Raw genomic sequence first — 72,089 nt, forward strand, 5'->3', positions numbered from 1 at the left:
GTACAATGTAATAAATATAACAAAAGTCTCAAAATAACGGGTCAATGTCCCCCAAACATTTTGACTTGTCCTTCATTCAAAATCTCCTCCTTGAAAAGCCCACCACAATTGGCTAATTGTTTGCAGGTAATGACCAGATCCACACATCATACCACTGTTTTCAGTTTGCACATTCGGTTTAAGTCATAACCTGTGATTCACAAAGCACAGTGCCCAGGTTCATGCAAGAAACTAACCATTATGTGATCATTGGCTTTGGCTTACAACAGTGCTTCTCAACCCTGGCAACTTTAAGATGTGTGGACTTCAACTCCCAGAATTCCCCAGCCAGCATGCTGGCTGGGGAATTCTGGGAGCTGGAGTCCACACCTTAAAGTTGCCAAGGTTGAAGAAACACTGGCTTAGAGTGAGATTTATCAAGATAGCTATTGCCCATATCTTTGCTGCACCTGATAATTCTTTGGTCCATCATGGCCCTTATGTTTTTTTAATAAGGTTAAATGAATGGAGAAATCTCCAGAGGAATATAGTGTATCCAAACCTGGTGTTGGAACTACAAATGTATTTTCCTACACAAGGCACCAGGTTGGAAAGACATCCTTGATGAGCACAAAATAAAAAACTTTGTAGAATAGTTACTGTGGTCACATTACAAATATCAGACATATTAGTGAGGGGGAAAGTAGGAAACATTAGAAGAGTGATGTGTTTTGTAACTTCTAACCCACTGCAAGCCCCAATTGCAGCAGTTTCAAAGGACCGGGTGCATATTCATCTATGTATATTCATGCATTTATGCAAATATATGTATACTGTGTGTGCATATATATTTTATTTAATTTATTAAATCTGTTATAGCTGCCCACTCCGTTAGACTCTGGGCAGCTTCAAAAATCCATAAAACAATAACAACAATAAAATCATTAAACAGACATAAACAGGCAGCCTGACAACAAGAACAATAAACCCTACAAACAGGAGCCCCACAAATACATCAACAAACACATTAGCCCCAAATCTGGGAACAGAGCCAGTTCTTAAAGACTTTCTGGACCCCCAAGAGAGTGAATGCCATCCTTATCTCTGGGGGGATGCTGTTCCAAGGGGTGAGGGCTGCAACAGAGAAGGCATGCTTCCTTGACCCACAAGATGGCAACACTTCATAGAATGGACCTGGGGCGCCCCCACTCTGTCCAAATATACCAAGCGGGTGGAAACAATTGGAGATAGATAGTCAGGTTGTATGCCATGATGCTTACACATTCACTTCTGCAATGGATCACAGATTTGTGGTTGTTCTCATCTTTGAACTGTCACACATACATACTGAAAGATAGCCATTTAACTCTTTTTAAAATAAGTCCTAAATTCCTGCCCACACTTCTCCCCTTACAGCTGATGCTCTGCTTCCATGACACTCTTTCCCAAATTAACCTTGCATTGGCACCATTAAAGGTTCACAGGATGAAAAAGGCTTCTGGATAAAAATTGCGATCACTATCCATTAATCCCTGGGAGATCTTAAGACTGGGGAGGGATACAACCCCAAGAGCCAATTCTAAGATGGGTGAGAACTTTGTCTTCTGTCTCTTCTTTGCTTCCCCCACCTTCCCACCTGTGTTCACTCTATAAACCCTATGGCGATGGGGATGCCTCACTGCCAGGAGGAGGGAGAGCAGGTGAGCAAAGAAGAGAAATTCCTTGCCATCATCATATGTTCACTTTATGTGCAAAGCAACCTGGCTTACCCCATTCCCTCTGAGCAGCTGTACTGGTTCCCATCCTCAGTGCTCCACCCCAGTGTGCTCCTGGCAACTGGCATTCACTTACCTGCTTCTGCTTGGTGGATACATCATCCCCATCCACCCAATTGTTCCCCTTAGGATAAAGAATAGAAGAGGGGTTGCCCAGTGTCTGACTTTCCATCTTATTCTGCTGCTGTTATGTCCATAAAAGGGTTAAAGCTGGAGTAACCCAAGGCAACTCACTTTGGGATTCTCCATACTTTTTGTTCCCAGTGGCTTCTGAAAGTTCCGTCTCCTTTTGATATAGATAATATAAATTATTGCCTATTCGTGTGTCTCTATCTCCCTGCTTTTGTCTGCCTTTTAAAACATTTCACCAGTTAACTGATATTTTAGGTTTGCGAGCGAGTAAACGTCAAACTGTATTTTTTTCTAGCCATATTGAATGGTGTGTGTGCTTGCTTTGATCTGATTTGATCTGATCTGATCTGTGTATATAGACTGGGAGCATGTTGGGTGTAACCTGTACTGGAAATTATGTACAATAATGTTCCAACCCAACTCAGAGCAATTGTACAATGAAGTTAGTCTCTGCTACTGAGTCTCTCAGTGGCAAATGGCAGAGGTTTTCAGGCCAAGAGCAAAAAGGGTACTCCATTAACAATGAACCACAAGCTAAGCCTGCACACTGTACACTGCAGCCCAAGATGGACCCTTCTACTTAGTCCATTCTAATGCAATTCATTAGTAGAGGGCTTGGAAAATACACGGTGCCACCTCTTCCATGTTTCCTTTGCTCACTATATTTAACAAAAGCAGAATTGTAGCACACAAGCTAAACCAGCTGCATTTTACAATGGCATTATAATGCCATAAGTGTCATAATCTTCCTCTTTGATCATATATTTCATTCCCAACACAGGCTGAACAGCTTTTTGGAATTTCATGGGCCACAATAAAAGTATTATTTTCTTCCCCAATCCAACATTATCTCACCACCATTTCAAATCCATAATGCTTTCCCACTATTATCTTTGAGCTGTGGTCAGATGATTTGCTTTGGGTGTGACCCAAGATGGGTTGCAGCATTTGGAGAGATTGAGACATGCTCCCTCCTTTTTGGTCATTAGCCAGTTTCACCACAGCCATTTCTCTTCCATCATTTGCCCCCTCCATTAATGCTTTGTTTCCTGAATTCCTCTCATACCAGTCATTTCCTCCCTTGGCTATTTCTTGAAATCAATTTCTCTCCAGGTTTCAAGTCAGGTAAGGAGAGGAAAGCAGACTCCCACTATTTCATTTGGTGGAGAACAGTGGTATATTTTCTTAAGTCTCTATTTGCAAAACTCTAAAATGGTGACAGTGGAAGGTTTTGACCTTTTGCTGCAGTAGCAACACAGCTTTTCCTTATCGCAGTGGCCTGAAAATAATGAAGGATGTCAAATTGGGGGGGTTGTTGATTATTTGTCAATTACACCCACTTCCATACCCATGCTTAGCCCCTGAAGATGCCCAGTAGCTAGAGTTTCAGTTGTGCCACTGTACAGACGTAGCTGATACACAGTCATGACAGGGTCTGTCTCCCTTCTCTCTCGAGCTGATTCTGCGCTGAGGTCTCTCTTTGTCCTTCTATACTGTCCAAATTACAATCTTTTAAACATTGTTTAATTAATTTTGAACACAGTTTTGTAGGCGCATATTTATGATTGGAAGCCATTTTCCCACATGTTTATTTTCCATTATTTTGAATTTGTGAGATGACCAGATGGGATATGAGAAGTGGGCCAAGAGGAAAAAAAATCTTGAGAAGTCCAGGAAGAGTCCCCAAACTGTGCAGTTGCCCAATGCCAGACCTATCCCTTTCATGCTGCAGGGCCCCTCCTACCTAATGTGTCTCCACTGACTTGTGACATGCTAGAGAGGGACAGCAGCAAAGCCTAAATAGAGAACCAATCACAAGTGGCAGACCCACCGATCAGGACAACACAATCTGGCAGGGAGCTTCATCAGAGGCTAGATAAGGACTAGAATTGCAGACAGCCAGTTTTATAATGGCGTTGTTTGGGACAGAAAAGGAAGGATAGTACTTGAACTCAGTAAGAGGGAAACATTCATATTCTTTAACAACTTCTCAATTTACATGAAAACAAATTCTTGACTGTCTTCTGTATAAAATTCTGGGCAGAAGCAAAAGAATTCTATACTAACTGCAATACTGACTAGGGATTTTATGTATGTATGTATGTACTGTATGTATGTGCCTTCCAGTCAGTTTTTGATTCCTGGTGACTGCCTGGATAAGTCCCTGCAGTTTTTCTGGCACAGTTTTTCAGAAGTGGTTTGCCATTGCCTCCTTCCTTGGGCTGAGACAGAGTGACTGGCCCAAAGTCACCCAGCTGGCTTTATGCCTGAGGCAGGATGAACTCACGGTCTCTCGGTTTCTAGCCGGGTGCCTTAACCAGTACACCAGAGTGGCTCTAACTGGGGATAATGGGAGTTGAAATCCAGCACACGAGGTTGGGGAATATTCATTTAGTCCAACTTTCTGACTTCAAAAATATGCTTTGTGAATAGCAAGAGCAGAGGCAAAGAGTTCAAAGGCCTTTCACAAAAAGGTATAAGAGTGCTCAGTTTGCAAAACTAAAGGCAACACGTCTGAAATACATCTGAAAAAGATTTGCTCCATGAAACAGCTTTCATCCAATCTGTTGTAGTCAGGCCAAACAAAGAAGCAGAAATACAATAAAAACTGAAATTGTAATCAGAGAGATTTAGGCTTGGGGATTTGTAAAATTTAAGTTATGTCCTGGTAACTGCACATCTTGTTCATGAGCCTGTGTTAATGTAAGCAATCTGTTTAGAAGTTAGGTTGGCTAGCTCTGTAGCAGCTTTTTGCTATAATAAGAGATTTGGTGAGAAAAGTGGAGGTGAATGGCACTGCAGTTTTGTGAAGGAATTAGTTAAGATGGGAAGATGAGATAAATTTATTATTGAGGTTGGATATTAGTTACAAAAATATAATGCAAACATCCACTACACCTCAAATCTAAGACAAGATGTGAACGCTGATTTAAGGAAGCAGATATAAAATTAAAATTTACATCTATACAAGTAATTGTTGTATACTATTCTAGTAACAACATGAAATTTGACCACTTTCTTAACAGCAGCAGAATTGCAATCGGACAGAAGAAAGCAAAACAACATCAACTATTCTACCAAGCGTTTGAAATATGATGTTTTATATATATGGTGGAGGAAATCTTTACAATAAGGGCAATACAAATGTACATGCCACACCCCCTCAACTTTATTTCATCCATTTCACTGAACAAACTTGCTCACAGAGGGTTATGTTATAGAACCTTCCTTCCAACAAAGGCAAAAGTCACTGAAATTGTTCTTTATTATTCATTCATATAAACTCAGAGAGATAAGAGACAGAAACAGTTCTTATCTCAAACATCTGCCCCATCCTAAGGCATGGGTGTCAACTAGTTGTTTTAGTCTACTTTATAGGAACTGGTGGTTAAACTGACTATCTGAAGCAAAGCTGGCTGACCCCTCTGGAGAAAGGGGCACTTGCCAGGCTCCCCTGACACAGGGTGAATCCTGGTGCCAGTTTACCGCAGGTGGCATCAGTATTTGTACCATGCTTGCTCCTCTGGGCCTCTCTGGAGCAGCCATGCTCTGCGGGAGGAAGAGCCCAGGCTGCTGTTCAGCTGGCTTTGTGTCTTGAGCGGCTGCGGGCGCAGCAGAGTGGCTGGAAGCGGGAGTGCGCTTGTAGTGATCCTGTGTGGCCTGCAGGGGCGCAGTAAGCCAGTCTGGGCCCTATGTCTTCTCCCAGAGATAACAAGAAGAGGGTGCAAAACCATGATGCTTTAGTTTTTGGACAGCACACTTTTCCAGGCATAATGAAAGCTATCCTATACAACTAAATGTTAAAAACATAATAGATGGATCCAGATTCTTTTGTTTGATACTAGCTTCTAAAACGTAAGACTGGGTCTTATGTACACTGGCAGACTGAGAAGATAGCCTATAAGAACTTCAACTGAACCATTTTGGGCAGCCTATAATCTTTATAAGTGCATGCCTGAGTCCCGTATAATAACTGAACCACTACTTGGTTTCATATACCTTAACTGATGACTGTGAAACTGTAGGAATATCTAATAAAGAATTACAAAACAGTCACTTGGATTGAGATGGGCAGCTATAGAAATTGCATAAATAAAACAGCTCTGGATTTCTCAGGATTTTCAGGAAGGTGGAATCTGTGATGGATCAGAATATGCATACCCAAAATCTCTTTTTATTAAGACGAACCATTCAGGCTGAGGAGAGAAACATAAATGTTTCAAATAAACAAATATGCACATACTAGATATAAGAACAGGATCGTATGCATCTACATGATACACAAACAAGCATACAATAATGAGAGGATTCTATACAGTCTATCAATTCCACAACATGCCAGCAATGCAGGCTGAGGCAAAATAGCAGGAGCATTCCTGCATCTCACCTGTTTGTCAGCAACCCACATTTATCTCATGCAAAAGACATGCGGCTCTGAGAATAGAAAAAGGTCTTCACGGGTATTTGTAGTGCGCACAACACATAAGAATGGGAAACAACCAAGCACAGCTCTATGAGATAACCAGAATAGACCATCATTTTTTAAGTACAGGAGCGTTATCAGGCTTTGTCTATTCCCATTACACATATAGTACAGTCCTATTTTGAGGCACACAGTGCATCAGGGAGGTTGTATGAGTCTGTAGATTTCCCATTGTGTGATTAATCCTCAATTGATTAATTATCATAACAAGAGAGTCTCTTGAAATTGCAGTAAAGGCACACAAAACATCTACAGCAAAAATAAAGGAGCTCTTTCTGAAACAAGTAGTACTGTATGGTAATCCACTTAACTGAGAACAAGAGCTACCTTGGTGAACTTTCAACTAGAGTGAGGTGAGGAGACAATTTAGGGATGTCTTATTGAAACGATGTTTTATTGTAAAGAGTACACTGCAACTAGAAAAGAAAACAATGAAGATTTACAGTGCAAATCTATACATCTGCCTTTTTCAACTTGATCCCTCCAGATGTGGTTGGATTACAATTTTGGTCTGGAATTAGTTGAATTGAAATCTAAATGCAATTTGGAGGTTGCCACACTGGGGAAGGCAGCTATACAGTTTTTTTTTAAAGAAGGATAAAAGTAAAGTCTTCTTCAAATCAAAATTGACTCTTGGTGATTTTATGGGCTTGTCCAGGTGGTTTTTGTGGCAAGAATGTGGAAGTAATTTGCCACTGCCTTCTTGGATGTTTCTTCAACTTCCCAGGCTAGCCCATAGCCCTGGAATTTCCTCTGGTCTGCCACCCAAGTACTAGTCAAATCCAACCCTGCTAAGTCTTTGAAGATCAGCAAACCATATTTATTGAGAAATACCTAATACAGTATTCAGAATACTCACACCCAAATGAGCGTGGGATTGCAATTTTCTTATCTATCCCTCTGCAAGCTGTTATTGTTATACTTGCATCATTTCATCTCTACCATAGTCATCTGATATACAGAAGGCAAATCTTGTAAAACAATTTTTTACTTAAAATAAAATAAGATATAAAATGCTAGCCATTCTGCCAATCAGGATGTCTATACATTTGCTTCAGCTACTGGAACACATGATAAGAAGATACTGTTGTGCTCTTGTCTTGCTTAGGAGTATCTGACAGCCATCTAGGTTGCTACTGTGAGAACAATTTTGGCTGTTGGCCTAGGCCAGCATTGACATCAACACTTTTCCTGGGAATAATCCAAGTATACTAGTGATACATTCAGAAGAGGACTGGGTTGTTTTCAAAATTTGGAGCCATCCCCTTAAATCTAGGAGAGCTGTTTTGTTAACAGTGTATGAATATGTTTGAGCAAATATTTATTAGAATGCAGACAGTAAGTAGAAATGATTTAAGGGTACTTGATGGCAAATCTAGCTTTGCTTACATTACAGATCATCTTTCTCTAAACTGGTGCCCTCTGGATGTATTGGGTCACAAGTTACAATAGCCATACCAGCTGGGAAAGATGGAAGCCGTAGTCAAGTGCATTTGGAGAATAATGGATTTGGGAAGATTATTGTAAAATATAATTCTAATAAGTGGCAGCCTTTGATTAATCTCAGAAAAGTAAATATGCAAAACAGGAGTGGGGAATCAACAAATACAGTTCTTTTCTTTATGGCTATTTGAAAAATAAAGCTTAAAAAATCCTGATGGATTGGAGCACTGCTCTAATAATGTGGACAGTAAACCAGGACTGATTCATACTGATCTGCACATCTCTGAAGAGGAGCACTTGATGTTATAGCATTTAGTTGCAGGTCCTTTTTGCAAACTATAAGTCCCAAGAGTGTCTGTTCAAAAAGAAAGCCATACCACTGGACTTTCTTGTTCAAGGTTTTGGAATATAAGAATTTTGGAGAGAACTTTATAAAATAGGCAAGATCAATTTATGCTTCACAGAAAGCACAAATAATTGTTAATGGAGATCTAACAAAACCCTGTGAAATACAAAAAGGAAAAACACAAATATGCCCACTGTCTCCTCTCTATTTTGGTTCTTGAAATACTGAATAGTGATATAAGACAAAATGAGAAGACTGTGGAAGTAAAGATTTAAAAAGAAACTTGTAAGTTAAGGGCTTTTGCAGATAACTTGGTGTTGGTTTTGGAAGATCCTTTAAAGAGAATTGAAACATTAGTGGACAAATTAAAAGAATTTGGGGCATTAGCAAATTTCAGGATTAATAAACAGAAGACGAAGATGTTAACAAAAAATATGAAAATAGAAGATCAAACAGAACTGATGAATAAAATGAATTTTAAGTTTAAGAAGAAGGTAAAATATCTGGGAATCACTATTACAAATATGAACTATATGTTATTTCAAAATAACTGTGTTAAGACCTGGAGTGAAGTTTAAAAAGACATTTCAGACAATACCTGTTTTGATAACTGATGCACCATTTAAACAGTGGCAGAAGGATATATCTAAATTTGTGTGGCAGGGGAAAAAACACAAGTTAAATATAAGGTGTTACAAGATGCAAAGGAAAGAGGAGGACTGGGTCTGCCTGATTTGAAATTGTATTTTGCAGCTTCCTGTTTGGTTTAGATGAAAGAGTGGGTGCTGCTGAGAAATAGAAGGCTCTTGGAGTTAGAAGGACACGACCTGAGATTTAGTGGCACAATTATTTCTGGTATGACAAAATCAAAGATCATGTGGATTTTAAAAATCATTATATTAGATACTAGAATTTTGTAAAGGGGAATGTAAAATAAAATCAAGAGGAGAAGTGGTGGCAGAGGGATATAGTTGTCAATGGTTCTCTTCTTTACAGTTATCAGAAAGATTTAAAGTATATGGTTTTGAACATTGTAAGACTGAGTTTGAAACAGAATTGTGTACAAATGATGAACATGTAATTGCTAAAAGGTATACATTTGTATTGAAATTTGAAACAGAAGAAGAACAAGTGAAAGAATGTATGATGAAATGAGCTAAATTTGGTTATAATAAACAGATGGAACAATGGGAAAATATGTGGTTGAAAGTGTTGAAATTCACACCATGTTATAATCTTAAAGACAACTCTTATAAAATTATGTACCATTGGTATATGCCACCAGAGAAATTGTCTAGAATGTATAAAGGCACTTCACATTTATGCTGGAAATGTGAACAACAAGAAAGGACATTTTAACATGTTTGGTGGACATGTAAAAAAGCTAGAAAATGTTGGAATCAAATATACAAACTGATTCAGAGGATTTTAAAGATAAATGTACAATTGAGACCAGAGCTTTCTCTTTTGGGATCGATGGACAAACAGTTGGGAAAAGATCATGGAAGTTTGTTATTATACATGATGACCACAGCGAGATTATTCCATGGACAAAGATGGAAAGATTCGGTACTACCCACAATGGCGTAATGGTGGTATAGATGATGGAACTTGCTGAGATGGCTAAACTGACTTCTTCGATCAGAGAAAAGATAACATCTACGTTTATTGCTGAGTGGAAACCCCTTATGGACTTTTTGCATAAAAGAGAAAAAAATGAACTTATGATTTATGGCTTTGATTAGATAGGATAGATTATAGAAGAAGAGAGTTATGCTGTAACCATAGAGTAAGAGGTAAATTTATAATTGTACTTATAATGCTGTAAAGAAGATCAGAAGCTAGTTCTTTGGATCTTTTTTCTTTCTTTTCTATTTTTTTTCCTTTCTTGCACTTTTAGATTTCTCTTTGATTTCTTTCTTTTTCTTTTCTTTTTCTTAATTTATATTAGTTTGTATTAGTTTTTAATCTTCCTTTTAAAAAAATTTAAATAAAAATTACATATATAAAAAAAGAAAGCCATACTACAAGGGTTTCTTACCAGGGCTCTTACCAGTTGGGGAACTATAACAGTAGATGGGCAACCTGTGCCCTGGATTCTCTCATGCTAATTTGGGAACTGATAGTATTACTAAAACACAAATGACATTCAAAAGATTGGGCAACCACAATTTGCAAGACTGTTCTTCTACAGCCCCCCAGAACGTTCCCCTAGACATTTTTTTTTAAATTCTCCATCAAAATGTGGTGGCAAAGCACAAAAGCTGGAGTGATTTCCTGCTGATTTTCAGAGGGAAAGAAACAAAAATAGGTATGCTAAGTAGCAGTGAGCAAAGCCTGGAGAGACAGTGGCTGCCATTCAGGTCCCATCATCCAAGGGTTCAGAGAAGATCATCTGGTGAATTGGAGATATTACTAGCAAGAGCCAGGCTGACATTTTCCAGCCTTTTGCATTCTGAGGGGAGGGGGGTTCAGGGTAAGAATAGGAAAAGCCTATTTAGCTGGGGAGAAGCCACCCAACTAAATTTAAGCAACAGCCACCAATCCCTTTGTAGGAAAAATAGGCCAAAAGTCCACCAATGAAATAACTACTGCCTAGTTTACTGTGGCCCTCAGCTGCTAACATACATACATGCATATAAATATTAAAGTGTGGCTGGTGGCTGCCAAAATGTTGCCCACCTGTCCTAAAACATTCTATAGAATGTTAGCTCAACAGAACACTGATAAACCTAATCAGAGGGCATTTGGTTACTGATTGAACTCTTTGAAATCAATGAAGTTTATCCTAGAATCAAAGTATTTAGGATATAAGTCAAACATACGCAAATTATAGCTACAATCTCCCTGGCTTCATTGTCTAAGAACTCTTTCCCTGTAGCATTTTAGATAATTTAGAATTGGATTTCATCATAATATATGCAAATAAATTGCATGCAACTTTTTGACGCAAGTACTGTTCCCTAGAAAAAAACAACTCTTCTGTAATGAATTGAGTCAGCCTTGAGCAAATCAGTTTTAGGTAAACATCTCTCAGTTTTTTTAAAGTAAAAGCCCATATTTTCTTTTTCCCTTTCTTGGGCATACCAAATACTGTATTTTATATTCAGAGCTAAACTTAAGAAACCTTATCAATCTTTTGCCTTGCAACCCTTTTGGACTACAACATCAACTAAAGGAGTAAATGGACATTTGCCTATCTGTCTACAAAGCAATATCCTGCTAATGGGATTATACCAAGGTACTAAATATTTATTATTAAGAACTCCTTTGACTAAGCCTCATGTCATCCCATAGAATTATAGTTCCCAAGGTCCCTGGAAGAAGAAATAACGATTTGCTTTATTGATTAGATTTATACTCTGCCTTTTCTCCAAGAGTTTAAGGTGACTTATCCAGAACTCCCTTCATTGTATCCACCCAATAACCCCGTGATATAAGTTGAACTAAGAAAAAAACGACTGATCCAAAGTCACCCAGTGAATTTCCATGGCTGAACAGTGACTTGAATCTGGGTCTTCCAGTTCTAATCCAACCCTTTGATTACTACATCTCACTGACTCTTAAAATCCTTTAAGTCTATAGCATGTATATGCCAGCTGTACTTTCTGGTACTACGTCTCACATGAAAAAAGGGTAATTTCTGTTAGGGAGAGATGTTGAGGATATTTTAATCAAATATTTAGTGTGCCCTACTTGCAACTGAGTTCTTCAGACTTCATCTCCAGAATGGCTTTTATAAAGCTTCTTTTGTGCACTTGCTCTGCCTCATTTGCAGAATTTTACAGATCCAGCAGTTACTGCCTTTCATTTCTTATCCTTTAATTGTTTATTACAGCATCTTCCTTTTAGTTTTGAATTTTTCAAGAAATCTGTTAGAAAGAAAAACTGGAATAGCTGCACAAGGATTGGTAGCTGAAGGACTCACCAACCCAACTGTAATGATCTATCTATCTACCCATCCATCCATCCATCATCTATCATCTCTCTCTCTCTCTCTCTCTCTCTCTCTCTCTCTCTCTCTCTCTGTTGGCTCCAGCTTTCCATATACAGTAGAGACCAGCACAAGATAATACTGCTCCAACTCTTCCCTTCACTGATAATTGGTAGCACGGGTAGTCTGCCAGATATGTTCAAAAAAGTCAAAATGGCAGCTGTGGCAGTGCAACTAAAGTACAGAAAAAACAAGTGGAGCTTCAATCACACTGTTACAACTGCCATCTAGTCTTTTGGACCATATCCTGTGGACACCCTTGACATGTAACTTAGCAGTAAGTTTGGGATGTGGCTAACTTTGTCTTGGCTCCAAAACCATGTATGGTTGGCTAGAGGAAGGCAATAAGGAGTCACTTTGGTTCTGCTGGTAGGAATACTACATACTTGGGTCTATATAATCCATTAGGATGTGATTTGAAAACATTTTTATGTTTTCTCCCAAGTGCCTAGAAATCTAATATCTGAAAAGTGGATGAATTATCACATATTCTGTCATACAGGTACAGTACGTGCAATACTTTCTGCTATCCTTCCCCCACAACTGTGGACGGCAAAAATTGAGTCATAACAGTTGTTTAATAACATTTATATTGATTGTAGCACCATCCTTCTCTCACAGTTGTGGACAGCAAATGTTGCAAAATGTATTAGAGTAACAGTTATTTGATACCAATTACTGTATAGCGATAACAGCAGCAATGAAGGATTCAATCTAAGGCCTTCTAAAACAGCACTGTTGTGCCCAGGCACTGACTAACACATCCAGCTAGACTGGGGAGAAAGCCTAACCAAAGTGAAGAATCACTTGCTTAGCTAAAGGGCAAGGTTATTGAAAAAGATAAAATGTGCTTCTACTTGAGCTTGATTCCTGCCAGCCATCTGGACACATCCACATAGTTTCTCGGCAATAATACAGAAACAATTTACTATTCCTTTGTAGCAGAAAAATAATGACAGAAAAAGGAAATAACAGTGTGAGTATTCCATGTAACACTCTATGAAAGCAAAAGCTGGACTTTGAAGAAATAGGATAGGAAGAGTATTGAGGCCTTTGAACTTTGGTGTTAGAAAGGGTTCCTGAGAATACCATGGGCAGCCAAAAAAAACAAACCAAAGGATCACTGAACAAATCAACTCAGAGTTTTCTCTCAAGGCACAAATGACCAGGTTCAAATTATCCTACATTCAGACACATCATGCAAAGACCTACCTTTCTGGAAAAGACTTTAATTCTGGAAAAGGTGGAAGGAAAGAGAAGAGGACTACCAGCTGCAAGGTGGATGGACTTAGTTACAGTGGCGATGGGTGTACCACTGGAAGACCTGAAAGGCCAGGTGAGGAATAAATTGTCGTGGAGAAAATCAATCTATATTATAGCCCAGTTCTAACCCCTTGCAGATGGCTCTCAGAGATATGGAGGAAGAAGAACACCATTGGTAGAGGATAATTCCATGGCAGAGAAGATCCAGGGGTGGGGGTGTAAAAAATCTATGGCCCATAGTAGCAACACAATGGGAAGGAGAATTCCAGGCCTCCCTTCCAGACTCTTGAAAGTCAATAAGTCTTTTCTTATATGAGTCTGATGCAACCATTTTTGTTCCTACTGAAACCAATGGATTGTTAAGACAGTAATTATGCAATTAAAAAATTACCAGATTAAAAAAAATAGGATAAAGGTGCCCTTACTTGGCCAGTAGGACTTTGGAAACTATAGATAATTTGCCACTTCTCCTTCCCTCCTCTATGTTTGGATTTATGCCTGGTCTAAAAACACATCCTACTATTCTGTGAAGTTAAAGTGGGGCTAGCAGAACTCTTGAGAGAATAACACTTGATGGCAGACACTATTTTGCAAGGGTTTTTGAATACGCCCCAGAAACATATCTTGAAAAAGAAATTTTCATTTTCTGAACAAGAGTTCTATACGTTCAAAAGCTCAGAATGCCACTAGAAAGGAACTGGCAATGGCAAACAACTTATTGTACTGTTGCCAAGAAAACAACACATGTTACCTTAGCTTGACTTCAGGGAGACTTACAGTTTTTGTACCTGTATTATTTTAATTGAGTAAATGACCTGCAGAGACCTATGGCATTATCTCTAAAAAAATCTTTCATGGTTTGCAGCAGGTTAAAAGAACAGAATTGGTCCTTGACACAATTATTTGTCCTTGAACCAACCTAAATCCTAAAAACATTCAAGAAAGGTCCAAAAGGGTTACCCCCTGCCAATATGAGTGATGTCACAATATTACTGGTCACATGCCTGACAGCCACTGATAGGAAGAAAGACGCTGTGCAGCTCACATATTGCAGCTGCAACCACAAGAATTCCCAGCCAACAGCCTGAAATGTTGAGGAGTCTCTGGCTGAAAAGGAGTGATTTATATTAGCTATGTAAGAAGCTTACAAAAGTCTGATTACAGATGATATAAACAAACATACTGGCACTGGCTGTTTTTTTCCCAGGCAGGAACCATACACATTTGCATAAATGTGAAATGATCAAGCTAATAATATAGAGCAAACCCTATTATTAGATTTCAACCTTTCATTACTGAGCCCTGCCCAAAGGTATCTTGCTTTATAGATACTGAGTTATGGCTTTTATACTCCTATTTGAGGGAGGCAATTTAATTTATACAAGGGCAGAACTAATAACGTTATTTATACTTTTTCTGGGAGGTTTTTTAAATATATAATAGCCTATATCTTTATTGTTCACCAAAGATTACATAGAAATAAAAGGCTGCTCTTCAGCCAACCAGGATTCTACACTTTTGCCCTTGATTTTTCCAAGTCAGCTAGCTAATTGCATCAGAAGCAAGTGAACAACTGTTTTACTTAACATTGAGAATTAACACTGAGAATCTAGCTTAACACTGAGACTCTAGTACAATCTAAAGAAAAGGAAGGTAATAGGAACAGATCTAGTGAAATGACTGGGTGATCATCTATTTTGGAGAAAGAACTATATTGGGACCCATGCTATTACATTTCTTCATAAATTATCTTGATTTAGAATAAGCAGTGAAGTGGCTAACTTTACAGATAACATGAAACTATTCAGGATGTTGGCCGTGGTATCCACAGAGACAGTTCTTGCTCATCCCAGGCAAGCACATAAATAATAATTACTGAATATAAAGTTAGTAATATTATTCTACTTTATGGGTTATTGTAATAATTTCCAAGAATATATATTACTTTGAATACTAATATAAGCTGAAAGGCAGGATATAAATGTAATAAGAAAAATATATATGAATAAACTAAAATGATTGAATAAATAATACAAATTATTATTATTTTCCACCAGGCTAAGATGCTGGACCTTATATTCAAAATATCAAAATCATTCAATCATCCCATGTCATATCTTCTCAACAAACTGCTTCCAACAGCAAACAACCTGCCGTGGATAAGTCTACAAAAAGGTCTGCAAGTCAATAGCCCCTTTTTATTAACATTCAACAACAATTGGAAGTAATTAAGATGCATCTTGTCATGAAATCTGGAGTTTCCATATGGTTACAATAACCAATTGTCTTTTAAATTGAAGATGTGAGGGAGTGTATCCAGAACCTTTTGAATCCCATGAGTTATTTTGATCAGAACTTTCCCCAATATGGCATCCTCCAGAGTCATCATTCCTAGTCAGTATGTTTGCTCTATCTTTCTGTCAGGTTTAACAGCTGCTGCTAATGTGCAAATAAAAGCAGCTAACTTTTTAAATAACAATCACCAGAACGTTTACTTTTTCTCATACTGATTCTCCCTCCCAATGAAAGCTTCATCCTCTTGGATGAGTAACCTGATGCTTCTGGGCTCAGATAAGATGAACGCCTTCCTCCCGTTGCTAAGCAACCGTCTCCTCTTTCTCACCAGAGGACCTACAGCCACACTACCCTCACCCTGCAGTCAGCAGTGGCCTCCTATTGGGCGCCGGGTTCTGACGTCACGCACTCCTTTGCCGGCCTGCACCTCAGCGAAGCGCCCATTGGCCACCCTTCCTCTGGCCACGCGGCGTCACTTTCTCACACCACCCCCTCCTCTTTTCCCATTTCGCTTCGCTCATTGGCGGGAAAAGGAAAAAGGGTGAGGCTTCGGAGCAGCGGCCTCTGATTGGGCAAAAGGAGCTGCCACTCACCGGTTTCGAGTGGCAGCCGAGGCGGCGGGGCTGGTTTAAAGGCGCATCTCCAGGACTGTTGCCTTTCAGATCGAGCGATTCGGCGACTGAGGTTAAGGCGAGCCATTGCTGCATACAGGTGGGTTGGACCTGGAGGGAGCGGTGGCGTTATTATTATTGTTGTGGTTGTGGTCATTAATTGTGCTACTCGTAGAAATGGGATGCCCTTTCCAAGACATTACGATCCAACAAAACAAAGCAATCCTCTCCATTCCCTTTATAAATTCCCAATGGGATTCACTTTCAGAAAACCTTGCATAGAATTAAAAGCAGAAAATGAGCTGAATACGTAGGTATGGGATTGCACTCCAAGAGAGGATTCTTCTGAGATCATTGGGGGGGGGGGTGGAATTAGATGGGGTGCTCTTCTAAAGCTTTGATTGTTTGCTTTGTTAAGGTTGGGTTGTTGGGTTTTTTTGGTTGCTTTCTTTTTGTTAAAGGACAATGTAAAAATGTGCAAGTGCGTGAATTTATTGTAAAAGACTGTTGGAGACCCCAGATATGACCAAGCCCAATGCCAGATAAGGGCTTGCTATTCACAAGGCTAGTTTGAGGTTAAGGGGAGATTTTTGCAATAGGTTTCTGGGGGATATGCACCCTCCTGGCCCCCTCCTGGGAATCCTATCACCCTGATCGTGGGCATGCCCAAGAACCAAAGGATAACCCAATGGGGGATAGAGCAAGCGGTGGGTGTGAAAAATTAGCCATAATGGACTCTAATAGTGGGTAGCTGAGGTTTTAATTATGCATATACAAAGGTATATGGTTGGAGATGGTGGGGCAGAGCACGTTCCCAGAAGGTGAGATTACTTCCTCAATCACTTGCATTGTACCCTGGTACTGGTAGGTTTTGCCACAAGGTTCAGTCATTCGCCCCATTCAGGGAAGAGGTGTGGGTTGTCCTTAAATTCTGTTCCTAGGCAATGTAGCAACAGGGAAACTGGCTTGTCTCAGGAGGGCAGAGGTGGCAATTGGGACTGCCTCTCTTCTGACAGTTGCATTAGATCTACTCCTTCCCACAGAGACTGAGGAAAGACAAGTAGGTCATGGGAGTGGGCATGGTGTTGTCACTGGCTTGCCTGCATTCTCTCTGCCCTGCCCAAACAAAATCCAGAGGCAGCTGCTCCTTGGAAATATTAGGCACCTGTCCATTTGTGCAAGCAAATAAATTGTGCTTTCTTTCCCTCTCCCATCCTCTCTGGAAGTCCTCTCAGATAACAGATGAAGAAGATAATGATTAGTATTGTGTTTTTCAACCTTGGTAACTTTAAGAGGTGTAGACCAACTCCCATAATTCCCCAGCCAGCATGAGGATTACACTCTTTCAAATTCAAAACCCATGTATTTTTTCCCTTTAGTTAGTTTTATTTGTTTTTGTTTTTTTTAATGTGTTGATAGGGATTTCTGAGGCAAGAATGTGAGGAATTTGCCAATTATCTGGTTGATGCTATTAGCCATTTTTCCCTAGATTACCCTAATAGATTCAGAGTGATCCAAAAACAATGAGGAAAGAAGTAAAGCAGGCTTGAGTCAACCTTCCCCCCCACCCCCTCTACGACACTGTGTACAGATCAGTAGTGCAATCCTGTACATAACTACTCAAAGACATGTCCCCTTAAGTCCACTGGGTTTTACACCTGAAGAAGAGACAGTAAAGGAGAAGGCAAAAGATTGTGGGGATTCCCCCTGATGGATTGAATAGTAGGAAATTAGGATAAAGAGTCAACTCTTAAAAAATGTATCTGAATGCTTCTTTACAAATACTTAAAAGGTAAAAAAAAAAAGAGAGGAAAAAGAATACATTAAAGATGTTCAAGATATAACAATTAACATTAAAAAAATTACAAAATATTAACAGAAAAAAATCCTTACAAGTCATGTTGGATTGGAATAAATATAAGGATAATCATATGACAGTTTGGCAGTTTAAATACTAATACTGGAGTCAGATCACAGGCTGACTAAAATAGACAAAGTAATAAGAATTGACAGCTAAATAATAAGATTTTCTAACTAATTTGAAACAATCCATCCCTTTACCTCTGGATTCATAGTATGAAGAAGCTTAGATATGACATCCTTGGTTGACTCGCTTTTCTATTGTTTTCTGCTCTTTAGGCTGGGAACCTACAATATGTTATCCACTCATAGATAGAATCATTTCTACTTTAGCAGCCCAATTTTCATTGACTGAGTTCACATAACACATTAAACCTTGTGTGCTTGCATGGGGCTTAATATATTATGTGAACCCAGCACAAAGCCGCTGAAATGGGCTGTCATTTGGGACAACTGCCTTAGTTGAAGGGTAAAATTATGAACGGATGGTTAGACCAAGAGGATGAAGGCTAGCATCCCCACTATGGCTGTAAAACTAGTGAATGTTCTATATTTTTCATCAAACTGCCAAACTTTAGGATGGCTCTGATTGAAATATCCCCCACCAATTCTACTCAGGGAACGTAGCCTTTCACCAAATACTGGAAACTACATTGGGAACTCAGATTTCTAAAAAGACGCCTGGTATATACAAAGTTTTCTTGGCAGCTTTACAGAAACGGTTTGAGGTTGCCTTCTACTAGGACACTTGTTTGTTTTTTCTTCACAGTGTGTGATGGAGATACAGTTCAATGCATTTTTATAAGATGGATTAAGTGTTTCAGAAGGATACTGAGCGAATGCGGTTTCTTTTGGTACAAAAGGGCATGATGGTCCTGGAGTGAATGTACAACTTCTGCCTAATTTTAAGGAAGGTGCACAGAACATTATGTTTGGTAACTAGGCCACCAAATCAACCACCCTCCCTTATTGCATAATGAAACACATCATACCAAAAACAACACTAAATCCCTGCAGGATGAAAATGCAATCTGGGCAGTTTTATTACAATTATTTTAGTAGAAGTGGCTGCTTCTTTTCATTCTGAAAAAAAGCATACCTGTCCCCACCTACAGGTCTGAAATCAGTTCCGCCGTAACTTTGCTGCTTCATCTGTTTGCAAGGATTAGGCTAGCAAAGGTGTACTGAGGTCAATGCGGCAAATTAACTGTACATTCAGTACTTTCTAAGAAATTCAGTACTGTATTAGCTGTTGGGATTTAGATGTAAATAAATCTGCTACAATTCACTGTTGCAATTGGTGCGAGCTTGGTAATGCTAACTCTGTCTCCAAAAATGCCCAAGACACACTATACTGTACATTTCTATTAGGATGGTTGAATTTTAAGGTGTGTCCTTTTTTGGTTAATGTTTTTGGAAAATTTCAAAGTTAACCAAGCAGAATTACATCATACGTTGTCCAGTCTCTATTAGAAGTAAATGGGTACTTTCCAGTTACACCTAACTTCTTCTAAATCGCATTGATGTCAGTGGGAGAGTTCTGTATATGTTTAAATCTCTCCTATTGAAAACAGACTTATAAGAAACTAGTTTCACTGTGCATTTCTGTCTTCTTTCTTCTAGTATACTGATCTGTCCTTGCTTGGCAGCCAAATGGTTAAATGAACAATGTAAATGATGTCATTCCCATTCCTATGATGGATTCACTTAGTGAATTTTCTATTCCCTTCCAGTGCTCTTTTTGCTCCTTATAATGTATATGTTATTCTTACAAAAACAACAAAGGAAGTCATTTTAAATATAGGGAAAACTCCACAATCTACATCAAGGCAATAATTTGATTCAAGATCACAAAAAAGTGTGCAGGCTCTTGACAAGCAGCGTTTATTAGCCAAAATAGTAAATATGATAATTATAAAAGGCAATGGGGTGGAAGGGAGAATGAGAAAAATTGCATACATGTTTCAGCATTTTTAAAATTGTTTTGCTTTGGAAGAAAGGCATCAGTTTGTAAATTGTTTGGGGACAGCAGAACTTTTCCAGAGGGGATAGTTATAAGAATGCATGATAAGAAGAAAAACTAGAATTTTATGGATTCCTAAACGATTAATAAATTACTGTGACTAAGCTTTTGCTACTCCAGAGAGCATTGCATCAGGCCCCTGCAAAACTGTCCTTTTGAGAATGACATCTCAGGTTTCTTACATAATGACTGCCTTCAGCCAAATGTCATACTTGCATACCTGATAGTTGGAGGAAAAACCACTCTTTTTCTTTTCTCAACATTTGTTAATCTTTTAATCTGATCGACTTGATTCACGCCTCACACTATTATGCAACTTCTTCAGTTGATCCATGGCATGTTATATAAAACATTTGCACAGTTTAGCTTCTACAAACCATGGTTAAGCAAGCACAGTCAAAAAGCAAAAGTCTAATTCTACTTTCCTTTTCCTGAAAAGGAAAGGAGATTTTACATTGTGTTGAATTATCCAATATATCTTAGAGAGAAATGTTAGACAGTTTTACATGGGAATGCAAAAAATAGGTCCTCTTGGCAGATATGAGACAGTGACACCTTGTGGTTTTCTCTAGTGATAAATTTGACATTTCTTAATTCAAACATTTTTTTCACCTTTTTGAATGCCAGTTACTTAAGCGGTAAAGAATAGAGCTGCAGTAAGTTAATTTATGATGATTAATGGTGATTCAGAATGAGAGTGCTGTAATTAAATTTTGTCAGACATGAGTGAGTGAAACAATATGTATATCTGGAGATCCCCAAGCCTAGCTTCTCTGCAATCCGCTTTTATCTGCAAAGTTACTTAAAAGGCTCACATGCACATCTGAGTAGACACGTGAGTATGTTGTGCATATCAGTTCCAAACTGCTGAGTACCCAATTTTGTAGCTTGCAGCAATGCTCAAATTAGATTTGGGTTCATAACCACAATTTTCTGCATTTAGGCCACATTCTTTATTTTTTATTGGCAACTGACCTGACACCCACTGCACTACTTCATTTGTGGGGCATGCAAACAAAGACAAATCCTGAGCATGACAACGGAGGGGCAGGATCAGGTCATGACAGTCTGGGAGCAACTTTGTGTTGGCTTCCCCGTGTGCCCCACACATACACAAACTGGAAGACCTGGCTCTTCGCCCAGGCCTTTGGCAAGTGTGATTGAAGCCCTCTTTTCTTCTTTTTGTCCCATCTGGGTTTGTTATCTCTGCCATCTTTGTTCTTTTTTATTTTGTATTGTTTTCTTGTTTTAATATTTTTAACAATTTGTAAACCTCCCAGAGTTGCAGGGAGTCAGGCAGCATATGCATTTAATAAATTATTATTAATCAAAGAACGCCATTATAATTATATTAGGAATATAATTATATATATTATATATAAAGATAATAGCTGTGTAAAATAGGTGAAGAAGAAGTAATTTTAGAGTGGAAGATTAATACTTTTGATTCCAACTAGCAAAACGGGGTCCAAAAGCAGACTGGAAGTTTCTCATCCATATACAGACTTAAAGATAAGGCTATGTTCCATTGGAGACTAGAACTTAAAGACCTCCTTTTTGCTACTATTCCCAGATGCTCCATTCCACTCTGTGTCTCTGACAGTTTTACAAGTTGTGCTGAGTTATGGTTTGCCGACTTGTGGTTTATCAACTACAGTGACTAATCACCAGAACTACCCTGTTTTCATGAGGTGAGGGGAGCAGGAGCCAGAGAACAGTCTTTTTCCATCATGGCTCCAATACTCTGGAACAGCCTTCCTCCAGAAACTAGGCTGGGTCCTTCAAAGACCATACCCTTCTGGAGGGCTTTGGGGATTGATTGAGCACCAGAAGTATTGTGCTTTATTTACTACAGTTTATTTTGATTGGCTGATATTGTGGTGGTTTATTTGTTTAACGTTGTCGTAAGCTGCTGTGAGTCTATTACAGTTCAGCATGTAAGTTCAATAAGCAAATAAAGCAATGACAAGGATCATACAGCACGCCAAGCCCCAATATGGTTTGTACGGCTTTGGCTTAGTTCAGAAGTTCCCGAACGTTCTCTGTTCACGGTGCCCTTAGCAGCTGCCAAACTCTGTATCACAGTGCCCCAGGAACAGTTAGGACAGTTCCATTTAGTAAGTAGCAAAATATCCTGTGGCACCCCAGGGCACCATGGCACAGAGTTTGGGAACCGCTTAGCTTGTTTAGTCAACTCAGCTTGTGTAGAGATGCTACATTCACCCACCCCTTTTATGTTTTTACCATGATGGAGTTCTACGAGATTACATTTAGACTGCACAGGGGAGCAATGAAAAAACTTGTAAAATCAAGCTCAACTCTTATTGACTTTATGAACACATTCTTTTAGGGGTTTTACAACAGTACAGAAGTGATTTGCAGTATTTCCTTCCAGGATTTTTTTTTTTTTAAACTTCCCTGTCTAGTCTACAGCCTTGGCCTGCTGGCCTCCTCTCCAGATTCTAACAAGGCCTGTCATGCTTCACTTTTTGACATCAAGCAAGTTCAGCTAGATGTTGATGCTTATAAAAAGAATTCAACCTCCAGTGCCCCTGCTTTGATTAAAATTCAAGTCCTCCCAAACAACCAAAGGGAGCTCTAACTGTATTTTCCATTTCGTATAAAACATTTAACAATTAGGCCTTGTCTTGACTATAGAAAAGGGACAAGTGTTAGTGTTGCAGAATAAAAAGATTGCAAATTCCAGTGATAAGGTTAGTAGTGTCTTATGTTTCCCCAGCAACAAAGTCAGAGAATTTACATAAATCTATAAAAACTCAAACAGCAAATATGTGTGAATCATGTTTTTCCACCATCTGCTTTTACACAATACTGTGCTTTGAAAATATAACTAGTACATATATTGCCATTATGGTTTAGCATCGTATGTGAATCTAGTTTTAAGCTAAGTTTATATATCACATTACAGGTAAGCCATGATGTGATTGGCATTTGCTTATCATGGTGAAGAAGGGGAATCTTGGGGGAAGGTGTGCTTTGTACCATTCAGTAGTACAAAATTGGGGCTGTAGGTTGTCCACTCCTGGTTTATGGCTTACTATTAGGAGGTGGCAATACATGGATGACTGTCTGAGCTAAGAAACTCAACAGGATAAGGCCTAGTTGGTACAATACTTGGATGAGAGACTACCAAGTAATCCCAGAGCTAGGCTATACTGGCATGTCAGAAAAATACCACTGCCAAGAAAACTGCACAGATGTGTCCACAAAGCCACCAAGAGTCAAGTTTGATCCAAAGAAATGGTGTTTACTGTGGAACAAACTGGGTTTAGAAATGGCTGATCGACCCTTGAGTGCATATTCTTACAGCTTCTGGTTGTTGAGAAATACTCTAATCACCCATGAAGTGCTCTTGATGCTGTCTTCACTGATTTGAAAGCAGCATTTGATTCAATATTGAGGAGACCATGGGCTAAGTTAGAATCTTCTACACTAGACCATAAATTATTATGACCTATTATTATGCTACATGAAACTGATTCTCTACCTGCCCAACAAGAGTCAAACATGAACATATACTTGCTCACCTGTTTTTTCTATATTAATTCACACAAATTTCCTTTTATATGCTGACAGTGCTGTTATTTAATCCTTGATCCCAGACCTAAGGCAGAGTCTACATAGTAATTAGTAACATATGTAGCCATGAAGCAATTGATTATGCAAAACATAAATTGTAGTCTTTACCAAGAGCCACAATAGATGTGTGCTTAATTGAAAGATAAATAGTATCACCGCTGTAAAACTGAAGGAGTTTAATTACCTTTTAATCCTCTTTAAGAACCACATAAAAGACATTAGGATGTGTGCCCAGAACACCTCCAAACAATGCAGAGGTAATAATTTTGTTTCTACAGCATGCAAAGATAGCATTACAGTGTAGTGTTGTCTGTATAAGGACTGTATTAAAAGAAATCCAGATTAAATTTATGAGAGTGTAATGCGTAATATCCCTTGTTGTGTTTTTCTCCTGCATTTAGAAACATTTCTTCCTTCTATAGAGGTATACTGTATGTGATATCATGCTGGCCCAAAGTAAATTGTATGGAAGATTCTTTACACCCTTAATTCTTCTGGCCAAGTTCACTTCCTCCTGGAAGAAACACAGAGATACAAATTTAAATTACTGTGAGTTTTCAGATCATTGACATTTTCTTCATCGAGGATACAATGAAGGGTCACTGGAAATAAAACAGCATGTACTTTATTCCAATAATAAGGTATCAAGGATGGTCTGTATGAAAAGCCATTTATGCTAGCCACTTACTTTGCTAATACAGTGGTACCTCGGGATACGAACGCCTCTACTAACGAACTTTTTGGGTTACGACCAGCTCCGGCCGCAAAAATTTACCTCGATGTGCGAACTCCGCCTCGGGGTACGGCCATTTTTCCGCCCTGACACGTGGTCCGCAGCCATTTTTCCGCCCCTGACACGTGGTCCGTGGCCATTTTCCCGCGGCACGGCGCCCGGCCGTTCTCCTGCGGCGCCCGGCCGTTCTCCTGCCGTGCGGCGCGGCGCCCGGCCGTTCTCCCGCCACGCCGCGCCCGGCTGTTCTCCCGCCCCTGACGCGTGGTCCACGGACGCCAGAACGGATTAACGGTAATTACATTGAACCTTATGGGAAAATTTGCTTCGGGGTGCAATCAGATTCGGAGGGCGGAACGGATTAAGCGGATTTACATTGAACCCTATGGGGAAATTTGCGTCGGGTTACGACCAACTCGGGATACGCCCAGAGTCACGGAACGGATTAAGTTCGTATCCCGAGGTACCACTGTATTTTGTCTGTTCCACTCTGGTAGCTTTTTCACAGGCCAGAGTTAATGCTATGTCATTTGAATCTGGAAGACTATGAGGATTCTTTGCTTTCCAAGGACTGGACACACCACAGCGTAGCAAAGAAGGCAGAAATTATCTTGCAGAATAACATAATTATATTTGTCTTCTAGAGGCAGTTTTCCATATCTCACTGCATGATCCCAGAGATCGATCTTGATGTTCTACACTAAAACATCCCATTAGGTGGCCAGATGAGGAAAATGTTAGCAAACATTTAAGAAGGTTCTTAAATTTTGCTCAGTGGCAATTGCTGCAAGGATGACTTAGGTCTAATGCTGGAATTGTTAGCTCAATTTTACTGTATTTTAGAGGTACTGTTATTAACTAGTCTAACAATGTTACGCTTTGTTTATTTGCATCATATAATAGTTTAGATCTTTGGCCATAAATAAATCAACTAATTATTTGCTTCCCAATTCCACCCCAAGAGGTGATCAAAGCTGTAAGCTAACTCAGTCATGTGGTGAATGAACAAGAAGCTTTCCTCCTTGATAGATATTTAAAAATGAATCTGTTAACATTTGTATCCTGTACCTTTGGCCTCAAATTCCTAGGGCAGCAAAAGATAGTAAAATTCACAAATCACTAGCAGTACTTATAAATAATAACTAGAGCAAGGAACAAATGTATGTCATAGGCCTCCTATGCAGCTGTCTGATTCTCCTTGGATTATAAATTGTGCTAAAGGTTCTCAGTCACTGGAGGTTGAGCCAGCAGGAAAAGGTTAATTCCATTTCTTCTAGCTAGAAAGTAGGGCTTAAAACTTCTTTGTATTCTATGGAAGGGCCCTCCTTCAGTCTTATCTTCCAGAGAAAAGCAATAACTTCTCTGTTAGTTCCACTCTCAAAATTTAAAAGCATGTCTAAAAGCAAGCTGATCAGAGCACTGATAAGGAGCAGCAGACCAGAGGGCCTTGTGGTGCCCTCCTAATTATTTTTTTCCCTTTTGAATCTGGATTGTTGCACAGCCATACAATTTATTTTAATTATTACAATTTTTAAAGCTTCTGATCGGTTCCTGGAACAAATTACTCAGAGTGCATATTTTCCCCAGCCAGCAAATATGCATGTTGGCTTCAACAGCATCTTTTCCAGTTAGCATGACTGCTGGCTGTGGGTGGAGCTATAGGAAACAGGTTTTGAGGCACCACCAACGTATGACACATTCAGACCTCTTCCATACCCCAGTGCCCACTTTCCTATCTTCATTTTACTTTACTTCCTGTTTCTTTCTAAACTGGGAAGTTCTACTACACCAGTGCTTCTTAAACTTGGCAATTTTAAGATGTTTGGACTTCAACTCCCAGAATTCCCTATCCAACCAGCTGGGGAATTCTGCAGCTGGGGAATTCTGGGAGTTGAAATCCACACATCTTAATGTTGCCAAATTTGAGAAACACTGTACGGGTAGTTCCCAGTTTAAGAACGAGTTCTGTTCCCACGGTCTGTCCTTAAGTCAAATTTGTATGTAAGCCAGAACAATATTATTGTATAATACTGTGTAAGTAGTATTGTGTAATGAACTTGCATCACTGTGTATTGAACACAAATTTTGCTACAATAGGCTCCGTTCTTAACTATGGGTCGATCTTAAACCAGGCATTCTTAACCCAGGGACTACCTGTACAGTACTGCACTCTTCTGATACCCAGCAACAAAGCTGCTTAATATTGTTGGGGGAGGGGGATGTTGGGCAGAGCACTTCTCCAAGCTCTGGATAAAATACTGCTTTTATAACACCTACTTTGTGGTAAACTAGATCTGCTGTGTACCTGTCTTAATCTGTTTTCAAGGCCACTCTGTCCACTAGGCTGTGTTGCTACTTGAAATTCCAAATACAAAGCATGACCTAGAACATTTAGTACATGTACCAAATTGTATGTAGCCAGACTATGCCCCCCATTTCATGATTTCCAGGAAACAGCATACAGGACAACTGCTTGAACATTTGTTTTGATTCTCAGGCAAGTGATGCAAAACTTTGCTGTTGTGTAATAAGGATTGTTTGCACACAGGCCTCCAATCTTACTGCAACATCAGCACATTTTACAGTACCAAAGGTTAAGTTGAGTAAAGGTGAACAGGCGCTAAACTTAAGTGTACAAATTCTGTAGCCTCACAATAATTTTGATGATTATCATTTTCTTAACGTGACTATCAAGGGCTATGCATTCAATCACAACTTTAATAATTTAAATAATAATGTACTCTTCTAGGAGAGTTGAAAGCTTACACTCGATTTTGTAACTATCCCTGTGCCCAGATTAAAAAAAGGGAGGGGCTCCTTTTGTGGAGCAAAGAAACATAGTTTAGTAGAGATAGATCTTTCGTTCGAAAGTTTAAAGATAAAATCACAAGTCCTATACATGTTGGAGGACTCTGAACAGGGCTAATGCAGTTTCACTGAGGCGTTTTGAGTGTACAGTAATTTAAAAGTTTTGTGTAAAGTACTGACGGCTTGGAGTAATCCAGCATTAAGTAGCGAAACCACTCTTCACAAATTATATTTGTAGACGCACATCGGGGCCATCCTTCCCAGCCTAGATGGGTTGGATTACAACTCCCATCATCTTCGACAGTATAATGGAGCTTGTATTGGCATATCTGGAGGGCAACCGGCTAGGAAAAAGCTAACCTAATATAACGCACCGTAAAAAAAAGTGTCTAAGTATATTATCATAACACGTGGGCAACAACCACGTGTTGGGGACACGCTGTGCCTTTCAAGGCAGACAACGGAAGACTGGAGAATCTGAAACTCTCCTTGACTTCTCGCCCTTAGCGCTTGCTCATCCCCACTTAAGCGGAGAGAGTCCGTAGTTCCCGGCTGAAACTCGCTCGCTTTCTGTTTTGCTTCTCTACAACCCAGCCAACGGCGCCCCAAGGGGCCGGCGGAGGCGCGTGCATAGGCGCGCGCGTGCGGGAAGGCTCGCCCCTGGAGCAAAGGGAGGGGCGACTGCGCGGGCTCCGTCCGCCTCGCGGGCAGCGGCAGCGGACGCCCGATTTCTGTGGGGGCGGGGCGCGCCACTCAGAAGCTGAACGGGCGCGTCAGAATGAAGCAGGGGGCGTGGCTCCGCGGAGGGGAAAGGGGAAGGCGCGCGCTGTCGCTCGCTCCCTTTCAAGGTGACAGCGCCGGACTGCATGGAGGGGGGGGAAGGCGGGACATGCACGCATGCGCGCTCAGGGGCTCGCGGTGTCTGCCGGAGCCGGTAATGGGATTCCGCTGCGGGTAAGTGGTCGGGCGGGATTCGAGGGCTGCCCGGGAGTCGGGAGGCTGTGGCGGGGCCGCGGGAGAGGTAGAAGGCTCGCAGCCCTGCCCTGGCGGCTTTCCTGCTCTGGACGGGAGAAGGAGAAGCTGGATGGGCATCTCCTTTCTCCCCTCCGGACCCTGAGGCGGCTGACGCCAAGGGCATCGCGCCGTTAGTGACGGCGCGCTCGCTCTTCCCCTTCCACGCCGACTGCCTCGGGGGGAACACGCGAGCGTGCCCAGGCGGACTCATAAACCGTCAGCCTCTCCCCACCTCAGATGTGCCGGACTCCAACTCCCATGGGTCCCTGCGGTGGGCTTGGAATTGTGGGAGTCGAAGTCCGGCACGCGTGGCCTGGCTCGGCTCTTGGGGGAAGCGGGCAACCGCTCGCCAGAGCGTTCGGGCAGATTTCAACCCCTCAGTTAATTGAGAAGGATTAGCTTCTGCCTCTGTGGTAGAAACAAGCCTTTCTCTGGATGTTGGACTCCACTACCACGTCCTTAGTTCTGGTTTCATGATGTGTGTGTGTGTATCGCAGGCGCCTGGTAACGTAAACAGTTTGTAATTTATGCAGTCTTTCGTTTAGGGTTGGCTTATATGTGTATTAGGTGGCATAGTTATGCTAAAGCATTAGCGAGTGAAACAATATAAGAATATAAGTAGGGTGATTTTAATTTTTTGTTATATCTGTCTGAGGATACCTTCTCCTTGCAAAACATGTGCCTTGTTCCGCAGCTGCAGCTACCCACCCCGCCCCTGCTCAAGAAGTCCTCGGTATATTTTCTTAGAAGCTGCTCCTGGGTTAAATTGGAGCTAATTTCTGGGCCTGTGTGCATGGTGGCCACAAGTCTGTTATGATTCTGCCTTTTTGTAAATCAGTGTTTGGTTTTTGAAAATTTCTTCAGGTGTAGAAAAATTCACCAAATAATTTTTCAGTCTTTCTGCTTAAGAAGCCAAGTGTTCTTCAAGTAACACCCTTTGTTGCTTTATTTTCATAACAACTTGCCAATTTTACATTTGTGATTTTAAAAATTATGCTTTATATTGTGAGTCAAAGACTCAGCTTATCATGTAAACATTTCAATCTGGTCCACAGTTTCTCTTGAGGGGAAAAAATGCTGTAGAATTTTTGAGTACAGTATGTGTAAGAATACATGACTATATGGGGATATGATTCCTTGACATAGGAATATTTTCTTATATAATTGTTGCCATTTTGCTGTTTTAATCTTATTTACATATAGTAGGATTATATTCAGACTCAGTTGATGATTGGAATGTGCATAAGCCTAATAAAATAAATAAAAATAAATCAATAAATATCTGTCTTTGAAAGGAAAGATGATACCTACTTTTCCTTGGGGAAACCACTAATATGAAACCTGTGAGTTAAGTACAACTCAGACATTTAAATTATCTTCTGACATTGAGGAGCATACTATGTTGACTTCTGCATTGTAACTCTTGGTAGCTGTCCATTGTTGCTGCTTATTCCTGAGAGCAGTAATTTTTAAACTGTTGTTTTGTGTCATTCCTTAATTAGTAGTTCATTGGAATGTAAATATTTTTCCAAGAATAAGGGCAAAGGCCAATGGTTTGTCTGACTTGGTCCTTTGGAAGTGAAGTAGTACAAAAAGGAATGAGAGTGGTGGAAAGAGATCAAGGTAATATAGAACCAAGAAAAGTAAGCAAAATGTAATAAGATTAAATAGGTAGTATTCTCAATTCTGACCTACTTGAGGCAAGTTGAGGGATTTGAAAAAGTTGATAACCTTCTTGGAATTGCCTCTTTAATGAGATTCTTGTTGAGTGGTATAATGTAGCAAAGAGCTGTTCAGAAGCACTGCGAGTAAGGAGTGAGTCACTTGATGTGCTTGTTTTATTTATTTCAGGGCATTACTAAATTATTAAAGTACAGCAGTTACATAGTGCATGAGTCACTGCAGAATATGTCCTTAACTAATATGAAAAGTTTCATCCAAGCTATGTGGAAATAGAAGTTTTTCTTTTAACAGGCATACAGTCTCCATGTGAAGATACTGTTCTATATATTTCTGAATTTCTTTAACGTTCTTGGCATTTCTTCCCTGCATGTTTTTCTCCCCATTCTTGTTTCATAATTTTAAAAGAATTCAAATGCTGTTCAACAGTATTTTTATGTCACCTGGTATCTTTATAAGCAGGGAATATCATCACCTTCATTTTGTTACTGTGGTTTATGTTTTTTCTCTTTATGGGAATGAATGCAAAACTATATTTTCAATTTCATCCAGCAGAATATTGCTGCTCTTTTCTTTTCCATCTTGGGCATAATTATTAATAGATGGTGAAGCAAAGCACAAGTTAGACCAAAGGTAGAGGTTCATCTGTAGAGTAGGGAGAACACATCTTTCCTCAGTGCAAGAAATCTGGCGGTATACCATTTTAAAAGACAAAAAAAATGAGCATGTGCTTTTTTTTTTTTACCAGTCTCTTACTAAAAGAGTGGAATTCCACACAGCTGTGTTTACTTCTTGGATGAGTACCTCCTAGACTAAAATTAGGAATTGGCTGACATAGCATAAGTTGAACCAGAAGAGTGCTTCTATATGAGGTATTCTTTCAGCATGAATGTATACATATTTGTAATAGGAGTTAAGAATACTCTATAGTATACTGGCTAGGCACTGGAGGAGCATTGCCATTAGAGAATATATCTGCTATCTGTAAATCCACTTCCCAATATGGGTATGTGTTGAAGATATTCCATCATGGTTTATATCTCACCTCTGCTCACAGTTCTGTTTTCAAGGCAGTCAGTACAAATGGGGCTTCTTCAACAATTGTAGCATTGGATGTTTTGAAAATAGAGTCTTATAATATTAATCAGAGTAGACAAAGTTTCTGGAGTGCCAGTTTAGTCTAGTGGTTAAGGCACCAGGCTAGAAAGCAGGAAACTGAATTCTAATGCTACTTTAGACGTGAAAGCCAGCTGGGTGACTTTGGGCCAGTCGCTCTCTCTCAGCCCAATTCACCTCACAGGGTTGCTGTTGTGCAGAAAATAGGAGGAAAGAGTATTAGGAATGTTCACCACTTTGAGTTATTTATAAAAATAATAAAGGCAGGATTAAAAAATCTAAAAAAAATTGCAGCCATTTAATCTGCTGCAATTGCCAGTGTCTTTTCTGCATCCCTTTATTCACACTTGTTTCTGGAACAGCCTAAATTTGTCTAACAGATGTTTGTTCTTGACACTTACTGTGTCAAATATTAGATTATTGAGTAGATTCTTTTTTTTAAATTAAATGTCAGTATTATACATTGGTGTAAAACCATGCACTTTTTTTTTTTAGGTATACCAATATGCCTGGATCTCTTCCTGTGAATGCTGAAGCCTGTTGGCCAAAAGATGTGGGAATTGTTGCTTTGGAGATCTATTTTCCTTCCCAGTATGTTGACCAGGCAGAGTTAGAGAAATTCGATGGAGTGGATGGAGGAAAATACACCATTGGCTTGGGACAATCTAAGATGGGCTTCTGCTCTGATAGAGAGGATATCAATTCACTCTGCCTCACTGCAGTCCAGAAGCTTATGGAGCGGAACAGTCTGTCCTACAATTGTATTGGAAGACTTGAAGTTGGAACGGAAACGATCATTGACAAATCCAAATCTGTAAAGACAGTCCTGATGCAGCTCTTTGAAGAATCTGGTAACACAGATGTAGAAGGCATTGACACAACAAATGCGTGCTATGGAGGCACAGCTGCACTCTTCAATGCCATTAACTGGGTGGAATCTAGTTCCTGGGATGGTAAGTTTGATAATCTTGGGCAACCAAAACCCTTGAAAAACTTGAAAAAGGAGTCAACAAGGATGCAGTTTCCAAAGGCCTCCATAAAAGCATCTTGGTGGTTATCACCTATTCAGATCAAGACACTGACAGAGTTTTCCTGATACGTATCTCAGCTATTGCCTCTTATGCACAACTTGTTAGGAAAGGAATGTTATAAAAATCCAGAGCAATAAAGCATTGCCAAATCCTCTGATGTTGTTTCCATTGCAGAGGACTGTTAAAGAAGTGGTTGCCTAGGCTTTAATTATTATCACTATGAATCTATGGGAGAAGCTAGGGTGATGGCCCTTCAGGTTCTAGTCAGGTTTAAGTTATCTCATCAAAATAGGTGCTGATTACAACACTATACTAAGTAGGATGTTGACACTCTGAGAGATCAGAGACAATCTGGGTGAGGGCAGAGATTTGTAACCTGATAAGAGATTTGGATCCTGTTGTGAGCCTCCCAGAGTTGCTTAAGATGGGCAGCCATATAAATCTTTTAAATAAAATAAATGAGGCATGAACAATGTTATAATCTGGTAAAAGATAATTTTGTTAGTGATGGTTCCATCTGTAAAATGGGATAAATTCTGATTGTCAAATCACGCTGACTTCAGTGGGTTTTATAGCAGCCAGTTCTTGCTGCACTGTGTTCACTGTATGCATGGTAAATTTTTCAAGAGAAAACTCTTAGTGTCAGTAAATGTACCTTAGCAACTAATAGGTTTATGATGGCATAGGCCATCCTTCTTAAGTTGTAAGATAAGATTTTTCAGGAATTACATTCTCTATGAAATAGAGCTGATGTCCAAACTAAACCTCATAGTTATGTATTAGTGCTAAATTTACATATAGCTCTCATTAACTGTAGCAACTAGGAAAATAGATGTGCGTTCTAAAAACTCATGTGAAGTTTGGCTGTACAGCTGGGTTTAAATCTTTGTGTTCCTCAGGCTCCCATAAGAAATCCAGCATCTCCTTAAGCTATTTCCCTATGAACATTTTCTTTTCATCCTGCAAGCTCTGTGGCAACTGATTTAGTTATACCTTTCTCTGTGCTACTTCTTCTCTAGTCACACAAATGCCACTTAGAAATGCTCTCACTTGTGATCCTCATTGACATGCCAATTTGTGTAACAGGATATGTGTCAACACAAACAACATAATCTGAAGTTCTTAATAGGATTTTAAATGCTCAATGTACTAATGAATGGTTGCAGCTAATTAAAATTATCAGTAGGCAGATAGCTGAAGCTTAAAAGTAACTTTGGATGGGGTTGTTTCTCTTTGCGTAAGGGTTGCCACAGCCTGACATTTCTTGTAGTCTTGATGCAGTCCATTCACAGCCTGTATTTGTATTGTTTCAGGGCGCTATGCACTTGTTGTTGCTGGAGACATAGCTGTGTATGCCACTGGAAATGCCAGACCAACTGGAGGGGCTGGTGCTGTTGCTATGCTTGTGGGTCCAAATGCACCCCTCATTTTTGAACGAGGTTAGTGTTCTGTTACCACTTACTGTAAAGGAAGTACTGCTTATAGAGCTAGTTTTCACATTCATGGCCAAATTCACACAACATACTTAGCCAAGTCACAGCTCTAGTGGCTGCGCTCACAAATTTGCTTAGTTTAACTTTCAGCACATGAGAATATATGTAGCTCATGGTTGAACTGTGGAGTCCTTGGTGCTCTCTGAGCTTGCTTCTTTGCTTGCAGACATTTCATTGCCCAACTAGGTAACATCATCAGTGCCAGTGATGTTGTTACCTAGTTGGGTAATGAAATGTCTGCAAGCAAACACCAAGCTGAGAGAGTACCAAGGACTCCATAGTTCAACTATGATCATGGTTTTTTTGGATAGCTTAGCCTGATGTGCAAATTCAGGGCATTTGTTTGGGTCTCTTTCTCATGGCTGAGTTACGGTGCCTAAAGTTCTTGAGCCAGCATGTCAAATATCATTTGCTGATAGGAAAATATCTACTAGCCATTCTCTTTCAGTGGGATACTGCTGCAGTTAAAGAATCAGGGAGCTTTGAGAAATGGCTAGACCAGCAGGTTTAGCCATCTATCAAAACTTGCTCAGGCTTAGTACAAATGTTTTTCCCAGGTATGTTTAAAGGAAACTTGAACATCAGCTAATTGTCGTTCACCCTTTGGAATGGGCTTATGGCTACTGTGGAATTTCCAATAAAAGCCTGAAAGCACAGGCTCAAGCACTTCTGCCAAACCAGAATTGATCATCAAGTTATTCCAGAAGAGCAGTAAATGCATCTTTAAAAACAGCTCTTACCACTACCATCACTGTTCAGCCATTATTCAGGCTGATCCAAGCCTTCAAGGCAGAATTTAACTTGGAAAGTTAGTGTGCATGGGGAAAAAATAAGTTTGAAAGGTCTGGTCTTGCCCACTGCAGAATGGCTTTAGAAAACAGTGTCCAGGGGCCAGAAGGGAGTTGACATGTGTACTCCAGCCTAAAGTAGCTAAGAGATGCTGGGCTGAACACACCTCTAAGGGTCACATGACTAGCTGGCTGAATGGTTGCCGAAGAATATCAGGTTGTACCCACAGAAGAACTAATATAGTTTGTTTCTTGCTAAAGGGGAAAACATTGTTTTAAACACTGGAACAACTAAGGCCAACTTTAAACAACCTCAGGGATAGGTTAGGGATGAAATAAAGGCAATGTTATGAGGGCACGGCAGAAAAGATAGAGGTTGCTAGAGCATGCTTGTGCCCTGATTAGGTAGGTACAAGTGGGGAAAGACTCTTGTTTATAGCTCACTGTATTGTAAAAACCCAGAACATAGGTTTAGTTAGTCACCACATCAAGTGAATTATGTAAAGAAGTGTTTGCCTGCTCTGTTTACTTTGGCTTTTTACATTTTTAAAACATCACACTAATAAACCTGGAGTAATTGCTTTTTTTATACCTGTTTATAGTACAGTCATAAGCAATGTTCTTGTTCCAAGAATGGTAGCCAGGATGTTAAATATATTCATTTTTCCATTGATCAGGCAAATGGATTGCTTGTGTGAGTATACAAGTGAATTGATTCGAAGATCAACAGAACTGAATACAATAATTATACAAAACCCCTCTCTTTGGATGTTAAATATTGCAGTTTTCATTTTCTCAGAGAAATGAAAAATTGAAAGGACTTTTTCATTTCTTCAACACCTACCATGCCCTGTGGACTAACTCTAATTCTGCATAGTGCATCTCAATATTGGAAAAGCAGCTTATTAATAAATATCAATTCAAGAACTCTTTCAAATGTGGTTTCTTTCCATAGGATTGCGTGGGACCCACATGCAGCATGCATATGATTTTTATAAACCTGATATGGTATCTGAGTATCCTGTGGTAGATGGCAAACTGTCCATACAATGCTACCTCAGCGCGCTGGATCACTGTTACACTGTCTATCGCAAGAAAATCCGTGCTAAGTGGCAGAAAGGTGTGTCTTGCTAGAAGATGTAGTTGCAGAATCAGACTTCCTATTGACTGTAATATAAAATGACCTATGCAGAATTTAAATAAGAATGTTAGTGGGTTTTTTTCATTGTGGAATCTTCCTAATTTAGAGATGCAGTTGAGCAAAGCAGCATGAATATAAATATTACTACTAAATATTCTTGATATTTATGCATGTCATATGCATGACAATTATAGGACTCAGGAAAAAAAAAAAGCCTTTTTTATTTACCAGTCATTAAATGTAGCAGCATTCTGCTTCTGGAGGAAACCTAACCCTGTAATAATAACATACTTTATGCTCACTGTAATGATTGCCAGTAAGCTTCTGGGACCAATTCAGAGTGCTTATTATAATCCATTCAAGCCATATATAATGCAGTGCTGGGCATGTCAGGGATCACTTGATCCAGTATCATTCTGCCTACCTCCCTGACATTAGGGAGGGCCTGCTGAAAGTTCCATTCCCATAAGAGACAAGAGGTACAGTATGTGGACCATGACACAGACATTCTTTCTAGTAGCCTCCTTTGGGCAGCCATAGTGTTTTGTTAAATTACTTATCAAGTCAATTTTAATTAATGTGTAATGAGACTTTAATTAAATCAGGATAGTTTGTGTTGCCACCCTGAATCTTGTGAGAGATGGTATCAAATTTTGTTAAATAATAAATATAAGATTTGTAAATTGTAAACTTAAACACTGTTTTAAGAGACTTAATCTCAGAATAACTGGTATATTTACATTCCAGTCCTGTGTGTGCTTAATTGGAAATAAACTCCATTTTTTTCAATGGCATACATAGGATTTGCAGTTTTAGGCAGAAAATGTCCAATGTGCCATTGTTTTTCTTGTTTTTTAATTATTTCAGAGGGGATTGACAAAGACTTCACCCTGAATGATTTTGGCTTCATAATCTTCCATTCTCCGTACTGCAAACTTGTTCAGAAATCTGTAGCTCGTCTGCTGCTGAATGACTTTCTTAATGACCCAACACCCACAAAAGAAAATGACATTTATAATGGCCTGGAAGCATTTAGGTAAAATATCTCAATACAAGAGACAGCTCAAAAGCAGGACTTGGCAAATATCACTAACACTGCTTAATGGCAATATATAATTGAGACCTACTGAGTTTTGTGTCACCTGATTTTTTTATAGTTTTTCATTGGTTAAAGATAAATTGTACTAAGCCTCCTGACAGATAATGGATTGTGTCCAACAGTCGCTATCTACTGAAGGAAGAGCATGTGCTGAAAAGTTGATGTTTTATGGATCTGCTTATAGATAAGGGATGGGTTATGGGATATCTGTTTAACCTTATAGGGGATGAAGAGTTATTACATTTGTTTATACTTCTGATGAAGTTTGGAAGTCACTTCTTTATGTATTTTCTTTTTCTTTATTTTCTTTTTATTTTTTCTCTGCACTTTTTATTCTTTCCATTCTCTTCTCTTTGTCTTAAATTTCATTTGTATTAGTTTTTATTATTAAAATTCTTAACAGAATTATATTTAAAAAATAAAGGCAGAGCATGTGCCAGCAGAAAGGATTCTCTTTGCTTTATATGCCATCCCAGCACATGCCCTAGATCTACTGTGGAGTATCCAGGGATTCTTGGTAACAGACTAGGGGCATATAAAGAGAATGTGGAGTATAAGAATGTGACAGAAAGCTGCTTTGCACAATTCAAGATGGATAACTGAATTTTAGCATAATCCTAAATGTAGTTTCTCAGAAGTACATTCCAAAGAATTCAGTGGAATTTACAGCCCAGTAAATGAATTTAGGATGTGAAGCCTTAGGATTGTTCCTTATATATCAGCATAATCCAGTGTACATAAATCCTTTGCCTCTGGATAAGTCATCTCCCAAGTCATCAGTAATCCCAAACCACCCAATCGCACATCAGGTTGGAAAAGGTCTTTGTATGTAATTTCTTCTATATATTTATCTTATTTTCAGAGATATAAAACTGGAAGACACCTACTTTGACCGAGATGTGGAAAAAGCTTTTATGAAGGCTAGTGCTGAAATCTTCAGCCAGAAAACAAAGGCTTCTTTGCTTGTTTCCAATCAGAATGGAAATATGTACACACCATCCGTCTATGGCTGTCTTGCTTCTCTGTTAGCCCAGTATGTATGATGGCAATATGGGAATATATGTGAGATATATTGAAATGATTTGACTGATTCAGGTAGCATATTCATAAAGCCCAGGTTTAATTTGATAGGAAACAGACAAACCCCCAAGATGTTAATGGTATTTTTATTGTAAGCTCCACAAATATTTTTTTCCAGAGACAGTATAGGAATTTCTGAAATTGTAAATGTTGGTCATTTATGCAGCATTAATGTACTGTTTCAAAAATACATTCCTAAAAAAGAATTGTTTTCTGATAAAATTTGTGGAGTTTTATAAAAATGGACAGGAAAATCATTGTGAGCTCCTTGAGGAGAAGCAAGAAAGAAGAAAAATGTGAAGAAAAATGCATGTACCTTTAAACAGCAAGGCTGCCTGTTTTCTTTTATCTAAATGTAGCCATTTGCTTTGATAGTGACATGCAGTAACTGTCCCTATAAAAGTGTGTAAAGAGAGGAGGAGGAAAGTGACAATGGTATATGTGAAGGAGGATACTAATAATTACAACTCAAGATGGAACAAATATAAAAATTACATCATGTACATGAAATAGAATAAAAGATAAAGAATACAGAATAAATTTAATTTTGTCCCAAGAGCAATTGGGAAAATGAGGAAAAAGGGAAAATACTAAGTTTCCTAAATTTCATTTAATAGGAAAAATTGCCTGGAACAAGCCAATTAGATTTTCTAGATAAATCTTGCCTCCCATGGTCTGGTGTGCCCCCTCCCTCATGGCCTTCAGAAAAGGGGTTAAATCCTGGCTCTGCCAGAAGGCCTGGGGGGCAGATGGGGGCTCGCATCTGTGGAGATGACTGGTGGGGTGATGGGTTTGGCTCCCCACCCCCCACCATCTTGAAGGTTTTAGGGCTAAAATTTATAGGAGGGTTTTAGGACATTTTTAATGTATGTTTCTATTTTAATTATTTATGGATTTTAGCCATTGTTGAAGGGATTGGTGTTTTTTCCTTTTTTGTTATTGTGAGCCACCCAGAGTCACCCGTTGGGGGAGATGGGCGGCATACAAGTTTAATAATGAATGAATGAATTAATGACCAACCAACCAACCAGGAAATGAGATATTTTATCTTCTTTAAGCTTTTTGCTAACTGCTTGACCTCCTATGACATGCAGGTACTCTCCACAGCAACTGGCAGGACAAAGGATTGGGGTTTTCTCATATGGCTCTGGTTTTGCTGCTACCCTCTATTCCATCAAGGTTAGCCAAGATGCAACTCCAGGTGAGGAAAACCATCAAGTGTATGTATGTGTATGTATGTATGTGTGCGTGTATACACACACACACACACACACACACACAAGGATATGGCTAATTTTGAATTCCTAGTGGGTGTAAATACTAATAGCTATTTATGATGCTTGGACTCTGTACAAGCACACAATTCAACTTGTTGAGAATCTTGAATTTAAAAATTTAAAAGTATAGCTCATGTGGTTATTGAGATATGAATGTGTACGTATGCTGATGCTTCCTGAGGAACTTTTGGAAGTCAAAAATTGGTTATCATAGATAGAGAAGTGACCCAAGTTAGGGAAATGCCAATCCTTAATAGCTATTAATTACTGGTTATATTTTGGATCCAAGTGTTGTCGTTAGGTTACATTCTTGACTCTGAATCCACTACTTACCCCCAAGTCTTCTCTACAACAATCTTTCCCTCCATTTGTGTTCTTCAGGTATTTTCAACCCACATCATTCTTAATATGATAGGGATTCAACAAATCCAGAGGGCAACAGATTAGGAAGAGACTCCCATGTATAATGAATTTTTTTTTTTGTACAAAATAATAAAACTAAAGGAAGCTACTTCTATAGTCTATTTTATCTTTCTCTGAAGCAAGTTGCATAGTAGGGCTGTGCAGTGTTTCAGGTTAGATTCCAAAGGAATTCTTTGACTCATACCAGGGTGCAAATGCAGCTTAACTTGTGGCTCCTTAAAACAACTATATTGATGCAGTTGCTTTAAAGAGTTGCTGATAGATCTTGCATTCTTGACCCCACATGCTCTGAAGCACATTTTGGGTTCAAATCTGTAGTATTGTCGAGCCTAATGCATAGATTTAAAATTTATGTATCAGAATTTAGCTGCAATGGTGAGTCTTGTTGTAATGTGAGGTAAAATTGTTTATTCTGGCAAGAATGTCAGGAAACCTTAAGATGTCAGCCATTCTGCTTTACTAGTCTCTTTGAGTTAATGCCATTATAAAGGGTCTCAAGAACCCCTCTTCTGGGGTATTTATAGGAAATCAAAGTGTTGTTTTACCTAGCTTTATTCTTGCATGTCCAAGTATATAACTGTGTATAATAATGTTTTCAAGAAAAATTACTCCTTTATACTGCAGGCTCTTCTCTGGATAAAATCATAGCAAGCCTGACTGATTTGAAAGCAAGGCTTGATTCAAGGAAATGTATCACACCAGAAGTATTTGCAGAAAACATGATGCTAAGGCAAGAGACTCATCACTTAGGTGAGTGGTAGAGAATCTGTGATGTATTTGATCTAGACTTAGTCATAGTTGGAGTATACCCATGGAAATCAATAGGACCTATATTAGTAATAAGTCCTGTCAATTTTAGTGAGCTTGTTGTTTTGTACCCAATCCATTGTCTTTTCTGGGATGACATTAAGGATGATGTACATTACAACTGTGGAGATAGCAGTAAACATCAAAATATGATGCTTATTTAAAAAAAAAAAAAAGGTTTATCACCTTTCCAGTAATTAGAGAACTTTCCATCCAACTTTGATTAGAGGTATGTGGAAAACCTAGGCCATATCCAGGAAATAAAACCTTACCATTTGTGATAAATAAGGATTTACACTTTAAGCCCTGGTTCCATTTCCTTTTAACTTCTGAACTGAATGATCTGAGTATCATATTTTGTTCTATAAGCCTTGAAGGATGAGATGTACTACCGTTCCTACTGAAGGAGATTTGTTGATCATTGGGAAGGTTATTTACAGATTAGGGTCAATAGCCTTAAAAAATTACATCAGCTGTACTAACATAGCATGTAGCACTGCTGCATTTCTAGGCACTACAATGCTTGTAATAAGGCTTGATAGTACCAGCCCATCTCCAAAAATATGCAAATTTGTAGAAAACAAAAATGGATGGTAACTTATTGGATTTCTGGATTCAGATATAAGATTGTCTTAGATTTTAGGTATTTATATTTTGTTAAGAAACATAATTTTAAGAAAAGAATACACTTGTTAAACTTTAATTCACTTTTTACTTTTATTTTTGGCACTCTTAACATCATTCAGGGTAATGAGTCATCTGAAAAGGTGATGACCATTACAGTATGCTAATACATGGAATAAACTGCCTATTTAGAAATTCTGCCTCCCCCTCCCTTTTTTTTACAGCAAACTATATTCCCCAGTGTTCAGTGGATGATCTTTTTGAGGGAACATGGTACTTAGTACGAGTAGATGAAAAGCACAGAAGGATGTATGCTCGTCGGCCCATGCTGGGTGACAGACCTCTGGAAGCAGGAGTGGAAGTTCATCTGGGACTTGCTGGCGAGGTAACTATACAGTCATGTAATTCTCCTTCCTAGTACTCAAGGGCAGGTGCACATATTGAGTGGGTTGAGCTCTTAACTATGGTTTAAGACTGCATAATTGCAGATTCCCTCTCCCCTTCTCTTTTAACTATGACTGCTGAAGTTGGAGTCTTAGCCAACTAGAAATCCTGGTTAAGTGGAAACTTGCGAGCCATAAATACTATCAACATTAGTGCTGATCAGTTTGTGTGAATTAAAGGGAGGGGATATTCTTTTGGAGGAAGTGTATGAATCTGCTTGTGTTCTCTCAACCACAGTTCCCTGCTACCTTATGTGTTGACCAGCTCCCAAGAAGGTTGAAAGGCTAACTTTCCCTTTTGCATTTCTCTTTCCAGCAAAATAAGTAGCAGAGTGTTAAGTGCATGTAGCAAAGTACATCTGTATTTGCAATTCTAGCAAATCACATTAAATCATGTATATCCTCACTTTCTTGAGCTAATGTAAAAAAGAGTCTTCTCTCTCATGTCCACAATTCCCTGTGCCTGGCATGCAGAATGTTTTTTTTTTTTTTCAATTCACAAAATGATTACAAGTTTCTCCCTTAAAATAACATCTTTCTATCAGTCCCTGCAAGAACAGTTGGAAATAGTCTTGTCCCAATATTTAGAAGGCATCCCAAGATGCAAAACTTAGCACAGGGTAAGGCATGTTTACACCAGAAGCATTTCTCCTGTGTGGCACATTTAGTTTTTGTGGCTCTGTATCATCCATAATTATAAATTGGGCTACTGTTAAATTTTTAATATATGATAACAGAAATTACTTGTCTCCATTCTCCAAATTTTAAAGCATGCCCAGTTATTTCATGCTACTGCTATTCAAACTTATTTAATTATTATTTATTGTCACCAATATGCTTTAAATTTGGGGCATGATTTTCTTTGGAATTTCTTCTGTCAGTAATTTCTCATTTCAGAGAAATGACTGCTATTGCAATCCATGCTATTGCTGTCACAAATGCATTGTAAAATTGCTTATTTGAAAATCATGAAGGACATGATGTCAACAAGCTGACATCCTTTGTTCAGTTACTCAGATGAGAACATATCTCCGTCCCCAATGTCTGGTTGGGCCTGACCTGTTCTCTCCCCAGGCACTTCAGTCAGGAGAAGTGATGTTCCCAATTGGTGATATACAGTGGGGCAAAAAAGTATTTAGTCAGCCACCAATTGTGCAAGTTCTCCCACTTAAAAAAATGAGAGAGGCCTGTAATTTTCATAATAGGTATACCTCAACTATGAGAGACAAAATGGGCGAAAAAATCCAGAAAATCACATTGTCTGATTTTTAAAGAATTTATTTGCAAATCATGGTGGAAAATAAGTATTTGGTCAATATCAAAAGTTCATCTCAATACTTTGTTATATATCCTTTGTTGGCAATGACAGAGGTCAAACGTTTTCTGTAAGTCTTCACAAGGTTTTCACACACTGTTGCTGGTATTTTGGCCCATTCCTCCATGCAGATCTCCTCTAGAGCAGTGATGTTTTGGGGCTGTCGCTGGGCAACATGGACTTTCAACTCCCTCCAAAGGTTTTCCATGGGGTTGAGATCTGGAGACTGGCTAGGCCACTCCAGGACCTTGAAATGCTTCTTACGAAGCCACTCCTTCGTTGCCCGGGCGGTGTGTTTGGGATCATTGTCATGCTGAAAGACCCAGCCACGTTTCATCTTCAATGCCCTTGCTGATGGAAGGAGGTGTTCACTCAAAATCTCACCATACATGGCCCCATTCATTCTTTCCTTTACACAGATCAGTCATCCTGGTCCCTTTGCAGAAAAACAGCCCCAAAGCATGATGTTTCCATCCCCACGCTTCACAGTAGGTATGGTGTTCTTTGGATGCAACTCAGCATTCTCTCTCCTCTAAACACGACGAGTTGAGTTTAGACCAAAACGTTCTACTTTGGTTTCATCTGACCATATGACATTCTCCCAATCCTCTTCTGGATCATCCAAATGCTCTCTAGCAAACTTCAGACGGGCCCGGACATGTACTGGCTTAAGCAGGGGGACACATCTGGCACTGCAGGATTTGAGTCCCTGGCGGCGTAGTGTGTTACTGATGGTAGCCTTTGTTACTTTGGTCCCAGCTCTCTGCAGGTCATTCACTAAGTCCCCCCATGTGGTTCTGGGATTTTGCTCACCATTCTTGTGATCATTTTGACCCCACGGGGTGAGATCTTACATGGAGCCCCAGATCGAGGGAGATTATCAGTGGTCTTGTATGTCTTCCATTTTCTAATTATTGCTCCCACAGTTGATTTCTTCACACCAAGCTGCTTGCCTATTGCAGATTCAGTCTTCCCAGCCTGGTGCAGGTCTACAATTTTGTTTCTGGTGTCCTTCAACAGCTCTTTGGTCTTGGCCATAGTGGAGTTTGGAGTGTGACTGTTTGAGGTTGTGGACAGGTGTCTTTTATACTGATAACAAGGTCAAACAGGTGCCATTACTACAGGTAACGAGTGGAGGACAGAGGAGCCTCTTGAAGAAGTAGTTACAGGTCTGTGAGAGCCAGACATCTTGCTTGTTTGTAGGTGACCAAATACTTATTTTCCACCATGATTTGCAAATAAATTCTTTAAAAATCAGACAATGTGATTTTCTGGATTTTTTTTCTCATTTTGTCTCTCATAGTTGAGGTATACCTATGATGAAAATTACAGGCCTCTCTCATCTTTTTAAGTGGGAGAACTTGCACAATTGGTGGCTGACTAAATACTTTTTTGCCCCATTGTATGTATGCTTTAGTCTAGATCACCATTTAATGGTTTTAGTTTAGTGGTATAAACTACTTTTACATTTTTGTTTAATGATTTTATACGCTGCCCAGAATCACACTGTTTGAGTTGGGTGGCCATGCAAATGATTTATTAAATAAACATGGCAATTCTCAACCAAATAATCTGTTACATCCAAGTGTGAACATTTCCTAGAGATGTTCAGAGTTAAATCCTTTATTATGCAACATAGACAATTGTCTAGACCAGAGTTTTTCAACTTTGGCAACTTAAAGACGCATAGACTTCAACTCCCAGAATTCCCTAGCCAGCATGACCAAGTATTAGTACTATGTAGACCAAGTATTTACTTACAGACTTAGATCAAGCATTTAGTACTATGTTACTGTTTCCTTGTGTGTAATTAGGTTTTCTCATTCCATTTTGAAACAGAAATTTAAAATAACTGTCAGTTTTGCTTTTTGCTGGGTTCTAATCTGTGGCTTCTTTCCCCTTTCCTAGCACATTCCCAGCCCTGCCAAGAAAGTACCACGAATTCCTGCAAAAATGGACACTGAAGCAGTTGCTGTTACCCTTTCTAATGGGGAACATTAAGACACCTCTGTGAGGTGGAAGCTGAATGGGTATGGGGAACATGGGGATATACATGGGATTAACCTGTGATAACCCACATTCTGCTGTACAGTACTACTTAATTGGGGCATGAAAATTGTTAAGCTTGAGGCTCTGTTGTCTGATGAGGTTTGTTGATGTATGTAGTTTAATAACACTAAAGTTCTTGTGCTTCTTGGAAATGAAATTACCAAGGGCTCTTTGTGAAAACATAATTAGTTTTTGTTAAAAATAGTCATGGTTCAGGACTAGGTTATGTAACTTAGGCTCAGGAAAACTTCAGTTGTCCTTGTCCTCCCACCCTTTTTTGACTAAAATCTATAACATTTTGTAAAACTAGTTTCCAGAGAGGAATTCCAGATTTCTTATAAAAGCCATTATTGAGATAAGTTAATGTGACTTACAGCCTTTCATATCTCCATTTGATCTTTAGTGTTAGGGTCTTATGTGCCTTAACAATAAAAATGCCCTACATCTTAAATATGACTCTGATTCCACTTTCCAGAATTCCCCACATATTTGAGGTGGGTGAAACTTACCTGTTTTTCAAGGTGCTAATAATTGGATACCTTTTTTTTTTTTCCAACTGTCATTATTTCAACTTTATCCAGAAAGCTGCAGGCTTGTGACTATTGATAATCTGGTTTCCAATTGCATATGTTTACACTTTTGTAAACTCCTTTGCTTCCCTTCTCCCAAATAGTTTTTCTGTTCTAGTAAAACTAAAACGTGCTGGGCAAGAGCAGACTTTCTTCATTAAAAGTACTGGCCGAGTAGTGGCTGATTAGTTCAGAAATGGTTGAAAAATGAATTTCTCAGAACCTCTCTCTTGTCATCTTTTATAAAGGTTACTTGAAAGTAGGGTTTCTGTAACTGGCTTCCAAACAATAAAGATCTTATCAAATGTTCAACCCAAGAATAATGATCCTGAACATTTTGCGCTGTTTTAGGTATATGTTGAGAGTTGTTCTGCAAGAATATCTGGCTGTGCATTCGTGTATGTTGTTTCATATTTCAAGCTTATTTAATGTTCAGTTTTCACCTCTGAAGGCACTCTCAAAGACTGCATTCTCTAAGCACTTAACAGAGCAGACATGCACAGTTTGAAGTTAACTCGCCAGATCTGCATGGCAGCTTGCTAGATGTGGCTCCTATGTTGATTGCCAGTCTGAGACAGCAAAAAAACAGGGGCATTAGTCGAAGGCAATATATTACTTGTAGGCTGCCTTTGGCATGTTGGTTCTGCTTAAGCATAGCCCATTGATTTTTGCAGACCTACATCAGACTAAGCATTTGAACCTTTGCAAATATAGGCTCCACTGAGGGAATCCATTTGCCTTTTAGGTAGACCTGGATGAACTGGAACTTAAGAAGAAAACCCTTCCTGGCTTGTAAAATACAATGCATTTACATTGAAGTTTCTGTCTGTGCTGGTTTCCTTTTCCTTTAAAATAGTTCAAAAAGCTTTGTCTAATAAAACTTGCAGAACTAGTGGAGATTGTGCAAATGTCACAAAATGCATGGTTTTGGTAATACATAGCTTTTCTCTTTTTTAAACTCTCAAGAGTTTGGCAAATCTCTACATCTGTACATCCTTTGACTTAACATGAGCTGATTAAACCAGTGGCCTGAGTGCTGTGGGATTCATTTATATGTCAGAAATGTATCCAGTCCATTGCAGGCAATGGTTGGGCTGAGAACTGTAGCACAAATTTAACCTTTATAAACCTCACAAACCAATGAGGCAAATGCCTTGTAAAAATAAATGTTAAACTCTTTGAATCTTTTGTGTCAGTGAAGTTATGCTTTATATCATATGAGCCTGACAAGAAGGAATTAATAGCAGGCACTTCAAAAGGCTAATTAATTAAACAGATGAGTTGTCATCCATGTTTGCACTGAATGCTATGGTACTGTAAAGACTAGCACAATTCTTTGTATATGCTTTCTTGGATCATAGTCCATGTATCAAATGCATGGAATACATGAATCGTAGGAAAATAAAATTATCTTTGAGGTGCTGCAAAATTCTGAGTTTTGCTGCAAGAGATTAACATGGCTACTCCCTTCAGGCTGCTGTTATACATTCAAATTATATATGCTTTAAAACCAGAGCAAGCCTTGACATGTCCTCTTTTGCATCATCACTTTAGAGAGATCTGATTCAACAAATGGATTTGGAAATTCAGCTGAGAGGTTAAATCAGATCTCTGAAGCTTTGCTCAACTTTATAATGGAACACAGTATGAAGATAACCTGAAGTTGGCCTTTGATCTTCATCTAAGGGTAAGAAAGGATGCAGATATGAATGGGCATTCTTCTCATGATAGGCACCAAACAACTTTTGGTCCTCAACTAAAGATGTGGAGGCCTAGAAAAGAATTGGGGGAAAATTAGAATGTTCTTTTCACCCTATTTTATCCCTTGGGGAAAAAGGTGTTTCTTATGATTTTTTCAAAGTTTTTCCCCTGAATATTTTTTATTACTTTCCATATCTTCCTGTTTCTACGCTCTGTTCATTCTACTTGAACAGAAAAGGTATGCTGTAATATAGTTCCATACCTGCAGGCTGACAGAGAAAATTGGTAACAAGGGGAAGTTGCCTTATGAAGAATATGCTCATCTTAATCAGAAACATTTTGAATATTTAATAGCCTGCTCTCATATCTAATGTCAAGAGGGTCAGCACAACATTGTGGTGATAATGAATGGATCAGTCATAGAACTCAAAAGGACCACAAGGATCATCTAGTTCAATCCTCTGCAATGTGCAGGAAATCAGTTAAACTATCCCTGAGAAGTGGCTGTCCAGCCTCCTCTTAAAGCCTCCAGAGATGGAGACCCTACAACTTCCATAGGATCATGTATCATGGTAAGCCATAATGTAGTTAGTGTGCTTGTTTGTGGCTTTGCGTTGGTACAAACTCAGCATTGTAGTATGCAATTTGTTTATGGTTTAATGTGTTGTGTGAATTGAGCTGTGGCTTATTCCACAAACTATGGCTTCTTGTGACTTGTGAACCCCTCAATGGACATGTGAGAAATCAGAGGAATTTCTTAGAGGAAAGGTAAAATTAATATATGATCTAGATTTAACAGAAAAAAATGGATGTTAAACATAACTATTTTGTGAATTCCACAGCAATTAGAGTTGGGAACACATGCCTGTAAGCACCAAGTACTCTCAACAATCCAAATGGCATCTGCAGAACTCCCAAATTACCTATTTTAAAAAATTAATTTGATAGATGGCTAATACTTTATAAGAGCATCACATCCTGGCATTAATGAACACTTGTTAATTCTGGGGGAAGAACTGGTCCATCTGCCTGGGCACATTGGATGATACAATGAGGTGGGGTTACCCCTGATTTAAAAGCCATATTCTTGGCATCATTTGGTTTTCCTGCTGGGCTATTCCAAGTAGCCAGGAAGCCTCTTCTCAAACTGGCTTCAACTAACCCATATCTTTCTCCACTGGAGAAAGCATCAAGCAACTAGAGTATCTGCAACTCTGGCGATCTCTTGAAGGGAGCTCACCAAATGTTCTCCACCTCTAGAGAACTAGCTACCTAAGTCAATGAGCTTTACAAAAAGCTTTCTACCATTGCTATTTGATGACTGAGATTAAACAAATTTATATGTGAAATAAATGCTTTGTTTTCACAGGAATGATGGTGCAAAGGTTTATTTTAAGAGCCAAGTTGGTGTGGTGTTTGTTTCAGAGTTTGGGCTAAAGGGCAGATATATTAAACATAGTTAATGTAGGATTTCCCATCCAGAAAAACAAAATTGATTACTTTAAAAAAAGGGGGGGGGGATGTCTAAGAAAACAACAAACAGTGACCTGGCTCAAGACTACAGCAAGGGGCAAAATATTTTAGTCCTCCTACTTAGCTTCATTCATGTCAGGCTCCTGAGGTAGGCTGACTAGAAAATGTTATGTCCAGCTTGGTCCCAGATTTGTAACTTAACAAGTTCTTGCAGCCAACTTTTTGATGGTCAATTCCAGCATGCTCAATTCCCTATCAAATTAAGAGATACTCCCTCCTCTCCTCACACACGACATTGTATGTCAACTCCCTCCCCTCCCCCCCCCATAGTGTACCTTATCTTTTTCTGCACTGTTGCTCCCTCTCCTGGATACAAGCATGCTGTAGAACAGGGTTGGTACACTGCTAGCATTCCAGCTTGCTCCGGCTGTAGTCTCTATGCCTATAAACACACCAAACTATCTCCTGAATGAGGGCAACCAAGTTGCGATTTCACACCTGCACATCCCCATTAGAAACAGCAGTGCTTTGTTTTCTTCATTGGAAGTGCAATGTTGGACTCTGCACGCCACACTGCATACTTCCACAATGACAGCAGTCTCTGGTTGCCCTTTTTTGTTCCTGTTTTGGAGCTGCCACAGGTTTGTAGTATGTGGCACAAGTTTTTTTTTCCTCTTTCCCATTAAAATATAAGTCTAACATATAATTATGGCCATGTCTCCATTTTCCTATATGTGATTCAGTTGCAATGACTAGTTCTTGCCCTCCAAGCAGTCTCATCAATTGCGGTTTTATGGGGAGGGGGGGAAATTGCATGGCAGAGCACTGATAAGACCAGTGTTTCTCAACATTGGCAACTTGAAGATGTGTGGATTTCATGGCTGGCTGGGGAATTCTGGGAGTTGAAGTCCACACATCTTCAAATTGCCAACGTTGAGAAACACTGGATAAGACACTCTGTTTCACACACACACACACACACACACGTTCTCGAATGCATAGATAACAATGTATTTAAAAATCTTGCAACTCACTAAAACGGTTCCCAAAGCAGCATTTCTCAACCAGTAGCATGGTGACTCTCCTGAAATCCAGAAAGCGCTCAAGAGAAAGGCAGCTAAAGTAAAGCCATCAGTCTTCAACTGTGTTAAGACAAAGGAACGGAGCATCATGGTGCAGCCTTTGCTGCAGTTAGGGCCAGGAGCAAGCTTCAATGGGTTTGGGCGTAGAATACCCTCCCTGCAAAGGCTTTGTCTATTTGGGCATCATGTTATCATTAGAGCTTATGGAAAATACGACTTCAACTTCTGCTAGTTCTCATTCATTATCTGGGTGTAGGGAGGGGTTTGTGTCAAGCAAAGACTTCTCCCACAGGGGCAAGCAGGGTTTCAGCCCCAATTGGCTCTTATTTATTTTACAGTTATAGCAGTTGGTCAACAAGGATACTAATAAAAGAATGCTTGTAAACATAGACATGTCCTCAGAAAAAGCAACTTTTTAAAATTCCTGGTTTGTTTCTTTGGTAGAGTGATAAGACATGAAAAGTTGAACCACTGACGTAGATTAATAAATGTGGTGGGAGGAGAGACAATGTTGTGTTAATTTAGGACATTACCCAACTGATGCTTGCATCTATCACAACAAACTAAACACACTTGTATGCAGCATTGTTTCTCCAAAAACAGTGAGATTCATCTTCTCCCCAGATACAAAAACCTACAAAAGCAATTAAATCACAGAAAATGTAAGATTTGGCCTTAAGTTTTGTGAGTAAGAACCATACATCAGAAGCTTTAAGGCATCCTTTTTACTTTTTCAAAATTACAAAAAAGCTAAGGGCAAGGGTAAACTGGTACCAAACAAAAGGACTCCAAAATGTTGCGGCAGACTAAGCCAGGGAGGTGCTTTATAAAATCAAGCAGAGCTTCGATGAATATTTGTGGCCCTGATAGGGACACGGATTTTTCTTTGGCCTTTGTTTCTTGGGTTCAGGTTGGCTGATGATAGGAACAATCTCCATGGCCCGTTTCTTCTGCACTCTGTGAAGAACAATTCTGTAAGTCCCAGTTATTGAGCTGTGGGAATCTCTCCCACAGTTATTCTGAATGTGCCCTTTTGTGATTCCCAAATGGTTCAAAATGATTTTCACCTCAGCCTCTTCCTTTCGGAGGCTTCTGCCCTCTGCCAAAAATTTGGGATCCAGTTTAAAGGGTTCCAAGGGTTTTGGGTATTGCACACCATTCATCCATTCACTATTCATTATGTGAGCAACAGAGCAGCGTTCTGACGGAACCGGTTGCAGGACCGCCCGGATCAGTTTCTGGCAAGATTCGGATAGGTATGGTGGCAAGCTATATACTCCACCAAGAATGCACTTTTTCAGCTTGGCCACTGTGTCTGCCTGAAATGGCATGAGCCCTGTGGTCATGAAATACAGAAGGATTCCTAGGGCCCAGATATCCACGTAAATCCCAATGTAGCTTTCATCTCTGAAAAGTTCTGGAGCAGCATAAGGAGGAGAACCACAGAAAGTGTTCAAGGATTCCTCTTTTTGACTTACTGTGCTGAATCCAAAATCTCCCACCTTCACACATGTGTTACTGGTGTAAAAGACGTTTTCAGCTTTCAGGTCCCGGTGAATTATGTTGTTGTCATGCTGCAGAGTAGAATTGAAAAGTATAGAAAGAAGCAACAGCCAAAGCAGACAGTCTAATTTAGGAAACCAGCTGATTATTGTTCGGGGTTTTCAAACTCTTTATCTGGGCCAAAAATGCACAGACATTTTAATAAAAGCATTAATGCAGAGCAGTGAGGAGTAGTAAAGTATGTTAATGATTCTTCTGTGCAAAATTATCAGCAGGGGTATTTCCATGCAACAGGAAGAGCCAAACCTCTTTAAGGATATTGCAGTCTCTCCCTTGCATTTTCAGCTTCCCCCCCACTCCCAAATCCTAGTACTTTTCTAGTTCTTTTACTTGTAGGAATATAAAGAAAACCTTATATTCAGTTGCTTGCTAAGATATCATACAATTGGGGTTCTATTTTATACACCTTCCCCTCCCAAACAAAAACCTACTAAGTGTCTTTGGACTACAATACTCAGAATTCCCAGCTGGAATGATGATAATGAACTGCCTTCTCCAGTTACTACAGCTGATTCTAGCAGAGTAGCGGGAGCCTTTTTTCTCTCTTGGGAGAGGCCAACCAAACCAACAGTCCTATGAGGAAGACCAGAGGTCATTTGGGTCCCAAGAACAGCCCACTTCCATCATAGCTGGCCATTGTGAGAGCCATGAAGAACTAAGAAATAATAAGAAATCATGGCTGAGGTCTCTTCGTGTCCTTTTCCCTCCCCATCCCCAGTCTCAGCCTTGTTATCCACAAACCCCAAATGTGGTTCCACCCAAAAGTCTTCTACCATCTTGTTCCATGCACCCTGAGTGTTGAACCACCACCATAAACAGACATTTAAAATTGGGGTTTGTAATGATGTAAAACTAAAGAGCTTTACTTCTTGGTGTGTGCAGGTAGGCAGAGATGGCTGGTAACAGGATGATCTTTCTCATCTTCAGTCACAAACCATGGGATGGTCTCATTGCCACTAGGCAAAATATTCCAAGAACAAGATAAGACAGCCTTACTCTCCTTGTCCTTGGCAAAATCACATGAGATGAGGCCACTGAAAACAGGAGCAATTAATTGCACTTTGGAACCTATATAAGCTGGTCAGAAACCCCTATAAGCTGGAACTTAGATGCAAACTTAACCAGGAGGGTGCTGCATATTTGGTGGCTGTGTAGAGGTCTGCTTGCTGTTATTTCTTTGCAGACCCTGGCCTGGCAGAAGAAGTATGAATTCTCTCTCTCCTTTTCTTATTGTCTTCTTATATGCTTACATATTTTTGATTGCTGTCTTGTGTTATGTTATTATGTAATTATTGCCTTGAACTAAAGCCTTAAGCACTCATACAGGTGTGGTCACTATTTTCAAATCCAGAAGTACTTGCAACCCAATCCTGCTGGCCTGGGAACAAGGCAATATGGGGTTCCCAAGGAATATTTGAAAAACCAGTGTTGATATGTTCACCCCAAAACTAGGACAAAATTTTGTATGACCTCCATATTGTTTTGCCAACCAAACCTGAGTTCAATGCTACCCTAGTAGTAGTAATATGGTTGTGCCTCTTTTACACTGAGGCTAAAGTTTCGTACCAGTTTTGTATCAGAAGTGGCTAGAATTGCACATGCAAGGCAGCAATTTCTCTTGATTGCATTATTCTATATACCTTTTCATCACACTTTAAGCCAGGGAATAGCTACTTCAATTAGTCCAAAGGCAAAGCCTTGGTGCAGTATGTCAAAAGTAGCCAGTGCCACTTTTTAATGGTTTAATCATTTAGTTAATTATTTATACTATTATATCATACAACTTTCAAAATGGATGTAATATCTTGTTAGTTTTTAATAAATGAAATTCAAGAAAAGGCTGCAGCTTTTTTCTGTTCCACTGATGAAAAATGGAAGGGTTCTCTACTGATCTCTGATTTCTATTCTCTACTGATGAAAAGAAAAGCCATAGCTTTGTAGAGATCTCTTCTGAGCTCTGTTCTCTACTGATGAAGAGAAAAGCCATAGCTTTGTAGAGATCTCTACTGATCTCTGTTCTCTACTGATGAAAAGAAAAGCCACAACTTTGCAGGCAGGGAGATTAGATGCAGGGAAACTCTAAGTGTGTTGAGTGGCTGGATTAAGTAGGCAACCAAGCTGGGGAAGAACATTGTGGAAAAATTATTGGGTGCCACCTAAGACACCCTGTTGCCTTCTTCACACCTTCCCAGCCTTCTCTGCCTACCTGCACCAATTCCATGCATTGCCTGACACTGCTTCCCCTTCCGGATGTTTCCCAACCGCCTGCTGCTCCACCTGAAGAACTGGAAATCATTTAGAGAAGAGTGACAAGGATGGTGAGGGACTTGGAGGCTAAATCCTATGAAGAACTATTAAAGGAACTGTGTAGGTTTAGCCTAAAGAGGCTAAGGGAAGACATAATAGTCTTTTAGTACAAGAACAGCTGCCCCAGGGAAGAGGTTGTGGATTTATTCTCCATAACACCCAAGGATAGGACAAGAGCCAATGGGGGAAGATCCAAACTCAAAATAAGGAATTTACTGACCATGAGAGCTATTAAGTACTGGAACATCCTACCTCCTGGATAGTTTTTTTCAAGATTGAACCACCATTTGTCTGGAATGGTCTGAGAATTTCAGCTCTGGGTACAGGTCGGACTACAATATCTCCAAAGTCCCTTCCAACCCTACAAGTCTATGATTCTATAAGCAATATAGGAAGACTGGAGGACAGATTGGGAAGCACTGAGGAATGCAATCAGTGCTGGCAGTGCAGATTGGATGCAGGCAGGTTGAGATGGTTTAAGAATATGTGGAGAGGCTGAGGAAGCAGCAGACGAAGAAACCCACAGCAGGTGGACCTGACAGGCAGAGCAACAGGAGCTGTGAAGAACTAGGGAGGAAAAATGATGTGCTGCAGGATTGGGTATGAGCAAGTGGAGATGTTCAAAGGGATGTGGGGTTAAAGAAGGGAGAGGTGAGGAATCAGCTGGGAGACTTTATGGAGGGAAGCAACATCAGACAGATGGGCAGAGATAGTTTGGAAGATGTGAGGAATATTAACTAGGTGTCTTAGGCCACACTCAACAGGCTCCTACCCACCACCACCCCCTAATCAGTGAATATACACTGCTGTGTCACGTATCACTCTTGCCTTCTTCCTTGAATTGAGAAGCCATACCCTGTTTTGAAGCTCCTTCTTTAATTAGGAGATATTTGCAAGAGAAGCCAGTGGTGTGAGCAGGATGTAAGGAAAATGTGTTTGCCACATCTTATGGCAACAGGGTGTGTATGTGGGTCTGTATCTTGCTCTGAGAACTTTGAATCTGAAGAATGAGCTGTAAAAGTTAATCACTGGAAGGAAGATGATAGTGGATGTTCCAAAAAAGACTTAGAACCTGTTGCTGTAGCTATATCCATCTCACTATAATAATTGAACAGAAGAAGTCATAGGTATTAATCTTGTGATATGTACAGCAAAGAGACCCCAAGGGGAAAAAAATTCTGAAACATGATGGGACAAACAGATACGAAATAAATCGTGGTGTTTTGTGTACCTCCCTCCCATGCACAGCTTGACATACAGAGGAGATTTACCAAGGACTCTCTTCTCCTCAAATATCAGATTGAAAGGCAGAGAACTACAGTGTCTTGCCTTCAATGGCAATCACCATTTTTCTAAAAGTTAACACAGTTTTGATCATGGGAAGAATTGTTGCTTGACACTTTACTCCAGTAGGGAAAGCTTGTCTTGCATTCTCTGCTTTCAATGAAAGAAACACCCCAGTAACTGTGAAGGCACTGGAAACACCAAAATGCCCCTGGAAGTCCTCCAGAGGTACTGAACTACCACACCCATCAACCCCAGCCAGCATGGGCAACTGGAAAGGACTCACCATATGTTTGATGGCAGACACAATCTGGGAAAAAATGTGCTTGCTGTCTTCTTCCAATAACTTCCCTTCTCTCATGATTTTAGCAAAAAGTTCCCCTCCACTAGCATACTCCATGACCAGGTACAGTTTGGAGAAGGTCTCCATGACTTCATAAAGCCTGATAATGTTTGGGTGATGCAGCTTCTCCATGCTAGAAATTTCAGAAGAGAGGAGTCTCTGGGTCTTGTGGTCTAATTTACTTTTATCCAGGATCTTGATGGCTACTTTTTCTGGAAAATACCATTTTTATGTTCACATTGTTAGGAAACATGACTAATCTCTTGCTTAGGAAAGAAAGAAAAATACAAAACATTATTCAAGAAGAATTTGAGAAGAATTCTGTCTGCTGAGACCATCAAGAGTTGGTTCAAAGCTCCTTACCACAATTTAACTTAAATCAGCTCCATGTGAATCTGAGCACATATTATTTAACACAACCAGCAGTTTCTAAAGCAGATCTTCTAAAGCACCATGGGAAGTAGATCTTGCCACTTAAAAAGGAAAAATTTAGAAAAGTTGAATTGAAGTAACCTGAGTAGTTCCTTAGATCTCAACCAATTTGTGCACAGTCCTCAAACCGCTAATGTTTACAACCAAGGTTGACACGTGACTGGTATCTCCCTTGATCAGTTAGATATATTTAGCTATCTTGGTCTTTTAATATGATTATCATCTCTAAAGATTAGTAGTGGAGATTACAAAGACTTCTGAACCTAATTTAGTCCTCCAGCATGGACATCCAGCCTGCTTGTGTAACAGCAAAACCCATCACGGGCAGCCTGTAAGCTTCACTCAGTTTTCCTGGATTAAACATGGGACAAAAGAAAAAGACACACAATTTGAGCTGCACTTATAAATTATTCCCATGTTTCAGTTTAGCTGAGCTGAAGTTATTGATTCTCCTGAAATGCTCAACAACCAGCAAAAGTGTAGATCTGAACTGAGGCAAGTTTATGTATGTAAACATTGCAATGTAAGCTGCTGGTTGATAAAGACTTTGCAGACCTGTGAATTAAAAGAACGTTCACAACCTCTTTGCCTTACACGAAACTCAGTGATCCAGCACAAGAGCTGCATGAAGATGATCCCAAGTTATTTTACACAAAATAACATTCACACTCTACCCACTTTTTTGGCCCTCTTAATTAACTGCACTGATTAACAGACAAATACTATGCACTAGCAAACTGTAAGGAGAATAGGCTATCTCAGCAGAGATCTATTTCAGGACGGTTTACAAAGTATGTTAAAAGGACAGTCAACGCATATTTTAATCTTTCAGCTTTGGCATTAACTGGGATGATTCAGTCTCGGTTATTGCTTTCAGGACATACCTTTTCAATACACATATGGGAGATACATATGACACAGGACATCTACACACAACCTAACACTTATCTGTCTCCATTCTACGTGCCTTCTCTTTGGCCCGCATAAACCCTCCATAAACTCAAGTTCCACCCACTGCATTGTTCTTACCTTTTGTCAGAGAGTGTATTCCAAGTTTCACTTGGGAGAAGTTCCCACTTCCAATTTTACCTCTGATGCTGTAAAACCCAACCCTCTTCCCCAGAGTTAATTCTTTTACCACTTTTTCATCCTGGGACATATCCAGAATGAGTTTCTCAAATGGGGTCAGATGGTGCTGGTTGCCTGGTTCATCTTCTGTGTACACAACTTTCTTAGAATGGTTCTCTCCGCTATCTTCCTGACTCCATCTAGCATTCTGGTGGCTCCCTGGACCTCCATTGCAATAAACTGTGGTCATAGTCCAGGGAAAGTCACATATCCATGGAATATAATAAACTGATCCCAAGGATATCTCAAGAAAGAATCTGCAACAGCAGAAGCAAGCATGAGTTCAAGACCAGTTCAGCATCGACTTTATGTGAAACGTGTTTTCTGTGGTAGCAAGATATTGCAAGTTTCTTCTGATTAAAGTTGATGGATGAAATAGACCCATTTGCATCCAATGTTAACTAGCCATTTTTACCTGCCAAAGAAGATAGTGGTGGTTGTGGCATGCAGCCTTAATGAAAGATTTGCAATCAAAGCTACAAACTCATCATCACCAAAACAAGGAATAGTGGTGCACCCAATTTAACCCTTTTGTAGCACTCAGGTTTCAAGACACCCACCGTTCACACAACTCAGGTGCTGCTGATTCTGAATACATTCTGATCCCTTAGAACAGCTGATTACATCAAAATAGGAGGAGGAAGGAGTATTAGATATGTTTGCCGCCTTGAGTTATTTATAACAATAATCAAGGTGGGATAAAAAAAAATCTAAAAAAAAAAAGAGGGGTGATGGGTGGAAGTTCTTCTCTTGATTCAGGTCTCAGCCCAAGAACTGAAAGCTGGAATATTCGTTATTATGTCCTTTGGTCAGCAATGTTTTTACTCTGATTTGGAAATGCTTGGGCACTCTTGCAAAACTCTGCTGTCAAAATCTCACCTGTGTTCCTTTTCATTGCCACTGAGGGAAAAAGGCTGACACCAGAGGATACTAGGAAGACCGTAAGCCGCTCTCTGGCCCAAGAGGCTGAGGGAAAGAAAAAAAAGTTATCCGCCACTGCAGTCACATGGAAGGGCAGTGAATGATCAAATAAGGACTGTCTTTTCAACCCTCCTCAGTTTAGAAGAAGGCTTCCTTTCATATTTCCAGTCTTCTCCAAATGTTGCCAGTTGCATGTCTTCCTAAAAGGAAAGAGATGCAGAGAAAGTTGGTCAGGTTTTGCATATCCCTCCTGAGAGGAGTTGATTTCTTCTCTCTTTTCCTCTTAAATTCCTTCTCAATTTAATAATTTAATTAAAGTTTAGAGCTGATAAAGACCAGATTCACACACTGCACAAAGCCAAGCATGGGCAATCATCAACTGGCAATCTGTGTGTGATTCATACCTCTAGATTATACTACCAAAATCTGAAGGCAACATTGCCGATGTTCAGCAACAAAATGGGGGGGGGGAGAATTGGCAACATAAGGAATGAAATGGGTGCTTTACACATCAGTGACCTTCAAGGCACCCATGTCTTCTTGATAATATCTATAGAATAAACTACAATGAATTGTACTGAATAATCCACAAAAAAGTGGTTTACTATCTACAGAAGCTCACTCCAGATGATATGTTAAATAAACCAAATCAGAGTCTGCCTGAGCAAAATGTGGGACTCAATCTGAGGACGGAACATTTAGGAATTTTAAAAGTACGCATTTCTGACATGTAAATGCAAAAATCCCACCACTTTTTCCATGAAAAGTGTATATTTACTTATTCATTTATCAAACACATTTCTACCCCACCACAATCAAAGTGATTCTTGATGGCTTACATAGAATATAACCAAAAACCATTTCAAATTCCCATGGCCACATATTAAACAAAAACAAACAAATAACAATGGTAAAAGCATCAATCAGCCAAAGCCCAACCGAAAAAAAACAATAAAAAGACAAAAAAAGATGGGATCACATTCTGATATTAATACGTACAGTTTGTTTTCTAATGGTGGCAGGTCATCTTAAGACTGCAGTATAAGCAGTTTATGTAGCTTCCTCACTATCTTCTATCAGGAAAGATTCCACTGAAGCAATACTTTCCCCTTATTTTCCTCTTATGTGTATTCCTTGCATTTTGAGCAGTTGGTTAGAACACTAACTTTCTTTCACTTGTAAAAGAATAGTTTTGCAAAACATACCACCTCTTCCAAATCACCAGTCTGATAGACATCTCACATGACAATCTGATACAGACATTCAATTTGAAGAATCAGTTAAGTCTGTCATTGTGATATGTAAGTACTATTTATAGCTTAACATGTGAATCCAGCTAATTGTAGCTTATCAACAAACCGTGACTTAATGCAATGTACAGACCCCATCAATGTTGGGATTTTAGCCAAAGGAATTGTGAATTTAGATTCCTACTCAACCATTAGATCTTTGGATGATCTTGGTCTGCTCACTCCCTCCCAAATAAATTGTACCAAAAAACTGCTATAGGAAAAAACAGCGGTGAACATGGAAGTTTATTACATGCAATCACTCTGAGGTTCCTGTAGAAAAGGCGAAATGAAAAATGAAATCAATCTATTGTATGACCTACAGGTTAAAAGAATCATGAGTAATGCAATGATATGTAAAGACATGTACCTTAAGGACCCACCATAACTGGGATTGATGATATAGCACTCATTAACTATTCACAACATATCTTAATGGCATCTGAAGAAGTCCCCAGTAAAATAAATACATTGTTGCTTTTTAAATTATATGTAGCTGAAGTCTCATAAAATCAACACAACTTGTGAGATTTTAGCATTCTCATGAGAGATCTCCAGGATTAAAATTACAGGATTTGTCATCCCTCTTAACATTTTGTAAGTCCCTCAAGACCTGGCTATGTGATCAGGCCTGGGGTTCCCAGGGGGACCAGGGAGATTTTACGATGGCGCCCTTATTAATTTTATCCCCTCCTGTTTTGTGTGTTTTTACTGTTTTTTATATGTAGTTGTTTTTATGTATTTATTTCTTTAATTGTTGTATGCCGCTCAGAGTCACCTTGTATGAGATGGGTGGCTATATAAACATGATAAATAATAATGATAAATAATAATCTATTTTCTATATTTTGTTCCCTTTACCATTATATGAGACTGTGATAATGCTTGGTACCTGAATAGATTGCTGCGCTCTGTGGTACAAAGGCAATCCTAGCATTTCTTGCCCATTTATCTGTGTGTGTGGGTGTGCACACGCGCGTGCGTGCACACCTTTAAGTCAGTCTTGACTCCTGGCAACTGCCTGGACAAGTAACTGCAGTTTTCTTGGCAAGATTTCAGAAGTGGTTTGCCATTGCCTATTTCCTAGGGCCAAGAGAGAGTGACCGCCCCAAGGACTTCCAACTGGCTTTGTGCCTAAGGACGGACGGACGAACTCACGGTCTCCTGGTTTCTAGCCTGCTGCCTTAACCACTACACCCAATGGACTCTCTTGCAGACCTGTAGGACTCCTATTCTCACTCTTCTAATTATGCCCAGGTGTTACCATTTAAAGCTTCCTACAAAAGTGCTTAAACAGTGCCAGCAGAAAAACCAAATTTAGTGGTGACTTGTGCAGAGAGACACAGGGCCAAGATGAGATTTTACTATTAGGCTCATTGCTCCTTATTGGCCCAACCTTCAATCATATACTCCATCTGATTTAGATGGCATGCAATCATCACTGTTTTGTTTTTAAACAAAAAAAGTTGCATCACTGCAAAGCTCTTAAAGTGCTCAGGATTTTTGGATTTCTGACAAAGCAAAACTAGCCACTTAGCATACTGTTTGCAGATAAAGAGGTTATAAATAGTACAGCAACATAAGGACAAGGCTGCTTAGAACAGCAGCTACAGATAGTCACAGCAGCTATTTTTGCAGTTCTGTTTCACTGCTATTAATCCCAGCAGACATGCCAAATTCAGTTTTAATAAATGTGCATCATGGATATCAGAGCACACATACTGTTACATAATCAGTACACATGCTTAAGCTTCTAACAAAAGATTGTGGATCAATTAATGACTACAGCATTACAAAGCACCAGAACATTTATCCGATCTTTTAGATAAAGCTCCCCGCTTACTCTTTTGCTTAATGTATTCTTTATTTGTATCATGTTTGCTCTGGTGAATTAGGAGAGTTGAGAACAACTGGAGAAGAAACAGAGTTGGACTCTAATTGAGCAAGTCCAGGTGAGATGCCCAGGGCCTGGTCTTGTGATGTTACCTGGGATGAGTGTGAGTCGGTGACTCCCAATAAAGTGGACAGGAGCCTCCAAACTGTGTGTTCGGTCGCTTGTTAATTAGGACCAGATCCCTCCTGAATTGTCAGAGGCACCCAGGAGATGACCTACTATTGGGTCCATACAGTGGTATTGGCTTCTTTAAGAGAAAGGTGATGCCTTCAGCCCTGAAGAAGGCAGGGGTGCACCCCCTCCTGAAGAGGCTACCCTTGGACCCAGCAATTTTGGACAATCATAATCCTGTCTTCAACTTTCCCTTTTTAGGGAAGGTTGTTGAGAAGGTGATCAGACAGTAGTTGCAGAGGATCCTGGAGGAAGCAAAATATCTGGACCTTTTTCTGTCGCGCTTCAGGCCGAGATACAATACGAAGACAGCATTAGTCATGCTTGTCAATGACTTCTGGCAGAGCTGGGATGGGAGTGGTGCTTCCATCCTTGTGCTCTTTGATCTCTTGACGGCTTTCGATACCATTGATCATGGTACTCTTCTAGGTTGGCTGCAGGGTTTGGGAGCCACTGCATTACAGTGGTTCTCCTTTCTTCACAGTCAGTTCCAGTCACTGTTGACAAGAAGGGAGAGGATGCACCCTCAGCTGTCATTTGTGGCGTGCTTCAGGGTCAATGCTCTGTTCCCTTCTGTTTAACATCCACATGAAACCACTGGCTGAGGTCATTTGCTGATTTGAGATTGGGTATCATCAATAAGCTGATGATAGCAAGACATACATTTCAACCCCAGCCTGGCCAAGGTATGCTATCAATATCCTGTCCCTGTGTCTGGAGGTTATGTGGGTTTGGATGGGGAGGAACAGACTCAAACTCAATCTGACCAAATGGCTGTGGAAATTAGAGTCCCCTAGATCTGGGGATTTTTCATCTTTAATTTTGGATGGGACTACACTTAATCATTTGAGCCTAGTGTGCAATTTGGGGGTTGCCTTGGACTCACAGCTCCTGCTTAAAGAGCAGGTGGCAGCAGCGGCCAAGAAGGACTTTGTACAGCTCTCTGGTGTGCCAGTTGCATCTGTTCCTGGATCATGAGCCCTGACAGTCACTATGTGTGTGTGTGTGTGTGTAATATTAAGACTTTTAAAAAAGATTAAAATTTAATACAAACTAATATAAAGAAGAAAAGAGAAAAAGAGAGAGCAAAAAGTGCAAGAAAAGAAAAAAAGTTAAAGAAAAATAGAAAAGAAAAAAGATACAAAGAAGTGGCTTCCGATATTCTTCACTGCAGTTATAAGTACAATTATACTTTAACCTCTCTCTAAAGTTACATCATAGTACTCTTCTCTCTATAATCTCTCCTGTCTAATCATCAAAATCATAAATCACAAGTTCATTTTTTTCATTTTTACACAAAAAGTCCATAAGAGTTTTCCAGTCACCAGTAAATGTAGTGTCTTTTCCCTAATCAAAGAAGTCAGTTTATCCATCTCAGCAAGATCTGTCAATTTCACCAACCATTCCTCCATGGTGGGTAGCATTGAATCTTTTCATCTCTGTGCATATAATAATCTTTCCACAGAAATCATATATTGAAATAATCTTCCATGACTTTTTTCTAACTCTTTATCCATTAGTCCTAAAAAGAAAAGTTCTGGCTTCAATTGAATATTAATCTTTAAATCCTCTGTATCAAAGTATGCATTTGAATCCAAATTTCTTTAGCTTTTTTACATGTCTACCAAGCATGACAAAATGTCCCTTCATGTTGTTCACGCTTCCAACATACATTTGAAGCGCCTTTATATATTCTAGATACTTTCTCTGGCATCATATACCAATGATGGCCTAGACAGTCACTTATGCCCTCATCACCTCACAGTTAGACCATTGCAATGTGTACTACATGGGGGTGTCCTTGAAGACCACTCATTATTGTATTTTTATTGTATTTTTATACTATTTTTACTGCATTAAAAAAAAATTTTTATTCTAAACCGCCCAGAGTCACTTCCTAGTGAGATAGGTGGTGACCAAATTTTAAATAAATAAATAAATAAATAAATAAACAAGCAAGGAAGCAAGCAAGCTACAGCTGGTCCAGAATGAGCTGCGCATGCAGCAATAGGCATGTCCCACTATGCCCATGTGATATCACTGCTTCATGAGCTGCCCTGGTTGCCAGTGAGCTTCCAGATGCAGGTGGAACCATATCCAGGTTATGTTGATGGTTGTTTGTGGTTTATCTTATGTATTTATTGTTATCTTGTTGCTATGTTGTGTTTTTACCTGTTGTTAGCCACCCAAAGCCATAACAATGAGATTGGCAGCTGTAACTTCCATGGTTTCTGCCTCTCTGGTAAGATCGGGTAGAACTGGTGGCTTTAGTTCCCAACAGTGAAACAATGCCACTTACTGGGACTCAGGAAGCGTACCTTGACTGTGGAGACACCTGCCCTGTGGAACAGCATCCTCCCAGAGATCCACGTAGCTTCTACTCGTTAGGGTTCCGGAACTCTTCAAAAAACTGGTTGTTCTCCTAAGCCTGAGACCATGTTGGGTGTGCTTTATTTCTGTAGTATATGAATTGTCTTGTCTGATCATAGATTTCTTTTTCAGATGATAATGATGATTTTAAATACAAGGTGCCCAGAGTTACTCTGCAGTCGGGTGGTCTTTAAATCTAATACCGGTTGGTCCTCCCCTAATGACCACAGTTGGGACTGGAATCTATCAGAACAACATCTCCAAAAGTGTACTCAAATTTTGTGCTAACACTTGTCCCTTGCAGCATCTCATACAGGACTCAGTTTTGGTAAAATTATACTTAGGAAGGTCTGGCTTTTAAACACAAAATATTTTAAACAATGTTTTTTTTGTATGAGCAGAGATATAAAGGTTCCGTTAGTAAATAACATTTATTATGGACATTTGACAAACAACAATGAATTTGTTTAAGAGGCACCTGGAAATGGGATCAACATCTGGTTTATAAAACAACATGCTTTCCCAATCTGGTTGTTTCTAACTTCTCCTCCTACCATCCCTCACTAACATAGTTTCAACTAACACTACATATTTGCCTCTACCTTGCTGTCAAACCTGTAATGAACTGAAGTTGGACGGGGAGCAAATTTTATTAAATAAACATTTTCCTCCTATTGTTAGCATGAACTTTCCATCTAAAGGACTTACATCCATAGAAACCTAAGACTCTACCAGGCAATTAGAAGTAGGAATGAGGACTGCTTGAATGGTTGCCTTTAGAGGTCTGCATCTGGCCTATTCACTTGTCCCACAGAACCCCCAACTTAGGCCTTCTTGGTCCCCAGATGAAAAAAGGGACAAGGAACCAAACTGGACCCAGATTTTCAGGCACAATTCTGATTCAATCACCAGTACCGCCCTAAAGGGAGAAGATGTCAGACAGCTGGGGTCAATGAAGTGGTTTTGCTAGTTACCTACATTTTTCCCAGAGGGTGAAGGTGTTGGGCAGCCAATGCCATTCTGTGCAAGGTGAAGATCACAGGGCTAGCTCCTGATCTTAAGGCCCCACCTGACAGCATTTAGCCTGCCTGGTCAAGATGGATGCTGAATCTCTTCCCTGAAGTGGATCCAGTTTCCAATGCCTACTTTAAATTAATGCATTACAGTACATATGGATGATTACCAGAGTTTGAACTGTAAGTGATGAATTCTTTCATGTAAACTTAGTTGCACTGAATGAATCCAGTTCTCATTATCACAGGAGGAAAAACAAGAATAATTGCTTACAGTTCCGGTTTTTCCTTTTTCAACTTGTCTTAAGAAGTCCCAAGAGTTTTAACTTAGTTTAATTTAACTGTGCTAAATTTAACTCAATTTCACTTTAATTTGCTATGGATACTTCACTAGAAACAGGTATGATATTTTGGAACAGATGCATTTTTTCTCAGTTTAACACAAAGATAACAACTGTCTAGCTCAGGAACATACTGGTTCTTTTCTGTCTTAAAATGTGATTTTATTTTTGTTAAAGCACCTCAAATTACTGGGAAGGTTTTCCATCCATCACTATATACAATTGAATAAAATTGAGCCCAGAGCTCATCCAGTTTTCAACTGTACTATGAAAACGCAGCCGAAGAAAAATAGCAATTTCAAGCAAATTCCTTGGTGTGACTTGCATTGCAATTACCAACCTACTAGCGATATTTCTTTGACAAGCTTTTAATCTCTGGGTCAAGTTAGCAAGGAGGGGTTTTTAAGCAATCTGCTGCAATCATGTCAACTTTCATTGCTTTTAACTCAAGGAGAAGTAATTTGCAACAGGGTATGTTTAACGTGGACAGCTGAATAATTTCTTTGCCTCTTTTGAAGACGCATGAATTTCAGAGCAATCTTCAAGGTAAAAAATGAAGCAGCAATGTCTTTCCCATAAGATACCTTACAGATATGATGACCTTCAACTCCCGTTCTTCTTTGCCAGCAGAGAGGGCAGTCACTTATGGAACACGCAGAGGAGTCTTGGAAACATTGTAATAATAATAATAATTGTGTGTGTGTGCGTGCCTTTGAGTCAGTGTTTGACTCCTGGTGACCGCCTGTACAAGTCCCTGCAGTTTTCTTGGCATGGTTTTTCGGAAGTGGTTTGCCATTGCCCTCTTCCTAGGGCCAAGAGAGAGTGACTGGCTCAAAGTCAACCAGCTGGTTTTGCGTCTAGGCAGGACTAGAACTTGCATTCTCCGGGTTTCTAGCCTGGTGCTTTAACCACCAAATAGTTATAGTAATATAAACTGACAAGTTGACTAGTTAAATCTCTTACTGTTTTGAATGTTTTATTTATTTTCTTCCCTTCCTTCTGCCCCTGTCTAATGCATGTATTTCACTCAGGGAGGTTTGCAATTTTTAAAATCAATATAATGTTTAAAATCAAGTCCATGGAAACAGGGTAACATCTAACTCCAGGTGTAGAGTTCAATCAAAAGCTGGTTTTAAGTTAGGCTTCAAAACAGCTATTGCGTTGTTTTCAAGGCATACAAAAACATGAAAGAGCACAGCCTCTTTTTATTTAAATAATATTTATTAAGTATTGTGCTCCCTTCTTAAAAGCTGCAGCTACTTTGCATGAAAAGGCACACAGCTGCTGCCTCCTTCTCATCTGATCCTCTCATGTTTGTATTTTTTTCCTTTGATCACATTCACCAACCTTTCTCCCACTTCTTTGAAAATCAAAGTACACAGCCACAAAAATGTGGGAGTCTAATAAATAGAAAATATTTTAAATTAACTCCTTCCCTGGCCCACGTTTCCCCTGTTCTTTGAAGTATCTTTGTATCTACCAAAGGTGAAATGGAAGAGATGGGATCTTTTATAATAGCCGTTTTCACTTCTTTCAATATTCTCACACTATTCCTTTCTCATAACAACACGACCTTTCTACCAGCATTTGCATATCTTAAAATTTCCCCTCCTTTAATAAACATTCTCCCAAGCTACAGAATTTGCCCACTTGCTCTAGTTTTTTGCCATTTATATCTAACTTGCAATTGTTTACTCCATTTCCTTTTCAAACACAATTACCTTGGTCTTTAATGCATTAATTTTCAGATCCATACAGAGGCACTATCATACAATCTGTGAAACATTTGTGGCAAATCATTTTGGGCTCTCAGCCAACAGTACAGCAACATCTGCATACCAAAGTACACAAACATTCATAACCTCAACTAACACACCTTTAATATCACCAGAACCATTTCTTATACATTTACCCAAAAATACATTAAACAACCAAGGGACATCCAATATCTTGCCTCAGTCTATGCCTAATCTTGAACCACTAGCTAAGCATTCCATTTATTCTCACCCGTGCTTATTTCAATCAAGTGCCAGTCTTAATCACTCTCATCAACCAACCTCCAATTTCTATTTTATAATATTTTAGCCCAAAGGAAAGAAGAACCAAAAGGATAAGAAGTAAGTTTTTAACAAGTAGCGGGTGGTTCAAATAAAATTAGGCAACAACAAAAGGGACACCATAATAGTTGGGCTTACAAAAAACTAGGGGTAGCCCTGCCTATAACAGCCAAATATGAAAGCCAAGAATTGCACATGCTCTCTAGTTTAAGCTTGGGTATTTCTTGGAAAAAGAGCTTGCTTTTAGGTATCCATAAACGTAGTTCTCTGAAATGCAAGACTGCTGTATTATGAAAAGAGACACACTTAAACCAATTGCTCTACTAGAATTAAATAAAAGCTCCTGAAGCTTTTAACTGAATAGCCATGCATGGAAAAAAGAAAATCCCCAGTATTGTTGCTAGATATGTTCCCAGTGAATACACTGAAATACACCCATGCTCTGCCTAGCCCTCGCCAGTTACAATTTGCACCCGTTTACATCAAGGCCCAACTTTTCGGCAGTGCAGATCCAGCATCACATCTTTGCAAAGAAAAGCAACTTCCTCTACCTTCAGAATCCCAAGGAAATGTTGCATACTGAGAATCCAGACTACAGTGGAAATTCTGAGATTGCTACCTGGTCTTTAAAGCGCAAGAGAGTCCGTAAGCTAACATTGGTTATCCCAAGATTCAAAAGAGCTAAAGCTATTTTCATATGCATGATCGTACACTCCTCATGGCATTTCATTTTCAGTGCATACAATTAGTTGACTCCTTTGTTGCTTCGGCAACTATATTTGTAGGAAAAAGAGACTGATGAAGAGTAAGCTGATTTTCCCCACTATGATAAAGAGTAAGATGGCAAGAGAAGGGTGCAAGGAATCCTACTGCAGATTTAATACTTCTTCTGGATTACATACTGAGCCAGTTGGAATATCACACCAAAGCTCAGTTCACTGTCATAAGAATAAAGTACAGGAAGCCAAAAGCTGGGTTCATAGACATCCTGTTCTCACAACATTCTTAGCTGGGACCATGGCAGATGAAGTATGTTAGAAGCCCTGTCAGCTAATGAATTCAGCTACATCAGGGTAATACTAATTCCACCCACTTGATGGATCTTAGGAATGCTTAAACCCAGTAACTTTTGCACAGTCCTTCAAGAAAAAGAGATGGAGATTCTAACTCTTTGCTGCCTGTTAGTGGTTGAGTGGATTGTTGCAGCCCAGATCTTTAAAGAAATATTCCATCTTCTACACCACAGCAGGTGATTAATCTCAGGTGAGGAGTCTCCTTCAAGGCAAAATGTAAGAACCCTGGTCTGCACCACCTTTTAAAAAAAATACATAGATTTGGTAGTCTTGTTGGAGAGGAGACAGGAAGCTTGAACTTTCCATTCTAACTCTAACCCTTCCTGATGATGAACTACCATTTCCAGCATCTTCTGCTAAGAACTGAATGTGACCTCAGAATGCATCCAGTGCCCCAACAATTTGGAAAGGGGTTCCTTTTAGTGAATCCCATGCCACTGATCCCAGATATTATTTCCTACTTCTTTGTACTGATGAGCTAATCCTGAAATTGGATCAATCTGTGCGAATTAACATCTCAGTGGAGTCACAGTTGTCAGGACAACAAACAGAAAATGTATTGTTATTAATCCTCTTGGAACAAATCTAGGTTCATATAGTACTAGCCAATCATATGTTATCAGGAAAACCTAACAAATACCTTTTGTTTTTCATGTTGTAGGTTTTTTTTTAATCTCAGGAAGCTGAACAACAAAGGATACCCATGTTCTTTAAGAAATGGGCTATCCATTATAACTCCTGTCTGCTAAGCCAATGTTTTTCAACCTCAGCAACTTTAAGAAGTGTGGACTTCAACTTCCAGAATCCACCAGCCAGCATGGGGAATTCCAGCTAGAGAATTCTGGGAGTTGAAGTCCACACATCTTAAAGTTGCTGAGGTTGAGAAACACTGTGCTAAGCAATGTGGCAATAAAGTACTAAAGGGATTCAGATAGTCTGGATGGATTCAGATTCTCTATACCTGGTTTGTCCAACAAAGACAAGCTGAATGATTGTGATATTTGGGGTAAGTATGAGACAGCCCTTTCATGGAAAAATGAATTCAAAACTCTTCCAATCATGTAGCATTCAGGAAGTAAGGAGAGTCCTTGCCCTTACAGAGAACAAATTCATTAGCCCTGTCAGCTAATGAATTCAGCTACATCAGGGTAATACTAATTCCACCCACTTGATAGATCTTAGGAATTTTAGGTTTCAAGTCCTCCTCAGTATGAAGAGTAGTTTGCTATACAACAGGAAGTGTACTTCTAGAACCAACATAAGCCCAAAGACGTCTTGGGGCATCCAATCCATTACCCAGTTCTTTGGATTCTAGTCACTCAGCCAAAAAGCCACAAGTTCAAAATGAGGCACATCTATCCATGTATCCAGGGGATACTTTAACCTGACACTACCCGGGTAGTGATGGGATCTGATTATGACAGTAATCAATGCACCACTGAGAGACTTAAAAGGCCAAATTGAAGACAGATCATTTTGGAGAGAACGTGATTGCTAAGAATCAACACTGACTTGATCCATCACCTAGGCAGCCTTCTCCAACATGGTGTCCTCTAAATGGGTAGATCAAACCTGGCTGGACATTATGGAAGCTGAAGGCTGATCTAGCTGCTTCCAACTGCTGAACAGAACTCCTGCTTCCATGCCGCTACAGAGTGGATATCTCCTTAAGTGATGCCGGCAAAACCACAAAATGCACGCTAAATAAGCAACAGAGCTGTGCTTCTCAATCACAGAGAAGGAAGAGGAAGAAAACAGGGAGAACAACTTTCTTGAGAAGTTTGATAATGCTCCCAGCCAACGACACCTGAAGTCAGATGATTCGTAGCATGAGACAAATCCAACAGTGGCATACAAGAATATAGTCAGATTGTGCCACTTAGGCCCAATCAAAGGTATTTATCTCCATCAATACCACATTCTCCTGTGCATAGACTTCTCTGCTTTATAGCGCTGATCATTCTTCAAGGGAGTGCATATCTTTCCAGTAGTTTACACATAGTGCAATATCACTGCAGATACTCCCTCTCCCCCTCTCTTTCCCCTGTCAAGGAAGTATTCCCTCCCCTTCTTTTGCAATAATTATGGACCTATTTTAAAACATCATCTGGGAAGTTCACAGAACTTTGTTTTCCTGCATGGATTCCTCTTGCTTAGGGAGGTTATTATTCAGGGGAACTTTACACACACAAAGAGACTTTATAGCCCAGGAACTTCATGTCATATAACAAAACTAATATTACAAATGAAAAATAACATTACTAATTATATGACCAGCCTGGGTTCAAAATGAATTGTAATAATAATGGAAAATCATCTTTACAATATAGAACTTCAGACCTACCTAAGATAAGCACAGCCTAAAAACTTGACCAAACATATTAAAATAAAATTCGTGCATCCAAAAGGTACGTGCATTCACAGGCAGCTTCATAGGTCTCCTGTATGTGCACCAGTTAACTGTAAGGGTGACACAGACATGCATGTATGTATTTTCATATTAGGAAAATGCAGCTCTGTAAATTGGGGAGAAAAAAATCCCAGAACAAGGATGACAAACCACTTCTACCTGATTGGCAAGAAAACAACCGGAGGAAGCTGGACTTGAAGCAATTTCACATAATGGGCCAACTGCGATTCTGCAGAGCCACAAAAGCTCTCCGGCCCTTAAGCCCCACAAGCGGAGAGATGGGATGGTCAGCATTTCTGTGGAATCCTTCCTTTAGCAAAGATAAAGCATTGCCCTTAGTTGCCCAAGACAAAGAGCAAGCTTGCCACCCGAGCAAAGTTCCCTAGTTCTTTCTAGTTGCTAACCGAGAAGCCGAATAAAATACAGCGCCTTCGGTTTAAGATACGAGACGGAAGGCAGGCGGCGCCGGGAAGGTTCGCCTCCCCATCCTCGAGGGCAGGTTCCTTATTCGTACGGATGAAGACAAGGTGGGGAGGGGACCCCGAGGCGACCCCGGACGCGCCCAGGTGGCGCGCGGCGGAGCTCCGACTTACTTCCCCACCTCCAAAGAGCCGCACGGTCCCCGCTCGCCCCGCCGGCCGGCGAACGAAGCCGTCCGGAGGAGGGAGGAGACCAAGAGCAGCCCCCGCCTCGCCCGCCGCCAGCCGTTCAGGGCAGTGCCCCCGAGCCGGGCGGCCGGCCGCCAGCCGACGAGGCTCCCCTGCCTCGCGCGCCGCTGCCGCGAGTCGCGCCCGCGGAAAGGCCGGAAGGGCCGGGAGGGCCGGGCGCGGGCAGCGCCGGGGGAGCAGCCGTGCCCGGGACGCGTCCGGCCGCGGGGGGCTGGCTGCGGAGGGGCGCTCCCCGGGTCGCGGTTCTGCCTGCTTTAGTGCGCGGGGGGCCATTAACGGGCAGCTGATCCGCAGCCGCTCCATTTCGTCAAACAAAAGCAAAACCCTCGCTTTGGCTCCGCGGGAAGAACCGGGCCTCAGATGGGGACTTACGTTTTTCCCCCGACCGGTTGTCCGATGTTGCGGGATTCGGCAGCGCTAGCTCACGGACGCGGCCGAGGATGAGGCGGCTTGTGATCAGAAGGGAAGAGGAGCCGTCCAGCGTGGCGCCCAAGGCTGGCGCGGCCCGTTAAGCTGCGCCCGCCCTCGCCAACTGCGGGAGAGCTGGATCCCCGCGGAAAACCATCAGCCGCGTGAGCGCGAGGGCGCCTTCGCCCTGATGCTCCTGAACATGCGCTCAGGGGCCTCGTGCTGTGCCTGACATGAAGGTGCCGCAACCAGACAGCTTCATCCTCCTCGATTTCCCTAATCCCCTTTAAAGCCGCCAGACTGGCAGCTGTTGCACTTCTGGAACTCGAGAGCCGGTGTGTGCCGGGTGAAAAAAGGGCTTCTTTGTCTCTGCCCCGTCTTTGCTTACCTGAGCCACCGTTTCAGGTATGGCTTTCGGGGGTGAGTTCTGGCAAAAAGTTATATACGTGTCTCAAGCCTGACATGCTGCCGCTGTTTTGAACTGCAGCTGCCTGTGGTCCTAGGACTTTGACTCACGACCAGGAAGAACAAGAGGGCTGGAGTCAAAACCGAGGAGTTTAAAAGACTTTACTCAATGCCCCAGCCTCACTGTGAACACCTGGACAGTTCCTTTTAGATTGTACTTTTTAAAAAATCCATAAATCGTATAGAAGATCAGATGGTAGCATTGCAACAGCCTCCCCAAACTGTCACCTTCACTGTCAAAAATGTTGGGTCATAACTTCTATCGTCCACAGCCAGTGGCTGATGGAAGTTGTTGTCTAGTTCTTCTAAAGAGCACTTGCTTGGTGAAGGCTCTTTCAGATGAACAGAGATCTTTGCTAATTCACGCAAGGAGGCTGGAGACGATTTTAAGTGGCATTTTAAGTG

General features: G+C 40.0%; 2 protein-coding genes across 8 annotated transcripts; one reads left to right on the forward strand and one right to left on the reverse strand.

The window, feature by feature from the left end:
• Positions 1-16,324: 16,324 nt before the first annotated feature.
• HMGCS1 (3-hydroxy-3-methylglutaryl-CoA synthase 1) lies at positions 16,325-46,474 on the forward strand. Of its 4 annotated transcripts, XM_088152906.1 has the most exons (11): positions 28,144-28,296; positions 31,648-32,105; positions 33,497-33,622; positions 35,420-35,584; positions 36,473-36,641; positions 37,567-37,737; positions 38,879-38,985; positions 40,109-40,234; positions 41,140-41,300; positions 44,582-44,703; positions 46,037-46,474. In XM_088152906.1, the coding sequence occupies exons 1-10, from the start codon at positions 28,232-28,234 to the stop codon at positions 44,672-44,674; spliced, it is 1,641 nt and encodes a 546-aa protein (XP_088009032.1). In that variant the 5' UTR covers positions 28,144-28,231; the 3' UTR covers positions 44,675-44,703; positions 46,037-46,474. The 4 variants fall into 4 exon arrangements, with proteins under 4 accessions (XP_007430524.1, XP_088009032.1, XP_088009031.1 ...); XM_007430462.4 differs by lacking the exon at positions 28,144-28,296 and adding an exon at positions 16,325-16,421 and having other exon boundaries at positions 44,582-46,474; XM_088152905.1 differs by having other exon boundaries at positions 44,582-46,474.
• A 3,778-nt stretch (positions 46,475-50,252) lies between these two features.
• Positions 50,253-71,712, reverse strand: NIM1K (NIM1 serine/threonine protein kinase). 4 transcript variants are annotated; one of them, XM_007430458.4, is made up of 5 exons: positions 71,184-71,712; positions 57,484-57,725; positions 56,506-57,019; positions 54,988-55,256; positions 50,253-51,121 (listed from the first exon to the last, which is right to left on the reverse strand). In XM_007430458.4, the coding sequence occupies exons 3-5, from the start codon at positions 56,792-56,794 to the stop codon at positions 50,372-50,374; spliced, it is 1,308 nt and encodes a 435-aa protein (XP_007430520.2). In that variant the 5' UTR covers positions 56,795-57,019; positions 57,484-57,725; positions 71,184-71,712; the 3' UTR covers positions 50,253-50,371. The 4 variants fall into 4 exon arrangements, with proteins under 4 accessions (XP_007430520.2, XP_025023867.2, XP_007430521.2 ...); XM_025168099.2 differs by having other exon boundaries at positions 56,506-57,725; positions 71,608-71,709; XM_007430459.4 differs by lacking the exon at positions 71,184-71,712 and adding an exon at positions 70,737-70,947 and having other exon boundaries at positions 56,506-57,725.
• Between the last annotated feature and the right edge of the window lie 377 nt (positions 71,713-72,089).

The sequence above is a fragment of the Python bivittatus genome, unplaced genomic scaffold (assembly GCF_059951505.1).
Source record: "Python bivittatus isolate LINGU-HERP-01145 unplaced genomic scaffold, Pbiv_v1 ctg000570_np1212, whole genome shotgun sequence".
In the NCBI taxonomy this organism is placed as follows: Eukaryota; Metazoa; Chordata; class Lepidosauria; order Squamata; family Pythonidae; genus Python; species Python bivittatus.

Bases quoted from the DNA above. Each gene is read 5' to 3' on its own strand.
- NIM1K (XM_007430458.4), bottom strand. From the start codon at position 56,794: ATGACCACAGTTTATTGCAATGGAGGTCCAGGGAGCCACCAGAATGCT. The intron at 55,257-56,505 runs GTAAGAACAATG...GGTATTTTCCAG, and splicing joins AATACACTCTCTGACAAAAG to AAAAAGTAGCCATCAAGATC. The intron at 51,122-54,987 runs GTGAGTCCTTTC...TCTACTCTGCAG, and splicing joins TGTCTGCCATCAAACATATG to CATGACAACAACATAATTCA.
- HMGCS1 (XM_088152905.1), top strand. From the start codon at position 28,232: ATGCACGCATGCGCGCTCAGGGGCTCGCGGTGTCTGCCGGAGCCGGTA. The intron at 35,585-36,472 runs GTGTGTCTTGCT...TAATTATTTCAG, and splicing joins CCGTGCTAAGTGGCAGAAAG to AGGGGATTGACAAAGACTTC. The intron at 36,642-37,566 runs GTAAAATATCTC...TCTTATTTTCAG, and splicing joins AATGGCCTGGAAGCATTTAG to AGATATAAAACTGGAAGACA.